Source organism: Aegilops tauschii, chromosome 7, assembly GCF_002575655.3.
Source record: "Aegilops tauschii subsp. strangulata cultivar AL8/78 chromosome 7, Aet v6.0, whole genome shotgun sequence".
Lineage (NCBI taxonomy): Eukaryota > Viridiplantae > Streptophyta > Magnoliopsida > Poales > Poaceae > Aegilops > Aegilops tauschii.
The window spans coordinates 560,627,151-560,699,239 of record NC_053041.3 but is presented as its reverse complement, the minus strand read 5'-3'; the positions used below and the strand labels follow the sequence as shown (position 1 = coordinate 560,699,239).

General features: G+C 44.2%; 2 protein-coding genes and 1 long non-coding RNA gene across 3 annotated transcripts; 1 reads left to right on the top strand and 2 right to left on the bottom strand.

The window, feature by feature from the left end:
* Positions 1–27,850: 27,850 nt before the first annotated feature.
* LOC120968160 (uncharacterized) lies at positions 27,851–29,221 on the bottom strand. Its single transcript, XR_005762344.2, has 2 exons — positions 28,392–29,221; positions 27,851–28,243 (listed from the first exon to the last, which is right to left on the bottom strand). It is a non-coding gene; the product is annotated as an uncharacterized lncRNA (long non-coding RNA).
* Positions 29,222–36,673: 7,452 nt separating this feature from the next.
* On the bottom strand, positions 36,674–38,032 carry LOC109786272 (uncharacterized). Its single transcript, XM_020344852.1, has one exon. It carries the CDS (start codon positions 38,030–38,032, stop codon positions 36,674–36,676), a length of 1,359 nt encoding a protein of 452 aa, XP_020200441.1.
* A 2,168-nt stretch (positions 38,033–40,200) lies between these two features.
* Positions 40,201–40,644, top strand: LOC141027391 (uncharacterized). Its single transcript, XM_073504398.1, has one exon. The coding sequence runs from the start codon at positions 40,201–40,203 to the stop codon at positions 40,642–40,644; it is 444 nt and encodes a 147-aa protein (XP_073360499.1).
* The last annotated feature ends 31,445 nt before the right edge of the window (positions 40,645–72,089 follow it).

Below are 72,089 nucleotides of genomic sequence, written 5' to 3'. Positions count from 1 at the left end.
ATCAACGTTTAATGGTTGGTTCTTGGTTGTATCTTTTTCAGGCATTTTGCATACTTTTCCCGCTAGGGTCTGTTTGAGGTAGGCTGCCTGCTGGAAACCCCTATTTGGCAGGTGAGATGACCACAGTCGCGTGAGAGCACACCCTCAAAACCCTTGCGTGCCCCTGTTGGGCCGGCCCATGCCCGAGCGGGGCGCTCCCTGTTTCTTTCTTCGTTTTCGTTTTTACTTTTCTTTTAATTTTTCAATTTCTGTTTTATTCTATGTTAAAATAATTCAAGATAATAAAAAGTTCTAATTTTTTCTAAAAATTTGTGCATTCAAAAAATTCACAATTTAAAAATGAGTGAACATTTTTTATGAACAATTTTTATTAGAATTTTTTAAAATCTGAAAAAGGTAATAAACTGGTCGTGCCGTGCCGGCCCGCGTGCCCAGCCTCCAGGCCCATGCACGGCCCCAGGCGTGTCGCCTGCCGGGCACAACCCGTTGAGCCCGTGTCATGCCTGGCCCATGGCAGGCCATGCCGGCGTGCTCGCGGGCTGGCCTGGCTGGCCCAGCCCGTTTGTCCAGCTTTGTCTCTAGATACTTCCCCTGAGACGATTTTGCGGAAACTCGGAAGTCCGTCTTGCAGAAACTTGGAAGCCCGGCAGAACAAAACCGCTATAGTTTGTACTATCAATTTAAAAACGATTTCACGCTACAAAGTTCATCAACATAATCGAATTTCATACATAGCTAAACATAGATCAACAAACTACAAATTAAACCTAGGGGAGACCGGCTCAATCGTCGAGGCCGAGGTAGAACTTCCCCATCGACTTGCAGCAAGTGTGGGTGTATGTGTGATCCTTCTTTACGGCGGCGAGCCTGTTGATGGCTCCTTCTTCTCCGGCTGCCACCGCGCGCTCCGCGGCGAGGAGCTCCGCATCCGCCTCCCGACATCTCAAGGTTTGCAGAAAAATGACCTCGTGGAGGTTGTTGAAGCCGGCCCACGCACTCCGCCCGCCGCTGCGGAAGAGGTGACCATGTTCGCACGCCTGCTTGGACCGCCATGGCTCGACAACGGGCCGGCTAGAGTTGTTGTCCTCCACATCGTGTTGGGTGAGCTTGCATGGCGGAGACTCGCCACGACCACCACGCCCGCAAGCACCACCGTCCATGGATACCTAAACTGAAGATGATGTCCAACCATAGCAAGAATTACTGGCAAGCCAACCTTCCTCATTGCTTTTCTTTCAACTAACTAGAAAAAGAAGGGGGCTGAGGAAACCTCCACTACTGGCTGAACTTAAACACATCATCCCATCCATTCCATCATGTAAGAGCATCTTCAGCCGCGCCCCCAACAGGCCCCCAGGCGATTTTTCAGCGCCGGCGCCCAAAAATCGGCCCAGTCGCGCCCCCAGGAAGCCGTTTTCGCCGGTTTGGGCCGAAACTGGCGCCGGCGGACCCAGGCCGAACCCGGCGCACTGGGGGGCGCCGGGGCGAGTGATTTTGGCGCGAAAGAGCTGCGGGCCCGCCGAGTCAGCGACACTCGCCTCGTCGTCCTTAGAATGCCTCGGTTTCCCGCGCGGAATCAATGGCAAGGCTACCGCAGGTCAGCCTTCCATTGATTCCTCATGGGCGGCGCTTCACGGGTGGCGCGGCGACGCCCCCACTCCCGCCACGCGTACACACGGCGCCCGGCTATAAAAAGCAACGCCTCCCCCTCGCCTCTGGCCACACCCTGCCCACAGCCGCCGCCGATTTCTGCCTCTCTTCCCGTGCGTAGCCGCCGTTGACGTTCCTACCCTCTCTCCCCAAGCCCATCCGCGACGATGGCCGAGCGGTTCCCCGGCGATGGGGCGGCGGCCAACGGCTTCGGCCGCCGCTTGCTGCACGAGTGGGGGGCGTACCTGTTCTTCGAGGCGAACATCCCGGTGCCACCGGACATGCGCGCCGGGCCGACGGGGTGAAGGCTCAGCGCCGGTGGCGTCCCCATTCCCCTGGTGCCCGACGTCGACGTGCGCCCCGACCTCTTCGCCGCCGAGGTCGACCGCGTGCGGGCGTCGCTAACGGAGGAGCAACGCGCCCTCCCGCAGTACGCCGCCGACAACCATGGGTCGTGGACGGCGTACTTCCAGCACTAGCAGGCGCAGCTGCTGGCATCCACCAAGGGGGCTCCGGTGGTGGGGGCGTCAAGAACAGCGAGGGGCGCCACCTATGGTGGGGCGCCCCTGGTTGCACGCTCCACGAGGTTCTCCAGTACCTCGAGGGCGGCAACGACCCGCCGCTGGCATACCCTGCCGCGGGCCCCGTGCCGGTCCCCTACCGGAGCGTCGGGCAATTGATTTCCAGGAGGTTCGGCTCCTCCTCCTACTCCTCCTCCCGATCCTCTTCCCACTCCTCCGGCTCGCCAGCGGTGTTCGGCGTCAAGGCCGAGCCCGCAGCGGAGACGCCGCTCGGCCGGCGCACCCGCAGCGCAGGCATCATCATCAACGAGGGCGGCGGGCGCGCCTCCTCCTCGGCTCCTCCCCGCTACGTCAAACCGAAGATGGAGCCGGGGCTCGCCCCCGTGAAGACGGAGCCAGGGCTCACCGTTTCTACCTCTTGAGCATGCGTTGGTTTTCCCTTAAAGAGGAAAGGATAATGCAGCAAAGTAGCCTAAGTATTTCCCTCAGTTTTTGAGAACTAAGCTATCAATCCAGCAAGAGACTACACGCGAGTCACCTAGTATCTGCACAAACAATCAAGAACCTTGCAACCAACGCGATAAAGGGGTTGTCAATCCCTTCACGGCCACTTGCAAAAGTGAGATATGATAAAGATAATAAGATAAATATTTTTGGTATTTTTGTTGTATAGATTGGAAAATAAAGATTGCAAAATAAATAGTAAACTAGAATTATAGATCAGAAACTTATATGATGTAAAGTAGACCCGGGGGCCATAGGTTTCACTAGTGGCTTCTCTCATGATAGCATGTATTACGGTGGGTGAACAAATTACTGCCGAGCAATTGATAGAAAAACGCATAGTTATGATGATATCTAAGACAATGATCATGAATATAGGCATCACGTTTGTGTCAAGTAGACCGAAACGATTCTGCATCTACTACTATTACTCCACACATCGACCGCTATTTAGCATGCATCTAGAGTATTAAGTTCATAAGGACGGAGTAACGCTTTAACCAAGATGACATGATGTAGAGGGATAAACTCAAGCAATATGATATAAACCCCATCTTTTTATCCTCTATGGCAACAATACAATACGTGTCGGTTCCCCTTCTGTCACTGGGATCGAGCACCACAAGATTGAACCCAAAGCTAAGCACTTCTCCCATTGCAAGAAAGATCAATCTAGTAGGCCAAACTAAACCGATAATTCGAAGAGACTTGCAAAGATATCAAATCATGCATATAAGAATTCAGAGAAGAACCAAATAATATTCATAGATAATCAAGTTCATAAACCCACAATTCATCGGATCTTTGCAAACACACCGCAAAAGAGTATTACATCGAATAGATATCCAAGAACATCGAGGAGAACTTTGTATTGAGAACCAAAGAGAGAGAAGAAGCGTCTAGCTAATAACTATGGACCCGAAGGTCTGTGGTAAACTACTCACACATCATCGGAGAGGCTATGGTGTTGATGTATAAGCCCTCCGTGATCGAATCCCCCTCCGGCAGATTGCCGGAAAAGGCCCCAAGATGGGATCTCACGGGTACAGAAGGTTGTGGCGGTGGAAAAGTGGTTTCATGGCTTTCCTGGATGTTTTCAGGGTATAGGAGTATATATATAGGCGAAAGAAGTAGGTCGGTGGAGCTACGAGGGGCCCACGAGGGTGGGGGTGCGCCTACCCCCCTGGGCGCGCCCTCCTGCCTCGTGGCTGCCTCGTTGCGTCTCTGACTTCCACTCCAAGTCTCCTAGATTGCGTTTGTTCCAAGAAAGATCCTCGTGAAGGTTTCGTTCCGTTTGATATTCCTTTTGTGCGAAACACTGAAATAGGCAAAAAAACAACAATTTGCACTGGGCCTTCGGTTGCTAGGTTAGTCCCCAAAAATAATATAAAATAGCATATTAAAGCCCATTAAACATCCAAAACAGATAAAATAATAGCATGGAACAATCAAAAATTATAGATACGTTGGAGACGTGTCAAGCATCCCCAAGCTTAATTCCTGCTCGTCCTCGAGTAGGTAAATGATAAAAACAGAATTTTTGATGTGGAATGCTACCTAGCATAATTTTCATTGTAATTCTCTTTATTGTGGCATGAATGTTTAGATCCAAAAGATTCAAGAAAAAAGTTTAATATTTACATAAAAATAATAATACTTCAAGCATGCTAACCAAGCAATTATTTCTTATCAAAATAACATAGCCAAAGAAAGCTTATCCCTACAAAATCATATAGTTTGGCCATGCTTCATTTTCGTCACACAAAATGCTCCCATCACGCACAACCCCGATGACAAGCCAAGCAATTGTTTCATACTTAGCCTTTTCAAACTTTTTCAACTTTCACGCAATATATGAGCGCGAGCCATGGGCATAGCACTATGGGTGGAATAGAATATGATGATGGAGGTTGTGTGAGAAGACAAAAAAGGAGAAAGTCTCACATTGACGCGGCTAATCAACGGGCTATGGAGATGCCCATCAATTGATGTCAATGCAAGGAGTAGGGATTGCCATGCAACGGATGCACTAGAGCTATAAATATATGAAAGCTCAACAAAAGAAACTAAGTGGGTGTGCATCCAACTTGCTTGCTCACGAAGACCTAGGGCATTTTGAGGAAGCCCATCATTGGAATATACAAGCCAAGTTCTATAATGAAAAATTCCCACTAGTATATGAAACTGACAAAATAAGAAACTCTCTATCATGAAGATCATGGTGCTACTTTGAAGCACAAGTGTGGTAAAAGGATAGTAGCATTGTCCCTTCTCTCTTTTTCTCTCATTTTTTATATTTTTTTATTTGGGCCTTTCTTCTCTCTTCTTTTATGGCCTCTTTTTTTTCGTCCGGAGTCTCATCCCGACTTGTGGGGGAATCATAGTCTCCATCATCCTTTTCCACACATGGGACGATGCTCTAGTAATGAAGATCATCACATTTTTATTTACTTACAACTCAAGAATTACAACTCGATACTTAGAACAAAATATGACTCTATGTGAATGCCTCCAGCGGTGTACCGGGATGCAATGAATCAAGAGTGACATGTATGAAAGAATTATGAAGGTGGCTTTGCCACAAATACGATGTCAACTACATGATCATGCAAAGCAATATGACAATGATGGAGCATGTCATAATAAACGGAACGGTAGAAAGTTGCATGGCAATATATCTCGGAATGGCTATGAAAATGCCATAATAGGTAGGTATGGTGGCTGTTTTGAGGAAGATATAAGGAGGCTTATGTGTGATAGAGCGTATCATATCACGGGGTTTGGATGCACCGGCAAAGTTTGCACCAACTCTCGAGGTGAGAAAGGGCAATGCACGGTACCGAAGAGGCTAGCAATGATGGAAGGGTGAGAGTGCGTATAATCCATGGACTCAACATTAGTCATAAAGAACTCACATACTTATTGCAAAAATCTATAAGTCATTAAAACCAAGCACTACGCGCATGCTCCTAGGGGGATAGATTGGTAGGAAAAGACCATCGCTCGTCCCCGACCGCCACTCATAAGGAAAGAAATCAAAGAACACCTCATGCTTCAAATTTATCACACAACGTTTACCATACGTGCATGCTACGGGACTTGCAAACCTCAACACAAGTATTTTTCAATTCCACAATTACCCAACTAGCACGACTCTAATATTACCATCTTTATATCTCAAAACAATTATCAAGTATCAAACTTTCCATCGTATTTAATGCACTATATATGAAAGTTTTTATTATACCCATCTTGAATGCCTATCATATTAGGACAAATTTTATAGCCAAAGAAAATTACCATGCTGTTCTAAAAGACTCTCAAAATAATATAAGTGAAGCATGAGAGATCAATAATTTCTATAAAATAAAACCACCACCGTGCTCTAAAAAGGTATAAGTGAAGCACTTGAGCAAAATTATCTAGCTCAAAAGATATAAGTGAAGCACATAGAGTATTCTAATGAATTCTGATTCATGTGTGTCTCTCCCAAAAGGTGTGTACAACAAGGATGATTGTGGTAAACTAAAAAGCAAAGACTCAAATCATACACGACGCTCCAAGCAAAACACATATCATGTGGTGAATAAAAATATAGCCTACCGATAGACGAAGACGAAAGAGGGGATGCCTTCCGGGGCATCCCCCAGCTTAGGCTTTTGGTTGTCCTTGAATTTTACCTTGGGGTGCCTTGGGCATCCCCAAGCTTAGGCTCTTGCCACTCCTTATTCCAAAATCCATCAAATCTTTACCCAAAAACTTGAAAACTTCACAACACAAAACTCAAACAGAAAATCTCATGAGCTCCGTTAGTATAAGAAAACAAATCACCACCTTAAGGTATTGTAATGCACTCATTATTTATTTATATTGGTGTTAAACCTACTGTATTCCAACTTCTCTATGGTTCATACCCCCCGATAGTAGCCATAGATTCATCAAAATAAGCAAACAATACAGGAAAAATAGAATGTGTCAAAAACAGAATAGTCTGTAGCAATCTCTATCAAACGTATACTTCTGTAACTCCAAAAATTCTGAAATAAATTGGTGGACGTGAGGAATTTGTCTATTAATCATCTTCAAAAAGAATCAACATAAAATCACTCTCCAGTAAAAAAAAGGCATCTAATCTCGTGAGCGCAAAAGTTTCTTTTTTTACAGCAAGATCGCAAAGACTTCACCCAAGTCTTCCCAAAAGTTCTACTTGGCACAAACACTAATTAAAACATAAAACCACATCTAAACAGAATATAGATGAATTATTTATTACTAAATAGGAACAAAAAGCAAGGAACAAAAATAAAATTGGGTTGCCTCCCAACAAGCGCTATCGTTTAACGCCCCTAGCTAGGCATAAAAACAATAATAGATCTAGGTATTGTCATCCTTGGTATGCAATCCATAAGTGGATCTCATAATGGATTCATAAGGCAATTTAATTTTATTCCTATGAAAGTGTTCCATGCCTTTTATTAATGGAAATTGGACTCTAATATTTCCTTCTTTCATATCAATAATTGCACCAATCATTCTAAGGAAAGGTCTACCAAGAATAATAGGGCATGCAGGATTGCAATCTATATCAAGAACGATGAAATCTACGTGCACATAATTCCTATTTGCAACAATAAGAACATCATTAATCCTTCCCATAGGTTTCTTAATGGTGGAATCCGCAAGATGCAAATTTAAAGAACAATCATCAAATTCACGGAAACCTAACACACCACACAAAGTTTTTGGAATCGTGGAAACACTAGCACCCAAATCACATAAAGCATATCATTCATAATCTTTAATCTTAATTTTAGTAGTAGGTTCCCACTCATCATAAAGTTTTCTAGGGATAGAGACTTCTAGTTCAAGCTTTTCTTTATGGGATTGCATTAAAGCATCAACGATGTGTTTGGTAAAAGCTTTATTTTGATCATAAGCATGAGGAGAATTTAACACAGATTGCAACAAGGAAATACAATCTATCAAAGAACAATTATCATAATTAAATTCCTTGAAATCCAAAATAGTGGGTTCATTGCTATGTAAAGTTTTGACCTCTTCAATCCCACTATGAGGAAAATACTTAGAGATAAAAACATCTTTGCACTTATTCCATGAATCAATACTATTTTTAGGCAAATAAGAGAACCAAGTTTTAGCACGATCTCTAAGCGAAAACGGAAACAACTTCAATTTAACAATATCATTATCCACATCTTTCTTCTTTTGCATATCACACAAATCAACGAAGTTGTTTAGATGTGTAGCGGCATCTTCACTAGGAAGGCCAGAAAATTGATCTTTCATAACAAGATTCAACAAAGCGGTATTGATTTCACAAGATTCAGCATTGGTAGTAGAAGCAATCGGAGTGCTAATAAAATCACTATTGTTGGTATTGGAAAAGTCACACAATTTAGTATTATCTTAAGCCATCGTGACAAACAATCAATCCAATGTTGGGGAACGTAGTAATTTCAAAAAAATTCCTACGCACACGCAAGATCATGGTGATGCATAGCAACGAGAGGGGAGAGTGTTGTCTACGTACCCTCATAGACCGTAAGCGGAAGCGCTATATCAACGCGGTTGATGTAGTCGTATGTCTTCACGATCCGACCGATCCAAGTACCGAAAGCACGACACCTCCGAGTTCTGCACACGTTCAGCTTGATGACGTCCCCGCCTTCTCGATCCAGCAAGAGAGGCGAAGTAGTAGATGAGTTCCGGCAGCACGACGGCGTGGTGACGGTGTTGGTGAAGAACAATCTCCGCAGGGCTTCGCCTAAGCACTGTGAAAACTATGACGGAGGATAAACTAGAGGGGACGGGGTTGCCGGCACACGGCTTGGTGTTTCTTGATGTGTCTTGGGTGCTAGCCCTACCCCTCTATTTATATGTTGAGCCTTGGGGTCGAAACTTGGAGTAAAAGCCTCCACAAAGCCGGTTTCACCCGAAAGGCAAGAGTCCTTCTCGGACTCCAGGGCCAGACGCCAGGGTTCCCGGCGTCTGGCCCCTGGACTCCGCAAAACTTCCTTTTGCGCTTTCAAAAAACCTCGTGGGCTTTCCCCTTTGGCCCAGATAAAGTGTTCTCGTGCCCAAACATTTCGGGAAACATCCGGAACCCCTTCCGATGGATTCCGGAACCTTTCCGGAGATCAAACACTACTATCCACATATCAATCTTTACTTCCGGACCATTCCGGAGTTCCTCGTCATATCTGTGATCTTATCCAAAACTCCGAACAACATTCGGTCACCAACATACATAACTCATAGTACTATATCGTCAACGAACGTTAAGCGTGCGGACCCTATGGGTTCGAGAACTATGTAGACATGACCGAGACACCTCTCTAGTCAATAACCAATAGCGGGACCTGGATGCCCATATTGGCTCCTACATATTCTACGAAGATCTTTATCGGCGAGACCGCATAACAACATATGTTGTTCCCTTTGTCATCGGTATATTACTTGCCCGAGATTCGATTGTCGGTATCTCAATACCTAGTTCAATCTCGTTACCGGCAAGTCTCTTTACTCATTCTGTAATACATCATCCCGCAACTAACTCATTAGTTGCAATGCTTGCAAGGCTTATAGTGATGTGCATTACCGAGTGGGCCCAGATATACCTCTCTGACAATCGGAGTGACAAATCCTAATCTCGAAATATGCCAACCCAACAAGTACCTTGGGAGACACCTGTAGAGCACCTTTATAATCACCCAGTTACGTTGTGACGTTTGGTAGCACACAAAGTGTTCCTCCGGTAAACGGGAGTTGCATAATCTCATAGTCATAGGAACATGTATAAGTCATGAAGAAAGCAATAGCAGAATACTAAACGATCGAGTGCTAAGCTAATGGAATGGGTCAAGTCAATCACATCATTCTCCTAATGATGTGATCCCGTTAATCAAATGACAACTCATGTCAATGGCTAGGAAACATAACCATCTTTGATCAACGAGCTAGTCAAGTAGAGGCATACTAGTGACACTCTGTTTGTCTATGTATTCACACAAGTATTATGTTTCCGGTTAATACAATTCTAGCATGAATAATAAACATTTATCATGATATAAGGAAATAAATGTAACTTTATTATTGCCTCTAGGGCATATTTCCTTCAGTCTCCCACTTGCACTAGAGTCAATAATCTAGATTACACAGTAATGATTCTAACACCCATGGAGCCTTGGTGCTGATCATGTTTTGCTCGTGGAAGAGGCTTAGTCAACGGGTCTGCAACATTCAGATCCGTATGTATCTTCCAAATTTCTATGTCTCCCACCTGGACTAGATCCCGGATGGAGTTGAAGCGTCTCTTGATGTGCTTGGTTCTCTTGTGAAATCTGGATTCCTTCGCCAAGGCAATTGCACCAGTATTGTCACAAAAGATTTTCATTGGACCCGATGCACTAGGTATGACACCTAGATCAGATATGAACTCCTTCATCCAGACTCCTTCATTTGCTGCTTCCGAAGCAGCTATGTACTCCGCTTCACACGTAGATCCCGCCACGATGCTTTGTTTAGAACTGCACCAACTGACAGCTCCACCGTTCAATGTAAACACGTATCCGGTTTGTGATTTAGAATCGTCCGGATCAGTGTCAAAGCTTGCATCAACGTAACCATTTACGACTAGCTCTTTGTCACCTCTATAAACGAGAAACGTATCCTTAGTCCTTTTCAGGTATTTCAGGATGTTCTTGACCGCTGTCCAGTGATCCACTCCTGGATTACTTTGGTACCTCCCTGCTAAACTTATAGCAAGGCACACATCAGGTCTGGTACACAGCATTGCATACATGATAGAGCCTATGGCTGAAGCATAGGGAACATCTTTCATCTTCTCTCTATCTTCTGCAGTGGTCGGGCATTGAGTCTTACTCAACTTCACACCTTGTAACACGGGCAAGAACCCTTTCTTTGCTTGATCCATTTTGAACTTCTTCAAAACTTTGTCAAGGTATGTGCTTTGTGAAAGTCCAATTAAGCGTCTTGATCTATCTCTATAGATCTTGATGCCCAATATATAAGCAGCTTCACCGAGGTCCTTCATTGAAAAACTCTTATTCAAGTATCCCTTTATGCTATCCAGAAGTTCTATATCATTTCCAATCAGCAATATGTCATCCACATATAATATCAGAAATGCTACAGAGCTCCCACTCACTTTCCCTTACATACAGGCTTCTCCAAAAGTCTGTACAAAACCAAATGCTTTGATCACACTATCAAAGCGTTTATTTCAACTCCGAGAGGCTTGCACCAGTCCATAAATGGATCGCTGGAGCTTGCACACTTTGTTAGCTCCCTTTGAATCGACAAAACCTTCCGGTTGCATCATATACAACTCTTCTTCCAGAAATCCATTCAGGAATGCAGTTTTTACATCCATTTGCCAAATTTCATAATCATAAAATGCGGAAATTGCTAACATGATTCGGACAGACTTAAGCATCGCCACGGGTGAGAAGGTCTCATCGTAGTCAATCCCTTGAACTTGTCGAAAACCTTTTGCAACAAGTCGAGCTTTATAGACAGTAACATTACCGTCAACGTCAATCTTCTTCTTCAAGATCCATTTATTCTCAATGGCTTGCCGATCATCGGGCAAGTCAACCAAATTCCACACTTTGTTCTCATACATGGATCCCATCTCAGATTTATTGGCCTCAAGCCATTTTGCGGAATCTGGACTCACCATCGCTTCTTCATAGTTCGTAGGTTCGTCATGGTCTAGTAACATAACCTCTAGAACAGGATTACCGTACCACTCTGGTGCGGATCTTACTCTGGTTGACCTACGAGGTTCAGTAACAACTTGATCTGAAGTTTCATGATCATCATCATTAACTTCCTCACTAATTGGTATAGACGTCACAGGAACCGGTTTCTGTGATGAACTACTTTCCAATAAGGGAGCAGGTACAGTTACCTCATCAAGTTCTACTTTCCTCCCACTCACTTCTTTCGAGAGAAACTTCTTTTCCAGAAAGGATCCATTCTTAGCAACGAATGTTTTGCCTTCGGATCTGTGATAGAAGGTGTACCCAACAGTCTCCTTTGGGTATCCTATGAAGACACATTTCTCCAATTTGGTTTCGAGCTTATCAGGTTGAAGCTTTTTCACGTAAGCATCGCAGCCCCAAACTTTAAGAAACGACAACTTTGGTTTCTTGCCAAACCACAGTTCATAAGGCGTCGTCTCAATGGATTTCAATGATGCCCTATTTAACGTGAATGCAGCCGTCTCTAAAGCATAACCCCAATATGATAGCGGTAAATCAGTAAGAGACATCATAGATCGCACCATATCTAGTAAAGTACGATTACGACGTTCGGACACACAATTACGCTGTGGTGTTCCGGGTGGCGTGAGTTGCGAAACTATTCCGCATTGTTTCAAATGTAGACCAAACTCGTAACTCAAATATTCTCCTCCACGATCTGATCGTAGAAACTTTATTTTCTTGTTACGATGATTTTCAACTTCACTCTGAAATTCTTTGAACTTTTCAAATGTTTCAGACTTATGTTTCATTAAGTAGATATACCCATATCTTCTTAAATCATCTGTGAAGGTGAGAAAATAACGATATCCGCCGCGAGCCTCAACATTCATCGGACCACATACATCTGTATGTATGATTTTCAACAAATCTGTTGCTCGCTCCATAGTTCCGGAGAACGGCGTTTTAGTCTAAGGCATGGTTCGCAAGTACCAAGTGATTCATAATCAAGTGATTCCAAAAGTCCATCAGTATGGAGTTTCTTCATGCGCTTTACATATGACCCAAAAGGCAGTGCCACAAATAAGTTGCACTATCATTATCAACTCTGCATCTTTTGGTTTCAACATTATGAATATGTGTATCACTACTATCGAGATTCATCAAAAATAGACCACTCTTCAAGGGTGCATGACCATAAAAGATATTACTCATATAAATAGAACAACCAGTATTCTCTGATTTATATGAATAACCGTCTCGCATCAAACAAGATCCAGATATAATGTTCATGCTCAACGCTGGCACCAAATAACAATTATTTAGGTCTAATACTAATCCCGAAGGTAGATGTAGAGGTAGCGTGCCGACGGCGATCACATCGACTTTGGAACCGTTTCCCACGCGCATCGTCACCTCGTCCTTGGCCAGTGTTCGCTTAATCCGTAGTCCCTGTTTTGAGTTGCTAATATTAGCAACAGAACCAGTATCAAATACCCAGGTGCTACTGCGAGCTCTGGTAAGGTACACATCAATAACATGTATATCACATATACCTTTGTTCACCTTGCCATCCTTCTTACCCACCAAATACTTGGGGCAGTTCCGCTTCCAGTGACCAGTCTGCTTGCAGTAGAAGCACTCAGTCTCAGGCTTAGGTCCAGACTTGGGTTTCTTCTCTTGAGCAGCAACTTGCTTGTTGTTCTTCTTGAAGTTCCCCTTCTTCTTCCCTTTGCCCTTTTTCTTGAAACTGGTGGTCTTATTAACCATCAACACTTGATGCTCCTTCTTGATTTCTACCTCCGCAGCTTTTAGCATTGTGAAGAGCTCGGGAATCGTCTTATCCATCCCTTGCATGTTATAGTTCATCACGAAGCTCTTGTAGCTTGGTGGCAGTGATTGAAGAATTCTGTCAATGATGCTATCATCCGGAAGATTAACTCCCAGTTGAATCAAGTGATTATTATACCCAGACATTTTGAGTATATGCTCACTGACAGAACTATTCTCCTCCATCTTACAGCTGTAGAACTTATTGGAGACTTCATATCTCTCAATCCGGGCATTTGCTTGAAATATTAACTTCAACTCCTGGAACATCTCATATGCTCCATGACGTTCAAAACGTCGTTGAAGACCCGGTTCTAAGCCGTAAAGCATGGCACACTGAACTATCGAGTAGTCATCAGCTTTGCTCTGCCAAATGTTCATAACATCTGGTGTTGCTCCTGCAGCAGGTTTGGCACCTAGCGGTGCTTCCAGGACGTAATTCTTCTGTGCAGCAATGAGGATAATCCTCAAGTTACGGACCCAGTCCGTGTAATTGCTACCATCATCTTTCAAATTTGCTTTCTCAAGGAACGCATTAAAATTCAACGGAACAACAACACGGGCCATCTATCTACAATCAACATAGACAAGCAAGATACTATCAGGTACTAAGTTCATGATAAATTTAAGTTCAATTAATCATATTACTTAAGAACTCCCACTTAGATAGACATCCCTCTAATCCTCTAAGTGATCACGTGATCCAAATCAACTAAACCATAACCGATCATCACGTGAAATGGAGTAGCTTTCAATGGTGAACATCACTATGTTGATCATATCTACTATATGATTCACGCTCGACCTTTCGGTCTCAGTGTTCCGAGGCCATATCTGCATATGCTAGGCTCGTCAAGTTTAACCTGAGTATTCTGCGTGTGCAAAACTGGCTTGCACCCGTTGTAGATGGACGTAGAGCTTATCACACCCGATCATCACGTGGTGTCTGGGCACGACGAACTTTGGCAACGGTGCATACTCAGGGAGAACACCTTTATCTTGAAATTTAGTGAGAGATCATCTTATAATGCTACCGTCAATCAAAGCAACATAAGATGCATAAAAGATAAACATCACATGCAATCAATATAAGTGATATGATATGGCCATCATCATCTTGTGCTTGTGATCTCCATCTCCGAAGCACCGTCCTGATTACCATCGTCACCGGCGCGACACCTTGATCTCCATCGTAGCACCGTTGTTGTCTCGCCAATCTTATGCTTCTACGACTATCGCTACCGCTTAGTGATAAAGTAAAGCATTACAGGGCGATTGCATTGCATACAATAAAGCGACAACCATATGGCTCATGCCAGTTGCCGATAACTCGGTTACAAAACATGATCATCTCATACAATAAAATATAGCATCATGCCTTGACCATATCACATCACAACATGCCCTGCAAAAACAAGTTAGACGTCCTCTACTTTTTTGTTGCAAATTTTACGTGGCTGCTACGGGCTTAGCAAGAACCGTTCTTACCTACGCATCAAAACCACAACGATAGTTTGTCAAGTTGGTGCTGTTTTAACCTTCGCAAGGACCGGGCGTAGCCACACTCGGTTCAACTAAAGTTGGAGAAACTGACACCCGCCAGCCACCTGTGTGCAAAGCACGTTGGTAGAACCAGTCTCGCGTAAGCGTACGCGTAATGTCGGTCCAGGCCGCTTCATCCAACAATACCGCCGAACCAAAGTATGACATGCTGGTAAGCAGTATGACTTATATCGCCCACAACTCACTTGTGTTCTACTCGTGCATATGACATCTACGCATAAAAGCTGGCTCGGATGCCACTGTTGGAGAACATAGTAATTTCAAAAAAATTCCTACGCACACGCAAGATCATGGTGATGCATAGCAACGAGAGGGAAGAGTGTTGTCTAAGTACCCTCGTAGACCGTAAGCGGAAGCGTTATATCAACGCGGTTGATGTAGTCGTACGTCTTCATGATCCGACCGATCCAAGTACCGAAAGCACGGCACCTCCGAGTTCTGCACACGTTCAGCTCGATGACGTCCCCGCCTTCTCGATCCAGCAAGAGGGGCGAAGTAGTAGATGAGTTCCGGCAGCACGACGGCGTGGTGACGGTGTTGGTGAAGAACAATCTCCGCAGGGCTTCGCCTAAGCACTGTGAAAACTATGACGGAGGATAAACTAGAGGGGACGGGGTTGCCGGCACACGGCTTGGTGTTTCTTGATGTGTCTTGGGTGCTAGCCCTACCCCTCTATTTATATGTTGATCCTTGGGGTCGAAACAAGGAGTAAAAGCCTCCACAAAGCCGGTTTCACCCGAAAGGCAAGAGTCCTTCTCTGACTCCAGGGCCAGACGCCAGGGTTCCCGGCGTCTGGACCCCCTGGCGTCTGGCCCCTGGACTCCGCAAAACTTCCTTTTGCGCTTTCCAAAAACCTCGTGGGCTTTCCCCTTTGGCCCAGATAAAGTGTTCTCGTGCCCAAACATTTCGGGAAACATCCGGAACCCCTTCCGATGGATTCCGGAACCTTTCCGGAGATCAAACACTACTATCCACATATCAATCTTTACTTCTGGACCATTCAGGAGTTCCTCGTCATATCCGTGATCTCATCCAAAACTCCGAACAACATTCGGTCACCAACATACATAACTCATAGTACTATATCGTCAACGAACGTTAAGCGTGCGGACCCTACGGGTTCGAGAACTATGTAGACATGACCGAGACACCTCTCTAGTCAATAACCAATAGCGGGACCTGGATGCCCATATTGGCTCCTACATATTCTACGAAGATCTTTATCGGTGAGACCGCATAACAACATACATTGTTCCCTTTGTCATCGGTATGTTACTTGCCCGAGATTCGATCGTCGGTATCTCAATACCTAGTTCAATCTCGTTACCGGCAAGTCTCTTTACTCGTCCTGTAATACATCATCCCGCAACTAACTCATTAGTTGCAATGATTGCAAGGCTTATAGTGATGTGCATTACCGAGTGGGCCCAGATATACCTCTCTGACAATCGGAGTGACAAATCCTAATCTCTAAATACGCCAACCCAACAAGTACCCTTGGAGACACCTGTAGAGCACCTTTATAATCACCCAGTTACGTTGTGACGTTTGGTAGCACACAAAGTGTTCCTCCGGTAAACGGGAGTTGCATAATCTCATAGTCATAGGAACATGTATAAGTCATGAAGAAAGCAATAGCAGAATACTAAACGATCGAGTGCTAAGCTAACGGAATGGGTCAAGTCAATCACATCATTCTCCTAGTGATGTGATCCCGTTAATCAAATGACAACTCATGTCAATGGCTAGGAAACATAACCATCTTTGATCAACGAGCTAGTCAAGTAGAGGCATACTAGTGACACTCTGTTTGTCTATGTATTCACACAAGTATTATGTTTCCGGTTAATACAATTCTAGCATGAATAATAAACATTTATCATGATATAAGGAAATAAATAATAACTTTATTATTGCCTCTAGGGCATATTTCCTTCAGTCTCCCACTTGCACTAGAGTCAATAATCTAGATTACACAGTAATGATTCTAACACCCATGGAGCCTTGGTGCTGATCATGTTTTGCTCGTGGAAGAGGCTTAGTCAACGGGTCTGCAACATTTCAGATCCGTATGTATCTTGCAAATTTCTATGTCTCCCACCTGGACTAGATCCCGGATGGAGTTGAAGCGTCTCTTGATGTGCTTGGTTCTCTTGTGAAATCTGGATTCCTTCGCCAAGGCAATTGCACCAGTATTGTCACAAAAGATTTTCATTGGACCCGATGCACTAGGTATGACACCTAGATCGGATATGAACTCCTTCATCCAGACTCCTTCATTTGCTGCTTCCGAAGCAGCTATGTACTCCGCTTCACACGTAGATCCCGCCACGATGCTTTGTTTAGAACTGCACCAACTAACAGCTCCATCGTTCAATGTAAACACGTATCCGGTTTGCGATTTAGAATCGTCCGGATCAGTGTCGAAGCTTGCATCAACGTAACCATTTACGACTAGCTCTTTGTCACCTCCATAAACAAGAAACATATCCTTAGTCCTTTTCAGGTATTTCAGGATGTTCTTGACCGCTGTCCAGTGATCCACTCCTGGATTACTTTGGTACCTCCCTGCTAAACTTATAGCAAGGCACACATCAGGTCTGGTACACAGCATTGCATACATGATAGAGCCTATGGCTGAAGCATAGGGAACATCTTTCATCTTCTCTCTATCTTCTGCAGTGGCCGGGCATTGAGTCTTACTCAACTTCACACCTTGTAACACAGGCAAAAACCCTTTCTTTGCTTGATCCATTTTGAACTTCTTCAAAACTTTGTCAAGGTATGTGCTTTGTGAAAGTCCAATTAAGCGTCTTGATCTATCTCTATAGATCTTGATGCCCAATATATAAGCAGCTTCACCGAGGTCCTTCATTGAAAAACTCTTATTCAAGTATCCCTTTATGCTATCCAGAAGTTCTATATCATTTCCAATCAGCAATATGTCATCCACATATAATATCAGAAATGCTACAGAGCTCCCACTCACTTTCCCTTACATACAGGCTTCTCCAAAAGTCTGTACAAAACCAAATGCTTTGATCACACTATCAAAGCGTTTATTTCAACTCCGAGAGGCTTGCACCAGTCCATAAATGGATCGCTGGAGCTTGCACACTTTGTTAGCTCCCTTTGGATCGACAAAACCTTCCGGTTGCATCATATACAACTCTTCTTCCAGAAATCCATTCAGGAATGCAGTTTTTACATCCATTTGCCAAATTTCATAATCATAAAATGCGGAAATTGCTAACATGATTCGGACAGACTTAAGCATCGCCACAGGTGAGAAGGTCTCATCGTAGTCAATCCCTTGAACTTGTCGAAAACCTTTTGCAACAAGTCGAGCTTTATAGACAGTAACATTACCGTCAACGTCAATCTTCTTCTTCAAGATCCATTTATTCTCAATGGCTTGCCGATCATCGGGCAAGTCAACCAAATTCCACACTTTGTTCTCATACATGGATCCCATCTCAGATTTATTGGCCTCAAGCCATTTTGCGGAATCTGGGCTCACCATCGCTTCTTCATAGTTCGTAGGTTCGTCATGGTCTAGTAACATAACCTCCAGAACAGGATTACCGTACCACTCTGGTGCGGATCTTACTCTGGTTGACCTACGAGGTTCAGTAACAACTTGGTCTGAAGTTTCATGATCATCATCATTAACTTCCTCACTAATTGGTATAGACGTCACAGGAACCGGTTTCTGTGATGAACTACTTTCCAATAAGGGAGCAGGTACAGTTACCTCATCAAGTTCTACTTTCCTCCCACTCACTTCTTTCGAGAGAAACTCCTTTTCCAGAAAGGATCCATTCTTAGCAACGAATGTTTTGCCTTCGGATCTGTGATAGAAGGTGTACCCAACAGTCTCCTTTGGGTATCCTATGAAGACACATTTCTCCGATTTGGGTTCGAGCTTATCAGGTTGAAGCTTTTTCACATAAGCATCGCAGCCCCAAACTTTTAAGAAACGACAACTTTGGTTTCTTGCCAAACCACAGTTTATAAGGCGTCGTCTCAACGGATTTCAATGGTGCCCTATTTAACGTGAATGCAGCCGTCTCTAAAGCATAACCCCAAAATGATAGCGGTAAATCAGTAAGAGACATCATAGATCGCACCATATCTAGTAAAGTACGATTATGACGTTCGGACACACCATTACGATGTGGTGTTCCGGGTGGCGTGAGTTGCGAAACTATTCCGCATTGTTTCAAATGTAGACCAAACTCATAACTCAAATATTCTCCTCCACGATCTGATCGTAGAAACTTTATTTTCTTGTTACGATGATTTTCAACTTCACTCTGAAATTCTTTGAACTTTTCAAATGTTTCAGACTTATGTTTCATTAAGTAGATATACCCATATCTGCTTAAATCATCTGTGAAGGTGAGAAAATAAAGATATCCGCCGCGAGCCTCAACATTCATCGGACCACATACATCTGTATGTATGATTTCCAAAAAATCTGTTGCTCGCTCCATAGTTCCGGAGAACGGCGTTTTAGTCATCTTGCCCATGAGGCATGGTTCGCAAGTACCAAGTGATTCCAAAAGTCCATCAGTATGGAGTTTCTTCATGCGCTTTACACCAATATGACCTAAACGGCAGTGCCACAAATAAGTTGCACTATCATTATCAACTCTGCATCTTTTGGTTTCAACATTATGAATATGTGTATCACTACTATCGAGATTCATCAAAAATAAACCACTCTTCAAGGGTGCATGACCATAAAAGATATTACTCATATAAATAGAACAACCGTTATTCTCTGATTTAAATGAATAACCATCTCGCATCAAAAAAAGATCCAGATATAATGTTCATGCTCAACGCTGGCACCAAATAACAATTATTTAGGTCTAATACTAACCCCGAAGGTAGATGTAGAGGTAGCGTGCCGACGGCGATCACATCGACTTTGGAACCGTTTCCCACGAGCATCGTCACCTCGTCCTTGGCCAGTGTTCGCTTAATCCGCAGTCCCTGTTTTGAGTTGCAAATATTAGCAACAGAACAAGTATCAAATACCCAGGTGCTACTGCGAGCTCTGGTAAGGTACACATCAATAACATGTAAATCACATATACCTTTGTTCACCTTGCCATCCTTCTTATCCGCCAAATACTTGGGGCAGTTCCGCTTCCAGCGACCAGTCTGCTTGCAGTAGAAGCACTCAGTCTCAGGCTTAGGTCCAGACTTGGGTTTCTTCTCTTGAGCAGCAACTTGCTTGCTGTTCTTCTTGAAGTTCCCCTTCTTCTTCCCTTTGCCCTTTTTCTTAAAACTGGTGGTCTTATTAACCATCAACAGTTGATGCTCCTTCTTGATTTCTACCTCCGCAGCTTTTAGCATTGCAAAGAGCTCGGGAATCGTCTTATCCATCCCTTGCATGTTATAGTTCATCATGAAGCTCTTGTAGCTTGGTGGCAGTGATTGAAGAATTCTGTCGATGACGCTATCATCCGGAAGATTAACTCCCAGTTGAATCAAGTGATTATTATACCCAGACATTTTGAGTATATGCTCACTGACAGAACTATTCTCCTCCATCTTACAGCTATAGAACTTATTGGAGACTTCATATCTCTCAATCCGAGCATTTGCTTGAAATATTAACATCAACTCCTGGAGATCTGATAAAGATAATAAGATAAATATTTTTTGGTATTTTTGTTGTATAGATTGGAAAATAAAGATTGCAAAATAAATAGCATGTATTATGGTGGGTGAACAAATTACTGCCGAGCAATTGATAGAAAAGCGCATAGTTATGATGATATCTAAGGCAATGATCATGAATATAGGCATCACGTCCGTGTCAAGTAGATCAAAACGATTCTGCATCTACTACTATTACTCTACACACCGACCGCTATCCACCATGCATCTAGAGTATTAAGTTCATAAGAACGAAGTAACGCTTTAAGCAAGATGACATGATGTAGAGGGATAAACTCAAGCAATATGATATAAACCTCATCTTTCTATCCTCAATGGCAACAATACAATACGTGTCGGTTCCCCTTTTGTCACTGGGATCGAGCACCGCAAGATTGAACCCAAAGCTAAGCACTTCTCCCATTGCAAGAAAGATCAATCTAGTAGGCCAAACTAAACCGATAATTCGAAGAGACTTGCAAAGATATCAAATCATGCATATAAGAATTCAGAGAAGAACCAAATAATATTCATAGATAATCAAGTTCATAAACCCACAATTCATCGGATCTCGGAAAACACACCGCAAAAGAGTATTACATCGAATAGATCTCCAAGAACATCGAGGAGAACTTTGTATTGAGAACCAAAGAGAGAGAAGAAGCCATCTAGCTAATAACTATGGACCCGAAGGTCTGTGGTAAACTACTCACACTTCATCAGAGAGGCTATGATGTTGATGTAGAAGCCCTCCATGATCGAATTCGCCTCAGGCAGATTGCCGGAAAAGGCCCCAAGATGGGATCTCACGGGTACAGAAGGTTGCGGCGGTGGAAAAGTGGTTTCGTGGCTCTCCTGAATGTTTTCAGGGTATAAGAGTATATATAGGCAAAAGAAGTAGGTCGGTGGAGCTACGAGGGGCACACGAGGGTGGGGGGCGCGCCTACCCCCTTGGGCGCGCCCTCCTGCCTCGTGGCCGCCTCGTTGCGTCTCTGACTTCAACTCCAAGTCTCCTGGATTGCGTTTGTTCGAAGAAATATCCTCGCGAAAGTTTCGTTCCGTTTGGATTCCATTTGATATTCCTTTTCTGCGAAACACTGAAATAGGCAAAAAACAGCATTTTGCACTGGGCATTCGGTTAATAGGTTAGTCCCAAAAAATAATATAAAATAGCATATCAAAGCACATTAAACATCCAAAACAGATAATATAATAGCATGGAACAATAAAAAATTATAGATACGTGTTGGAAATATGCCCTAGAGGCAATAATAAAATGGTTATTATTGTATTTCCTTGTTCATGATAATTGTCTATTGTTCATGCTATAATTGTATTAACTGGAAACCGTAATACATGTGTGAATACATAGACCACAACATGTCCCTAGTAAGCCTCTAGTTAACTAGCTCGTTGATCAATAGATGGTTATGGTTTCCTAACCATGGACATTGGATGTCATTGATAACGGGATCACATCATTAGGAGAATGATGTGATGGACAAGACCCAATCCTAAGCATAGCACAAGATCGTGTAGTTCGTTTGCTAGAGCTTTTCTAATGTCAAGTATCATTTCCTTAGACCATGAGATTGTGCAACTCCTGGATACCGTAGGAGTGCTTTGGGTGTATCAAACGTCACAACGTAACTGGGTGACTATAAAGGTGCACTACAGGTATCTCCGAAAGTGTCTGTTGGGTTGGCACGAATCGAGAGTGGGATTTGTCACTCCGTATGACGGAGAGGTATCTCTGGGCCCACTCGGTAATGCATCATCATAATGAGCTCAATGTGACTAAGGAGTTAGTTACGGGATCATGCGTTACGGAATGAGTAAAGAGACTTGCCGGTAACGAGATTGAACAAGGTATAGGGATACCGACGATCGAATCTCGGGCAAGTAACATACCGATAGACAAAGGGAATTGTATACCGGATTGATTGAATCCCCGACATCGTGGTTCATCCGATGAGATCATCATGGAACATGTGGGAGCCAATATGGGTATCCAGATCCCGCTATTGGTTATTGGCCGGAGAGGTGTCTCGGTCATGTCTGCATGGTTCCTGAACCCGTAGGGTCTACACACTTAAGGTTTGGTGACGCTAGAGTTGTTATGGGAAATAGTATGTGGTTACCGAAGGTTGTTCGGAGTCCCGGATAGGATCCTGGACGTCACGAGGAGTTCCGGAATGGTCCGGAGGTAAAGATTTATATATGGGAAGTCATCATACGGTCACCGGAAGTATTCGGGGGTATGCCGGTATTGTACCAGGGCCACCGAAGGGGTTCCGGGGGTCCACCGGGAGGGTCCACCTGCCCCGAAGGGCCTTATGGGCTGTAGGTGGAAGGGAACCAGCCTCTAAGTGGGCTGGGCACCAACCTTCCCCTAGGGCCCATGCGCCTAGGGTTGGGGGAAACCCTGGAGGGGGCGCCCCCTTGACTTGGGGGGCAAGCCACCCTCCCTAGCCGCCGCCCCTCCCACCAGATGGGATCTAAGGGGCCGGCCCCCCTCTCCCTTGCCCCTATATATAATGGAGGGGTGGGAGGGCAGCCGCACCCCTGGCCTGGCGCAGCCCTCTCCTCCTCCAACTCCTCCTCCTCCGTAGTGCTTAGCGAAGCTCTGCCGGAGAACCACGAGCTCCATTGCCACCACGCCGTCGTGCTGCTGGAGTTCTCCCTCAACTTCTCCTCTCCCCTTGCTCGATCAAGAAGGAGGAGACGTCCCCGGGCTGTACGTTTGTTGAACGCGGAGGCGCCGTCCGTTCGGCGCTAGATCGGATCTTCCGTGATTTGAATCGCCGCGAGTACGACTCCATCAACCGCTTCTTGTAACGCTTCCGCTTAGCGATCCTCAAGGGTATGACGATGCACTCCCTCTCTCTCGTTGCTAGCATCTCCTAGATTGATCTTGGTGACACGTAGGAAAATTTTGAATTATTGCTACGTTACCCAACAGTGGCATCATGAGCTAGGTCTATGTGTAGATTCGATGCACGAGTAGAACACAAAGTAGTTGTGGGCGATGATTTGTTCAATTTGCTTACCGTTACTAGTCTTATCTTGATTCGGCGGCATTGTGGGATGAAGCGGCCCGGACCGACCTTACACGTACACTTACGTGAGACAGGTTCCACTGACTGACATGCATTTGATGCATAAGGTGGCTAGCGGGTGTCTGTCTCTCCCACTTTAGTCGGATCGGATTCGATGAAGATGGTCCTTATGAAGGGCCATTCCATGCTTATGAAAGATTAATTCGACGAGGTACCAGCCTATCCAGCTCACCTCTTCCGTAGGCGTTTATCAAATGCGTATATATCTTTTTGTTCGCATTGTGGAAGCTTGCGAGCAAAACTATCAATTTTCACTCGCCAGAGAAATGTCGTCGGTTTGCATGGGTTTAATTCATACCAAAAAGATATCGGCGACAATGAGAGTGGTATCATATGGCATTCAAATGCGTGCGGCTGTTTGCCAAGGTTTTGATCCAGGTTTTTTGTCCCTAGTATCTTCGACCTCCCAATGAGGACACAAAAAGTTGATGGCCATGAATGAAGCAAGAGGATGGTTGGAGATGCTTGGGTGTGTGGATTGCATGCATTGGAGGTGTAAGAACTGCCCTGTGGCTTGGGCGGGCAGTACACCAGCCATATACGCAATCCTACGATTGTGTTGTAATCCTACGATAGTGCTCGAAGCAGTGGCTTCGCATGACTTGTGGTTTTGACATTGCTTCTTTGGATTGTCGGGTTCTCTTAGTGATATCAATGTATTACAAAGATCACATCTTTTGCTCGGCTTGGTATTGAAGAAACTCTAGGTTGCAACTATATTGTCAATGGACATGACTATACCATGGGGCATTATCTTGCCGACGGTATTTATCCTTCATCATCAACATTTGTGAAGACCATCGGTGAGACAGAAAGCAATAAGCACATTTTTTCCCAAGCACAAGAAGTATGCTGAAAAGATGTTGAGAGGGAATTTGGTGTGTTGCAAGCCCAGTTTGCCATTGTTTGAGGTCTTGATCGCTTCTAGGATAAGAAATACCTCTCAAATATCATGACTGCATGTGTAATTCTACACAACATGATTATCGAGGATGAGAGAGATTTAAAGTTATAGTTTTTCTATGAGAATATTGGTAGCCATGTCAAGCCTGTCAGGAATACAGATCGGATCAATGCATTTCTTGAGACATACCGGCAGATTGAGGACAATGTCACGCACACCCAGCTCTGTGATGATCTCACTAAGCCCCAGTGGCAACTGTATGGGAGGTAGACTCCCATTTTATCCATTTGATCTTATTTGTATACATGCGCGATTTGAACAATTTCGGACCATTCGTTATTGTTTTAATTATTCGGATTTGAACATTTGTTGTAATTAAGATGATTATTGTATACCTAGGTATTACCATTTTGTTATACCTGGCAATGACGACTTTCTATGTGTCGTAACTTTGATGAAGGCATTGCTCGGAGTTTTCTCGGACTTGATCTTCAAGGTGAAAACCCACGATCTGATCTTCGATGGTCGGATCAGGCGACGCGGCGCTTGCACGTCGTTCTCTTCGTGAAGACATCGCTTTTGAAGAACCTTCTTCGTAGTCCTTGTGCTGTCAAGAGATGATTGGAGCCGATGGCCACTGTTGTATGTCACTAGTACAAAACAGGGCTTTGGTAACAGGGCAGTATTCACATTAGTCCCGATTCAGTCACGAACCGGGACTAATGTGAGCATTCGTCCCGGTTCGTGCGGCTAAGGCATTAGTCCCGGTTCACCTGGGCCCTTTAGTCCCGGTTGGTGCCACGAACCGGGACTAAAGGGTGCGATGCCCATTAGTCCTGGTTGGTGGCACCAACCGGGACTAAAGGTTAGACCTTTAGTCCCGGTTGGTGCCACCTACCGGTACTAATGGGCTTTGAGGCATTAGTACCGGTTCATGGCACGAACGGGTACTAAAGGTCCCATTTTCAAACTCTACCCCCCCCCCCGTGGACCGCCTTTTCAGTTTTAGAAAAAACAAAAGAAAATGATGAAAATGTCAAAAAAATAAAATAAAATAAGTTTCCCATGTGATATGTGGTCTAGTTGTTGGGAAAATTAACAAATATGAATTTTGACTTTATTTGCAAAATCTCTCTGGAATTTCTTAAAATGGGCATAACTTTTGCATACGAACTCGGATGAAAAAGTATTTATATGAAAAATCATCTACTCGAAAAGTTACATCCGAATTTAACGGGGCAAACCCCGTTAAACATTTTCAAAATCCTCAAAAACCTAACAGAAAAAAGTTACGGGGCTTTTAAGATCTGGAGAGGCAAAAAAATTCAAAAAATTTCAAATTGTGGTCAAACTGTGGTCAAACAATGGTCAAACTAATTATTCTAGAATATTAGTGTTACTAAATAATTATTTCAGTTTTTTTGAATTTTGGTCAAATCTGGTCAAACTGTGGTCAAATTGTGGCCAAACAGTGGTCAAACAATGGTCAAACTAATTATTCCAGAAATATTAGTGTTACTAAATAATTATTGTTTTTTAAAACAATAGTTTCAAACTCAAACAGTGAAATGTGTCACTTCATGCTCAAGCTAAATTCCTGAGGGTTAATAGAATTGACATCTTACTATTGTCAGGAAAACAACAAGTGCAGACTTGGAAACGAGGGAGAATAGAACCCGGAAGTTAAGCGTGCTCAGGCTGGAGTAGTGAGAGGATGGGTGACCGTCCGGAAAGTTAGATGATTTGGAATGATGAGGGGTGATTAGAGATTAGAGGATAAATTGAGCAGTGATGAGGGGTGGTGATTAGAGATTAGAGGTTAAAATAATTCAGAAATTTGAAAATAAAAAAAAAAAATCGCAAAAAAAAAATTTCAAAAAAAAATCATAAAATGATTAAAGGTGGAGCTCCAGGCTGCGTCCACGTGGACGGCCTTTAGTCCCGGTTCGTGTAAGAACCGGGACTAAAGGGGGAGGCATTAGTAACGACCCTTTAGTCTCGGTTCAAAAACCGGGACTAAAGGCCCTTACCAACCGGGACAAAAGCCCCCTTTTCTACTAGTGTGTCATCAATCGTTGTTTTCTTCACTTTCGGTTTTTTTCTTTTTCCCCTTCGCCTAGGCATAGCTTCGGTCTTGAATGACTTTGCTATTTGCCGACGTGATACTTTGCGTGTGTGCGTTAGTGTTGGTTTTGTGCATCCTAATTATGCAGAGGCCGGGTGTGTACTCACTACAATTGTATCGCTTGATGCTAATTTTGAGTCAATAAAAAACACCCTTTGTCGAAAAAGATGATTATTGTATTTTATGATGCTAAAACAGTAATAAGTTTGATTTATATTGATGTTGTATTAAGATTACATTGTTCAAAATCATGAATTTGCTTTAAATCATTTTAAGGTTCCCCCGAAAATAATTTTGCGGTACCACGACGGCTCCGATGCGAAGCCGACCCCGTAAACTCGTACAGCAAAAGCCCTCGTGGTATCGCAATACCGTTTTCGGGGGAACCTTAAAATGAATTTGCGGGAGGCCGTTTTGTGGGATCTGCTAGAGATGCTCTTAAGGAGGGTAGGCGGCATCGTGAGAGTTCGGTTCACGAGGGGAGGGGCGAGACTTTTTCAGGGTGTACGAACAGCAGGCCATGAAAATGTTTTTTTAGAGAAACAGGCAGGACCGTTTTGCAAAATGTGGTAATAGGCCCAAACCTGGCCAAGTGGGCCAGCACGGCTCAACACAACCCGACCCCTTGTTAAACGCCTCTGGCATGCCCAACCCACGTCGGCCGGATTATAAACAGGTCATGCCATACCGGCATGCGCGTTGCAACACCAAGCAAGAGACATATTAAATAGGTTGGCACGCGACACGTTTAGGAGCGTTCAAGGCTGCAGCGTGCCAAAGGAGGGGAAGGAGTTGTGCTCCGTGATCATGTAGGAGCGTTCAAGGCTGCAGCTTGCCACCACTACAGCAGGTCGGCAGACCCGGAGATGGTGGAGTTACAAGCTTGCAAGAGAGCCATCCAGCTTGCAGCGGAGGTAAATGTGCGGAGGCTACATCTGGAGAGTGATAACTCAACTGTGGTGGCTATGATTAACAACTCGGAGAAGAATCTCTCAGCTGTAGGGCCGCATGTGGAGGAGATTGTTAGAATTAGTTTATAACCGTAATAGACGGTTTGTATGCCCAAAGTCCCGTACGGACGCATGTGTCCATACGGACGCCTTCTCATTGTACAGACGCCTGTGATCACCGAACAAGCGCCTTCTCCTTGTAACCGACTTTGCCAAGAGACGCAAAGCCTTGTATAAATACCATCCGATATAAATACCATCCGATGATCAATGAAAGATAGAAGTTCGATTCATTCTCATTTACATTCAACACGTTATCAGCACTTGCTCTGCCGAGAGCTCTGCCCAGAATCACAGGAAAAGAAGAACGGAAGAAAGGGAGAGGTCGGTGCCTGGAGGACGAGGTGACGGCGCGCGGACCATGGCCCATCGGCGATGGTACCCAGCGCGTGCGGCCGCCTTCGGACTAGATGCAGGTACCCCCGGCGGAGGCCGTGGCCATCATCCCCGTCGCCGCCGGCCACCACTCCATCTTCGCCGCGCACGGGCGCTCGCCGCCGTCTCCTGCCATTGGCGTCCCGCCGCCAAGATGCTACTCCGGCCGCACCGGCAAATGGAGCCCGGCAGCGCTCACGCTCGCCACCGAGTGAATTGAGTCTACACAAAAGAAGAGAGGAAGAAGGGGGATAGGAAGATCAGAAACATCGGTAAGTAAATTTCCTGAGGCTTCCCCATCGCGACCTCCTTCGGAGGACCGGCGGCGGTGGCCAACAGCACCCATCGCGGTGATCGGCCCTGCGCGAACCTCCGCAACGCTCGCATCCGCGCTTGCCTCGGCTGTAGCCATGCCCGCGGTATAGCACGGCTTGCATCCTTGCGGTCCGCCGTGTACGCGGCCGCGGCCTCCTGGCACGGTGGTGCTCCTGGCGCGCTTGGTCTTCACGACCAGCGGTTGGGCGACGCGCGCCGTCCGGAACGACCCGGCGGCAGCCGACGGAGACCTCCCGTCACCAGCGCGGCCACCGACGCCGCCACCCGAAGCTCGCCGCATCCTGCGCCGCGGCGGCAATGGCCTCCCACTAGCACGGTTTCCGCGCAGGCACATGGGAGCCCGCCTCCCTTGGCCTCCCCAATGGCGCTGTGCTTAGCACCCGCCTCCCCGGCGGCTCCTCCGACGAGGAAGAGCACGGCGGGAGCACCTCTCCGCGTTGATGCGGCCGAGCGGCCATGGGAGCCTCCGCGTGTGTTGGTCAAAGGATTGGGGATTCGGACGTGGCTTGAGTCGCTCTCTCTCTCCTAGTTATTCTCTCCTTATCCGATCGACCAGCCAGGCTGGTCTTTTCCAGGCTGCCAATTAGTCCATCTAGATACGTTATGGCCAGGCTCCAGCAAAGTACTTGTTTAATAGCTCGTATAGAGCACTTTGGCAGATTGGTCAAATTACAGCTAGTACTAGCTAGTACAGGTTTCAAAGTACTACTGTACATGTTTTGGAGCCTGTGTAAATACATAATATACTCAATTATTGTGTATATTAATGTTCTTGACCATATTGTGTCTATAAATGACTATATGTTCAATGTGTTTGCATTTTGCAATCCCTATAACATATATAAATGGTACAATACTATTATTTTTGCAATTGAGATTTATTTTCTTGCAAAATTAAATATCAACTCACCATCAATCAAGTCCAAAAATGCTGAAAAGGCACATAATGACTTAATTCGAATTGAATTGATTTGCAAACAAATTGTGAAGTGACTACCTTCGAAACGAGATGGACCACAAATGTTGATATCTCGAAATGAGATGGACCTCATTTGTTGATATCCCGAAACGAGACGGGCTCCATTTGGTGATATCTCGAAACGGGACGGACTCTATAAAAATGGTGATATCTCGAAAGTGTAGTCATAGATGTTTTGAGTTCTACATCAAACAAACTTCAAGTATTCACTTGAACTCACAATTTTGCAAATTTTGTTAGCACATAACCATGACGATTACAATTTACGTACAAGTAGATTGAACAAATGTATGGTTCCAACCTCATGTATGCCAAGATGACAAAAATTCGATGATTTCTCTCTCGACGGTCACAACTATCATACATGGGCTATGAATGTTGAGGTCAACCATGCGTCTCGTGGAATCATAGCGGCATTTAAAAATCCCAATGGGATAGATGTGCGGCTAGCCGATCAAATTCATATGGATCCATCCAGATCATAATTATGAATATTTGATGGCGAAAACTATAAGCACCATGTGGGAAAGTTCTAAATTAGTTATGAATAGCAAAAGGTAGTCATACTGCCTAGCAGCAAGTCATGATTTAAATCATTCCCGACTCAAAGATTTCATATCTGTCGGAGACAATAAGCATGAGGTTCATAACTTTTGCTTCAGCTTGCGATTTGCGAAAAAGAACCTACAAAATGGAGAAGATAGAAGACATTATCTACTATGTTTTCCGCTGACAGGATCTTATAGCAATAATACCATGCTAAAGTACCTAATTTATTCCGATCACATAAATGCACTACTCTAGGGGGGGGGGGAACTTGATGAATTCCTTCGTGTCTCTCCTCCACCCGTAGTAGGTGCAAATTTTCAGAATTACAACAAGTTCGATGGCTCTACTAGAAACCAATCAACGAACTCGAAGGGTACATGCAAACGCAACAAGAAGCACAAGCCACATATAGTCAATTTGTATCAAAAATCCACGTGACACAATTGGCCTTCTCAAGGGTAAAGATATGAAGAAAACTTCAATCTTCAATCTGACAATACCAAGGTAGTCATATGTTCACATTATGGAACAACAAGACTCCCCAACCGTCAGAAAATCCCATAAACACGGAGAACATGGTCATCGAATATGCTTCAAATGACATGTTTGGAGACTTTACTAGTCTCTCGACTCCTTGTCAACATCTATTTATTTAATAAATATGTAGGTGTTATCAAATAGTATAAATCACAGTATATTGTATCAGCACTCATGATACAAATAAATTTGTATGTGTTCTATATATCTGATAAAGATTTTCACATTGAAAATTCTTCAATTCTATATATAGAATTCTACGGAAGTCAATCCGATGGAAGAGAAAATATTCTTTGTGGACAATGCAACCAAAAACTCTACACATAAGGGAAATATATATTCAAAAATCTCACCAAGAGACAAGGATATATTTTAATAATCGTTTGACACGATACGAGAATTGTTGGCTTTGGTCGTGCCACACTACACTCCCTATGGGTATAAAAGTATTAACCAAGAACACTTTATAGCATATTAGTTCAATTTGTACCCTATAAGTGCAGAGATATATGACAGAATGGTTTCCATGTCATAACTTATGATGACAACAAAGAGGAGTAGTATCTCCCTTTTACCAATAACAACGGATATGAAAGGCATTTTTTTAATGCAGAATCACCTATCGTCGGTATTGCACGAACCCGTTACATATGTTGTGAATAAGGTAATTTTCCAGAATGCTAATGCATTCCAAACTTGGCATGAACGCCTTGGTCATCCCAACATATGGATGATGCGGAAAATTATCAGCAATTCCATTAGTCGTGGTTTATATTATGCTAAATTCTCACAATATTCGTAGTTTGTGAGGATATCCAACCATTGTGTGGACTTTTAAAGAATTTCATGGCTCTAATAGACACATATCCACGATGGTCCCATGTGTGCCTACTAGCCACACAACCATGTATTTTCCATAATAATGAGATAAGGTATTAAATTACAAGCTCATTATTTACAAAATTGAATCAAGTCAATTCGAATGGACAACACAGTTGAACTCTCCTCACTAGCCTTCAATGATGTTGCATGGCATAGGGATTGATGTTCAGCACTCGGTCCCATATATCCACACTCAAAATGGCTGGGTTGTGAAAGAAAATTAAGCTCATAGCACGTCTGACTAATGAATTGCAAACTACCAACCTTGAGTTGGAGTCATGCAGTTTTACACCCTGCTGACATGATTCAACTGCCGCATACTACATCTCGTAGTACCTTCCCTCTAAAACTAGTACGTGCAAATCAAAAGAATTTCCCATCTGCGATTATTTGGTTGCATACCAATATCACCACCGCGGCATACATCAATGGCCCCTCACAGAAAATTGGGATCTATGTGAGGAATAACTGTATTTCCGTCAAATACCTGAAGCCCCTATCAGGGGGAGTTATTCAAGGCTAGTATACTTAGTGAGGAAAATTTCAAGGCATTAGGGGGAGACTTTAAGTACCAAAAATGAATGCCGGGAAATTAATTGGAATGTTTGACACATTTCTGCCTCAAATTCACGTACTTAAGACATTGAACTTCACGTTCAGAAAACTTTGTAATAGGTTGCAAATAACCTGCCAAATCCATTACTGGCTACAAATATGTAACAAAATCCTATAATCTTGCAACAATTGTGCCAGAAAGAGTGGAGGTACCAACAAAACCACTCAACTCTTTGTTCAAATCAAGAGGGGGAGAAGTACGGTCACAGAGCAGGATTCAGCTTCTTGCAAGCAACAAAGGAAAGTGAGGAAGAAACCCTCGAAACAGTAAATGCAAGTCAACTTAACGTTGATAGACACAAAATGGGTAGTATACACACAGTGGATGAAAAACCACCACAACCCAGCTCAATAATGCACACAATGACTGGGATATCGGAATACCTAGACTCGACCGTATGGGGAAACCACGAAGAGTCACCAAGGGTAAACAAGATTTTCACCAACTATATACATTCTAGAGAATCATATAACTAAAAGCCTACAACTGTCGACATACATTCTCCACCATATTGCAAACAACCTTTACAATGATCCAGATCCAAAGACCATGGCCATGGCAGAGTTTGAAAAGCACTCGCTTGGACTGGACTCAATCAAAGGAAGCAACCCAAGGAGAAATAGTCTTGCTCAATAAATGGAAGGTATACACAAAAGAAATACCTACACCAGTTTTTGTCCAAAAGTGGAATGAGAACAACAAGGTGGTGAGTCAATAGCAAGGCATGTAGCATAAAGGTTCACGCAGATACCCAAGATACATTCTCTAGACACAAGTGGAATCACTTTCCGATACTTGTCTCAATGGCAGTACAAATCATCTATTTATGCAGTTGATAGATGTAGTGACCATATACTCATGTGTCACTTGATTCATACATATAAGTTCCCCATAGGAATCCCAATTATGAATCCAAACAGAAATCACAACATACATAGTGTAAACTATAAGTCACTACATGACTTACAATAGTCGGAAGGTACGACCGACTTAGTGAGTTCCTTTTACAAAAGGAATACTCTAACAATGATGATTTTTCAACGTGTTCATCAAGAAATTTTCAATATGATATTCATAATCAGTGTATGTTATGATTATAACATCATTAGCAACACAGAAGATTTTCATGAAACACGTCATCATCTAAAGATGGATTTCGAGAAGAAGGATATAAGTAAATACCAACTTTTTACTTTAGCTACAATTCGAGCACCTCCACTCAAGAAATATGGTACACCGTTTTACCTATATCCAGAAATTATTGGAGAAATTCAAATATGGACAAGTCATATCCATCTAAACTATATGGGTGTTCAATCTCTAGACGTAGAGAAACATACATTCAAAACCATAAAAGATGGAGAAGAGATGTTGGGACATGATGTTCCATATCTCAATGCCATTGGACCTAACACTAGTGGACGGGAACAAGAGTATCTTTCGATATCTCCAATGCACCAAATACCTTAACCTATTTGTAAAATTTCAGAGAAATCTGAACTCCAATATCATCGGATGCGCTGATACTGACTACTTATCCAATCCCCGTGATGTCAGATCACTAATAGGCTTCTTGTACCTATATGGTGGGCTTGCCATTCCATTGTTGTCTTCAAAAGGACTCTAGTGGCTACAACCACCTATCATTCTGAAATACAAGGCTTCACATAAATATGTGTGGATTCACGGAATGATAAAACACATACAACATTGGTTCTATTGAATCACCAATTATTATCTACAAAGATAATAATACTTGTGTTGCTCCGATGCAAACCGGTTATACAAAAGCAATATCACTACGCATATTGCACCTAAATTGCAAGGATCAGGGGGAGTCTCTTCCTGAATTATAACCTATTCAAACATTATATTACACTCTTTTCCCTTAATGAGTTTACTTTCAAGGTTCTCATCAAGGTTTTTAATGAGGTAATATCAACACAAGAATATATGTCATACTTCCTATTTCCCCATCGGGGTTTTAACAGATGTATACAAGGCATATAAATTGTCCTCTAAACTTACCAATGAGTTTTATCCTCTCGAGGTTTTTCTCATATAAGTTATCAAAGAGACAATTACCATTATATGTTGTACCATTTTCTTCTTATTTTTCCCACTGGGTTTTTAAGGAGTTTTAACAACATATCAAATATTATTCTCCTCACATTTTCCCACAGGGTTTTGGGGGAGTAATTATCAACTTCAAAGATCATCAAGACTACATGGAGTATTTTCAAGATTATACAAGGACACAAGACATACAAGACGTAGCTTTGTGCAAGGGGGAGTGTTAGAATTAGTTTATAACCATAATAGACGGTTTGTATGCCCAAAGCGCCATACGGACGCATGTGTCCATACGGACGCTTTCTCATTGTACAGACGCCTGTGATCACCAAACAAGCGCCTTCTCCTTGTAACCGACTTTGCCAAGAGACGGAAAGCCTTGTATAAATACCATCCGATGATCAATGAAAGATATAAGTTCGATTCATTCTCATTTACATTCAACAGAGATTAAGGGAATGCTCAAGAGCTTTCAGCAGGTTAAAGTGACGTGGGTTAGTCGTAGTGCAAATGGTGCCGCTGATAGATTAGCTAAGGTTGGAATGGGAGAAGAACTTTGTAAAGTCTGGCTCTCTGTTCCTCCAGACTGCATTCTGGACTTTATTTCGGACGAGATTTCTGTTTACGTTTAAGTAATAAAGCGGCAACATTTATCCAAAAAAATAGGTCGGCACGCGACACGTTTAGCTCTAATGGGCCTATTTATTTGGGGTATTTTTTACTATAAATATTATAGCAAGAAATAATTAAAAAGGGGTCATGCCGTGTCGGCCTCGCAGTCCGAACATGGCCCAAGGCGCGTCGTGTGCCGGGCATGACCCGTTTAGTCACGTGTCGAGCCAGGCCCCTGACGGGCCGACACGCGATAGATGGTTCTTCTACGTCCTCTAGGGTTTCGATCTAGAGTCTGCCTGTCCTCTGGCGGCCCGTTGCAATGAGTTTTCCTTCCGACTGATCACTGTCTTTACCCCCCCCCCTCACCCGTCCTTGCCTCCCCCTCCTCGGGTTGATCCAGGGGTGTCTTCCTGACTTTGGTTGGTATTGGGAAAAGTTAGGATCTTGGGGTTCATTGTCCAATCATAGTTCTTGTGTGATGGCAAGTCCGGCAAAATGGAGTGAATCCCATGATCCGGAGAAATGTTTGGTTGGGTCATTAGCGGAAGAGTCCACCCGACACTAGATCATGTTTGGCTAGATCTAGATTGCGGGGGCTGCTGGCGTGGCTGGATCCCCTCCCAAGGGGTTTGGTAGGGTGGGGGTGTGCGGACCTCTCGGCAAAAACTTTGTCTTGATGGGGTTGGTGTCAGTGACATTGACACCCGCGAGTGCCATTTACTTCTTGGAGGCAGTGTTGAAGAGCTTCTTCACCTCTACCCCAGGTCCTTGTGGCCCTCGGTCGTTGGTTTTGCGTTTGGTGGCGGAGTCTAGTTTTGGGTTTGCGGTTGCTCGTGCCAGTCGCCGGGATTTTTACATGGTTATCCCCTAATCAATCATCCGATTGTGTGGTTTACATCATAGTCTTCCTTATAAACTGGGCCACTCTCTTTTTCTTAATAAAATTGTAGGAGCACTCTGCTCTCCTGACAAGGTTTCGTCAGAAAATAATCATTCAAAAGCCACCAGAGAAATCAACCATGCTCGACAAAGAATCGGTCGAGCCCAACCTAAAATTTGTGTCAATTCCGTTTCGACGCAAGTAATGAAATCTTACTCTAGGATTTGGAGGTCATATACATGAAGATAATGTTGGTAGTGGAGTAAATCATTCATCTTGACAACAATGGTCACTCGGAAAAAAGCAGACAACTTGAAGGAAGCAACTTTGATGAATAACCATTTCACTAATAAAAAAAAGAGTAGGCACACAATTGGGGAGCTGAACAAACACATTTTCCTTTCATTAAAGCCATTACATGGAGGCACGGCGCCTGCCAGCGGGAGGGCTACTTTAGGTGTTTTCTTGAGTTTCGTTAGGGTTTATGTCTATTCAGGAAGGCGAGGCAGCGGTTGCTTCCTGAAGATGGAATAAGATTCTCCCCACGTAGCCCCCGCCCCGGCGATGCATCTAGCGTCATCGGAGGGCATGTGGAGGTGTGTCTCCGACAGATCTCACAGGATTTGGTCGGCGTTTTTCTTTAGTGGATCCACTTGGATCCGATCTTCGTTCATCTACGTTTGTGTCTCTACGGTTTGGATCCTTTCGATCTATGCTTGCCTTCATCGGCGGCGGTTGCTATCCTGGTGCGTTGGTCCTGTGAGACCTTAGCACGACGACTTCCCGGTTGTCTACTGCAACAAGGTTTCGCCGGCTTTGACAAGGGAGGGGCGATGATGGCGGTGCGTCTTCGGCTCGCTCCAGTGCTTATAATCATCGCTAGGTGATCGACGAACCTGGATGTAATTTTTACTTCTAGTGTTCTTTCTGCTACCTTGACAATTGATGAATAGATCCGAAGTTTTTCCGCGAAACAACAACAATTACAATGATACGTTCATACAAAATACATCTGAAGCAATTCATCGATGGATGAACTTACATCATCAATCAGTCGAATGAATGCTATCCTCGAGAAAAACATAAGCAAATCTGAAGAAATTAGCTAACTATAGCTACAAGGGAATGATACACTGCACAAACTTCTTAGTACAACCATGCGACGCCCTTGCTTGGGTCTATCGATCACTCTAGCTTGGGCTCCATGTACAACTTGTGCCTGCACATCGGGCACCGGACGCTCTCCACGAGGGCGCGCTCCAAGCACGCGCCATGGAATACGTGCGGCTTGCTGCACCCGGGCCACGCGGCGAGGTCGTCGCCCTCCACCTCCAGCAGCTGCAAGCAGACGGGGCAATCCTCCCCAGCGACGTCTACCCTCCTCCGCTTTGCCGGCCGCTCGTCCGCGTTTCTGCCGCTATCGTCATCGTCGGCTGATTCGCCTTCCGCGCCGCACCGTACCGGCTCCGGCAAGTGCAACTCCATGCCGATGAAGCGCTCGGGCCCCGGGCCCGCCACCATGCTCTCCAGCGCGGCGTACATGTGCCTCATGCTCGCGGGCGTGTAGTCCGCCCGCTGGAGGTTGCCGACGTCCACCAACACCTCGATGCGTCTCGCTCCCGGCGGGACGCTCACCAGCGACGTCAAGCTAGACCATAGCTCCTGGAGCTTCCTGCTCTCCTCAAGATGCTTGCTCTTCTCAAGCTTCTCGCTGAAGAAACCGGGGTATATCAGCACGGCCAGAGACGATCCGGCCCACGCCAGCGACCTCGCCGCGTGGTCGCCGGTGGCGATGAACCGGAGCTGGTGCTCCTTCGGCCACCCTCGCCGTTCCACGCCGTCCGGTGTTGCCCTGAAGCGGGTGTAGCGGTAGAGCACCAAGATCTGCTTGCTGTCGTCTCCGCCTCGGCTCTCCACGGCGGCGACCCGCATGACGCCGACCGTGCTCCCGGCGCAGGCGAACCGCGGCGCAGAACCTCCAACGAATTGCCCCTCGGGGGCGTACTTCCTACGGTGCAGTGTCTGTAGCGTGCTTAGCATCACGCTATCGTCGGCGCTGGTCGCTTGTCCGTCGTCCTCGCCGTCGCTCCCCTCCTCCTCCTCCTCCTCCTCCTCGCTGTTGCTGTCATCGTCGTCGTCTTCCGAATCCACCGAGTATTCATCCTCGTCATCATCATCTTCGTCGTCGAACTGCTCCCACAGCGTCGGATGATCGTTGAAGTGACCATCTATCCGAACGGCGACAGCCTCACCGCCAGCGGGGTCGCCTCCCCGCCGCATCACGCGAGAGCAGAAGAAATCGGAGTCCATCACCATAACCGGGCATGGCAGCTCCGCGCGGGGCCTCTCGGTGGACAGCCACGCGAGCGTGAACGCGTGGTCCCCGCTGGCGTTCTTGACGTAGGCTTCCACGACGACGCTCCCGTCGCTCGGCGGGCCGACGAGGGAGACGCCGGTGACGGCGCCGCGGCGGCCTTCCAGCAAGCGCCTGGACCACACGGTCTCGCCGCTCTTGACGTCCACGGACCAGAGGGTCATCGCCATGTCGAATTGCCGCGGTGTAATCGAGATTACCCGGCGTAATCTCGCGTTAAGCGAAGCGTTTAGCTCCTCTGATTATATGGGTCGATTAATTCCAGTTACTTACCAATCCGAAGTCGGATTGATTAAGCCGCTAATCAATCTCCAAATCATTGAAATCTCACTAGTGACTACAGTTCGGACTCGGACGCCATTTCTGCAGATTGCTTTTTTGGGCGTCTGTCAGGCGGTCTGGGAAAAAACATGGCTGCCTCCCCGGCCGTCCGATCCCATCTAAATCAAGTTTTAGTTCGTCCGATCGTGGTAGCAGAAAAATCGGAAGTGCTCAACTATTCAGTCATCCTCGTACAATTTCTTCTCGCATACGTATATGGCAAAGGAAAACCCTTGCACCCCACAGCGTCCGCCACCTTAGTCGTGCCAAAGGCGATTGTCTTTTCCGGAAACCGCGGTCCTCCCAAAGGCGATTGGGGCAACTAGGGTTTAGCGGATCTTGGCGGCGCCCGTGGGCTCGATCGACGGGGCGCGTTTGAGATCGCCGGCCAGAGATGGATGCATCAGGCAGCGGCGGCGGCAAGGGAGGGGGGAACTCTCACCCAAGTCAGCCAGGGCTCGTCTCGAGGAACAGTTGAGGAAACTCGACATCTCGGAGGAAGAGGCAACACCGCTGGTCCTCGATGACAGAGTTGAGGGCATGCCGGAGAAGTGGATGATCGCGGGGAAGGTACTGCATCGGAATATACTGCACACCCAAACAATCTCCAATGCTCTACGTCCCGCATGGGGAAACCCTAAAGGACTATCCTTCCGCGTAGTCGGAGAGAATATATTTGTGGCGGAGTTCGCCACAAAGAGGGATCATGATCGCGTGTGGGACGGGAGTCCATGGCACATCAGCAAGCACGCAGTGATCTTGGCGGAGTTCGATGATTGCATGAGGCCGTCGGAACTCAGGTTTGAGAAATTGCAAGTCTGGGCTAGGGTTGTGAATCTTCCGTTCAATCTGAGGGACGAGCGGTGGAACAAGGCGATTGCCAAACAGATAGACAAGAAAGCAACCCTAATTCACTTCGACCATGATGGAGGCTTCTTGCTTGCTCGAGTAACCCTAGATGTGGCCAAACCATTGAGGAGGTGGATTTTGATAGAATCAGCAAGGAGGGGGCAAACTGATCCTTATGACATACAGTATGAAAATATCCCCCACTTCTGTTTTTCATGTGGCCGGCTGGGCCACTCGGATTTGTTCTGTCCAACACCGGGTACGAGGGATGAGAACGGTGATCTGCCGTTTGGTAAAGGACTCCGGCCGCCGGAAGAGAAAAAGAGGGCTGCATCGTCGGATAGTTCGTCGTCAAAGAACCAGCAAGCAAAAAATAGTAAGCAAGAATCGATGAACTCTAGCATGGCAGCTGATGGGGGTATTGAGGTGAACTCACCGAAGAAGAGGAACAAGGCGCCTAAACGCAAGGGAGGGCCGCCGACTCAGGTATACAAGAAAGTGGAGATGCCCTTGCTGATGAATCACACAACAAATGAGGGGGAGGGCAAAACCACCGGCCAAGAGCTGGTTGTCGATGGGGATGGAGCTGAGGATGATGGCACAGTCAGAGAACCAAAGAAAAAGAAACCAACCCCAACGAACTCTGAAAATTCGGCAGCGGCTGCGACAGCCCTGCCAGGATCAATGATTTGCTTAAGCTGGAACTGCCGAGGGCTTGGGAACCCGAGGCAGTTCGTGAGCTTCGCAATGTGGTGATGAAAGAAGGTCCCGCACTCCCGCCCTTCTCTTTGTGATGGAAACAAAGATTAGGGCAGAGAGAGTAGAGAATCTGAAACTCACTTTAGGTTTCTCTGGATGTTTTGCGGTCAACAGTCAGGGGCTAAGCGGAGGCATAGGCCTGTTCTGGTCCAAAGATGTGTCTGTTGAGCTGAAGAACTATAGTACCGGCCACATTGATGTTGTGGTGCGGAGAGTTGATCATGACTCGGATGTCTGGAGGTTTACGGGTTTTTATGGTGCGCCGAGAGCGGAGGACCGGCACCACAGCTGGCGCTTCCTAAGGACCTTGTACTCCATATCGCATGAGGCATGGATTTGCATGGGAGATTTCAATGAAACGCTATACGCTGATGAGCACTTCAGTTGTTCAGCTCGGCCCGAACGGTAGATGCGAATATTTCGAGAAGCTGTCGAAGATTGTGCTCTCCAAGATCTTGGATGGACGGGTGTTCCTTTCACATGGGATAACCAGCATGATGGAGTAGCGAACGTAAAAGCCCGGATTGATCGTGCATTTGCTAACGAGCAGTTCCGGCAAATGTTTGGTTTCACGAATGTCCGCCACATATGTGCTGCTGAATCTGATCATTGCTTCATCAAAGTGGAGTTCAGGAAGCAGCAGGGCGACCAAGGAGGACGGGGTACTAAACCGTTCAGATACGAAAATGTGTGGCGGACGCATGTGGAGTACGAACGAGTTGTGGCCGAGTGTTGGCGCAATCAACAGCGCGCACCAGGTCTACATGGAGTGATTGAGTCGCTTGGTGCTCTGCAACAGCGACTTGGACCATGGGGGAAAAAGGAATTCGGCTGCCTATCTAGGACAGTTTAGAAACTGCAACAAAAACTCGACAAACTACAGCGCCAGTCCTTAGGACGGGTACCGAGTGATGAGGAAAAGAGTACAATTACAAAACTACGAGAAGCTCTCCGTTTAGAGGAGATATGGGTGCGGCAACGGTCACGAATTCTTAGGCTCCGCGACGGGGATCGCAACATATAATACTTCCAAGCGCAGGCCAAGCAAAGACAGTGCATCAACAAGATTGCGGGGCTGCGAAGATTGGATGGTTCAGAATGTGCTGATAGTGAGGAGGTAAAATCTGAGATTCAGGCCTTCTATCAGCAGCTCTACACTTCGCGCGGACCCTCAGACGCTAGTGTAGTGTTATCGCATGTGCCGACCCGCATTACCCCGGTCATGAACTCAACCCTAGAAAAACTGTTTGAACCGGAGGATGTACGCAAGGCCTTTTTCCAAATGGCGCCATCAAAGGCACCTGGTGTCGATGGATTCACAGCGGGTTTTTTCCAGAAGCATTGGTAGTTACTCGGTGATGATATAACGAATGCAGTTCTGGATTTTCTTAATGGTGGAGACCTACCAAACGGCTTAAACGACACATCTATCACGCTTATTCCCAAGGTACGGAACCCACAACATATCACTCAATATCGCCCAATATCCTTGTGTCCAGTGCTGTACAAAATCGGGGCAAAGGCTGTTACAAACAGGAAACAAGATCAGGGATTTCATGGACGATATCATCAGCGAGGAGCAAAGCGCATTCATCCCCGGTAGGCTCATCACTGATAACTTACTCGTCGCGTTTGAAAGTGTATATGCCATGAAAAGAAGAAGGAAAGGGAAGAATTATGCTTGCGCCGTCAAGCTTGACATGATGAAATCCTAGGATCGAGTGGAATGGAGCTATCTCGAGGCCATCCTCCTCAAAATTGACTTTGGCATCAACTTGGTGAGACTGATCATGAAGTGTGTTACTCCGGTCCGTTTCACTGTTAGGGTCAATGGTGAACTACTACCTTATTTCACTCCCTCCTGTGGTTTAAGGCAAGGGTGTCCCATGTCACCTTTTATGTTCCTTTTATGTGCAGAAGGCTTCTCGTCCTTGCTCAAATCTTATGGGCAGATTGATAGAGGCATTCGGGTCATCTACAGAGCTCCTTGGGTAAATCATTTGCTTTTTGCGGATGATAGTCTTATTTTTATGAAAGCTGACACTCGATCTGCAGAGAGGTTAGACAGCATTATGGAAGTTTATGGTCCTGCTTCCGGTCAGTGTGTCAACCGAGACAAAAGTGCTATATATTTTAGCCCAAACACACCGGACACAACCAGGCAAGCAATCAAGGCTACGCTTGACATTCTTGTCGAGGAGTTCAACGAGCGCTACCTCGGTCTACCCACTGCAGTGGGGAAGATTACCAGCGGAACGTTTGATCACATTGGTGAGCGATCGAGGAGCAAGATGCAAGGATGGTCGGAGAGGATGTTTGCATGTGCGGGAAGAGAGACACTAATTAAATCAATCGCACAGGCAATCCCCACTTTCAGCATGAGCTGTTTTCTCCTGACCAAGAAAGTGTGCAAGAATCTGAAGTCGGCTATGGCGAAGTACTGGTGGAGCAGCTCAATCGACAAGCGTTCGCTCCACTGGATCTCATGGCAGAAGCTTTCTACGCCAAAATGCAAGGGTGGGATGGGGTTTCGCGACCTACACACCTTCAACTTGGCTCTGCTAGGTAAACAGGAATGGCGCCTACTGACGAGCCCCAACTCTCTATGTGCGTGTATCCTCAAGGGCAGGTATTTTCCGGATACAGATTTCATGCAAGCTTCTGCCCCAAAACATTCTTCCTCTACTTGGAGGGCAATCATAGCGGGAAGAGAAGCTTTGCTTACTGGTTTGATCAAGAGGGTTGGCGATGGATCTTCCATAGCGGTCTGGGAGGACCGGTGGATCCCGTCGACCACAACAATGTCTCCACTCCTTCGACCACCGAACACCAACATCACCAGGGTCAGCGAATTGATAGACTCTGACAACTGGACATGGCAGAGGCAACTGGTTCAGGACACTTTCATTCCACCTGATGCAGAAGCCATACTCAATATTCCTCTTCGATCAGGTGGAGGTGAGGATTTTCTTGCGTGGGCACACGAGACTTCAAGCAACTACACCGTCAAATTGGCATACCGAGCTCTAATGACTCACAAAGAGCGTCAAGCTCTAGAGGAAGGGCAGGCTACCTGTCCCTCAATTGATAATCAGCGGATGTGGAACGCCTTGTGGAAGCTAAATGTAATGCCAAAGGTGCGGGTGTTTTTCTGGCATGTCTTGCGAGGTATGCTGCCAGACGAGAGCACCCTCAAGCATAGGCATTTACGAGAAACAAACTTGTGCAAAATCTGTTTGGCAATGGAGGAGAATCTGGTGTTGGGGAACGCAGTATTTCAAAAAATTTCCTACGATCACGCAAGATCTATCTATGAGATGCATAGCAACGAGCGGGGAGAGTGTGTCCATGTACCCTCGTAGACCGAAAGCGGAAGCGTTAAGTAAAGCGGTTGATGTAGTGGAACGTGGCTACTACGGGCTTAGCAAGAACCGTTCTTACCTACGCATCAAAACCACAATGATTTTTCGTCAAGTGTGCTGTTTTAACCTTCAACAAGGACCTGGCGTAGTCACACTCGATTCAACTAAAGTTGGAGAAACAGACACCCACTAGCCACCTGTGTGCGAAGCACGGCGGTAGAACCAGTCTCATGAACGCGGTCATGTAATGTCGGTCTGGGCCGCTTCATCCAACAATACCACCGAATCAAAGTATGACATGCTGGTAAGCAGTATGACTATTATCGCCCACAACTCTTTGTGTTCCACTCGTGCATATAACATCTACGCATAGACCTGGCTCGGATGCCACTGTTGGGGAACGCAGTATTTCAAAAAAATTCCTATGATCACGCAAGATCAATCTATGATATGCATAGCAATGAGCGGGGAGAGTGTGTCCACGTAGCCTCGTAGACCAAAAGCGGAAGCGTTAAGTAACGCGGTTGATGTAGTCGAACGTCTTCGCGATCCAACCGATCAAGTACCGAACGCAAAACACCTCCGCGATCTGCACACGTTCAGCTCGGTGACGTCCCACGAACTCTAGATCCAGCTGAGGCCGAGGGAGAGTTTCGTCAGCACGATGGCGTGGTGACGGTGATGATGAAGTTACCGACGCAGGGCTTCGCCTAAGCACTATGACAATATGACCGAGGTGGAAATCTGTGGAGGGGGGCACCGCATACGGCTAAGATCAACTTGTGTGTCTATGGGGTGCCCCCTCCCCCGTATATAAAGGAGGGGAGGCGGGGGCCGGCCGGCCTCATGGTGCGCCCCCAAGGGGGGATTCCTACTCCTACTAGGAGTAGGTTTCCCCCCTTTCCTAGTCCAACTAGGAGGGGGGAGGAAGGGGAAGAGGGGAAGAAGGAAAGGGGGGCCGGCCCCCTCCCCAATTCGGATTGGGCTTTAGGGGGGCGCGCCCCACCTCTTGGCCGTCTCCTCTCTCTTCCACTAAAGCCCATGTAGGCCCATTAAGCCCCTGGGGGGTTCCGGTAACCCCTCGGTACTTCGGTAAATGCCTGAACTCATCCGAAACCTTTCCGGTGTCCAAACATAACCTTCCAATATATCAATCTTCATGTCTCGACCATTTCGAGACTCCTCGTCATGTCCGTAATCACATCCGTGACTCTGAATAACCTTCGGTACATCAAATCACATAACTCATAATACAAATCGTCATCGAACGTTAAGCGTGCGGACCCTACGGGTTCGAGAACTAGACATGACCGAGACACATCTCCGGTCAATAACCAATAGCAGAATCTGGATGCTCATATTGGCTCCTACATATTCTACAAAGATCTTTATCGGTCAAACGACATAACAACATACATTGTTCCTTTGTCATCGGTATGTTACTTGCCCGAGATTCGATCGTCGGTATCACCATACCTAGTTCAATCTCGTTACCGGCAAGTCTCTTTACTCGTTCCGTAATGCATAATCCCGCAACTAACTCATTAGTCACATTGCTTGCAAGGCTTATAGTGATGTGCATTACCGAGAGGGCCCAGAGATACCTCTCCGACAATCGGAGTGACAAATCCTAATCTCGATCTATGCAAACCCAACAAACACCTTCGGAGACACCTGTAGAGCATCTTTATAATCACCCGGTTACGTTGTGACGTTTGATAGCACACAAGGTGTTCCTCCGGTATTCGGGAGTTGCATAATCTCATAGTCAAAGGAACATGTATAAGTCATGAAGAAAGCAATAGCAATAAAACTCAACGATCATAATGCTAAGCTAATGGATGGGTCTTGTCCATCACATCATTCTCTAATGATGTGATCCCGTTCATCAAAAGACAACACATGTCTATGGTCAGGAAACATAACCATCTTTGATTAACGAGCTAGTCAAGTAGACGCATACTAGGGACACACATGTACTAAGTTTCCGGTTAATACAATTCTAGCATGAATAATAAACATTTATCATGATATAAGGAAATATAAATAACAACTTTATTATTGCCTCTAGGGCATATTTCCTTCAAGCTCCCACTTGCACTAGAGTCAATAATCTAGTTCACATTGCCATGTGATTTAACACCAATAGTTCACATCGTCATGTGATTTAACACTCTATAGTTCACATCCCCATGTGACCAATACCCAAAGGGTTTACTAGAGTCAATAAATCTAGTTCACATCACCATGTGATTAAAACCCAAAGAGTACTAAGGTGTGATCATGTTTTGCTTGTGAGAGAGGTTTAGTCAATGGGCCTGCCACATTCAGATCCGTATGTATTTTGCAAATTTCTATGTGTACAATGCTCTGCATGGAGCTACTCTAGCTAAATGCTCCCACTTTCAATATGTATCCAGATCGAGACTCAGAGTCATCCAAATCGGTGTCAAAGCATGCATTGACGTAACTTTCTATGACGAACTCTTTATCACCTCCATAACCGAGAAATATTTCCTTATTCCACTAAGGATAATTTTGACCGCTGTCCAGTGATCCACTCCTGGATCACTATTGTACCCTCTTGCCAAACTCATGGTGAGGTTCACAATAGGTCTGGAACACAGCATAGCATACTTCATAGAACCTATGACTGAGGCATAGGGAATGAATTTTTCATTCTCTTTCTATTTTCAGCTGTGGTCGGGTTTTGAGTCTTTACTCAACTTCACACCTTGCAACATAGGCAAGAACTCCTTCTTTGACTGTTCCATTTTGAACTACTTCAAAATCTTGTCAAGGTACGTACTCATTGAAAAAACTTATCAAGCGTCTTGTTCTATCTCTATAGATCTTGATGCTCAATACGTAAGCAGCTTCATCGAGGTTTTTCTTTGAAAAACTCCTTTCAAACACTCCTTTATGCTTTCTAGCAAAAATTCTTCATTATTTCTGATCAACAATATGTCATTCACATATACTTATCAGAAATGATGTAGTGCTCCCACTCACTTTCTTGTAAATACAGGCTTCACCGCAAGTCTGTATAAAACCATATGCTTTGATCACCTTATCAAAGCGTATATTCCAACTCCGAGATGCTTGCACCAGTCCATAGATGGATCGCTGGAGCTTGCACACTTTGTTAGCACCTTTAGGATTGACAAAACCTTCTTATTGCATCATATACAACTCTTCTTTAAAAATCCATTAAGGAATGTAGTTTTTTGACATCCATTTGCCAGATTTCATGAAATGTGGCAATTGCTAACATGATTCGGATAGACTTTAAGCATCGATACGAGTAAGAAAATCTCATCGTAGTCAACATCTTGAACTTGTCAAAACCCTTTTCGACAAGTCGAGCTTTGTAGATAGTAACTACTATTAGCGTCCGTCTTCCTATTGAAGATCCATTTTATTCTCTATGGCTTGCCGATCATCAGGCAAGTCAACCAAAGTCCATACTTTGTTCTCATACATGGATCCTATCTCAGATTTCATGGCCTCAAGCCATTTTGCGGAGGCTCATCATCGCTTCCTCATAGTTCGTAGGTTCGTCATGGTCTAGTAACATGACTTCCAGAATAGGATTCCCGTACCACTCTGGTGTGGAACGTATTCTGTTTGACCTATGAGGTTTGGTAGTAACTTGATCTGAAGTTTCATGATCATCATCATTAACTTCCTCACTAATTGGTGTAGGTATCACTGGAACTGATTTCCGTGATGAACTACATTCGAAATCGGGAGAAGGTACAATTACCTTATCAAGTTCTACTTTCCTCCCACTCACTTCTTTCGAGAGAAACTCCTTCTCTAGAAAGGATCCATTCTTAGCAACGAATATCTTGCCTTCGGATCTATGATAGAAGGTGTACCCAACAGTCTCCTTTGGGTATCCTATGAAGACGCATTTCTCCGATTTGGGTTCGAGCTTATCAGGTTCAACCTTTTTCACATAAGCATCATATCCCCAAACTTTAAGAAATGACAGCTTAGGTTTCTTGCTAAACCACAGTTCATGTGGTGTCGTCTCAACGAATTTAGATGGTGCCCTATTTAACGTGAATGTAGCTCTCTCTAATGCATAACCCCAAAACGATAGTGGTAAATCGGTAAGAGACATCATAAATTGCACCATATCTAATAAAGTACGGTGACGTTCGGACACACCATTACGCTATGGTGTTCAAGGTGGCGTGAGTTGTGAAACTATTCCACAATTTTAAATGAAGGACAAACTTGTAACTCAAATATTTGCCTCCGCGATCAGATTGTAGAAACTTTATTTTCTTGTTACGATGATTTTCCACTTCACTTCGATATTATTTGAACTTTTCAAATGTTTCAGACTTGTGTTTCATCAAGTAGATATACCCATATCTGCTCAAATCATCTGTGAAGGTCAGCAAATAATGATACCCGCCGCGAGCCTCAACACTCATCGGACCGCATACATCGGTATGTATTATTTCCAATAAGTCAGTGTCTCGCTCCATTGTTCTTGAGAACGGAGTCTTAGTCATCTTGCCCATGAGGCATGGTTCGCAAGCATCAAATGATTCATAATCAAGTAATTCCAAAAGTCCATCCGCATGGAGTTTCTTCATGCGCTTTACACCAATATGACCTAAACGGCAGTGCCACAAATAAGTTGCACTAACGTTATTAAACTTATATCTTTTGGCATCAATATTATGTGTATCACTGTGGTCGAGATTCAGTAAACCATTTACATTGGATGTAAGACCATAGAAGGTTTTATTCATGTAAACAGAACAACAATTATTCTCTGACTTAAATGAATAACTGTATCGCTATAAACATGATCCAATCATATTTATGCTCAACGCAAACACCAAATAACATTTTTTTAGTTCCAATAGTAATCCCGAAGGAAAAAGGGAGTGTGCAATGGTGATCTTATCAACCTTGGAATCACTTCCAACACACATCGTCACCTTGCCCTCAACTAGTCTCTGTTCATTTTGTAACTCCTGTTTCAAGTTACTAATCATAGCAACTGAACCAGTATCAAATACCCAGGGGCTACTATGAATACTAGTAAAGTACACATCAATAACATGTATATCATATATACTTTTGTTCAATTTTGCATCCTTCTTATCCGCCAAGTATTTGGGGTAGTTCCGCTTCCAGTGACCATTTCCTTTACAGTAGAAGCACTCAGTTTCAGGCTTGGGTCTAGCTTTGGGCTTCTTCATGGGAGTGGCAACTTGCTTGTCATTCTTCTTGAAGTTCCCTTTCTTTCCCTTGCCCTTTTACTTGAAACTAGTGGTCTTGTCAACCATCAACACTTGATGCTTTTCTTGATTTCTACCTTCACCGATTTCAGCATCGCGAAGAGCTCGGGGAATCGCTTTCGTCATCCCTTGCATATTATAGTTCATCACGAAGTTCCAGTAACCTGGTGATAGTGACTAGAGAACTCTGTCAATCACCATCTTATCTGGAAGATTAACTCCCACTTGATTCAAGCGATTGTAGTACTCAGACATTCTGAGCACATGCTCACTAGTTGAGCTATTCTCCTCCATCTTGTAGGCAGAGTACTTTGTGAGAGGTCTCATACCTCTCGACTCGGGCATGAGTCTGAAAATACCAATTTCAGCTCTTAGAACATCTTATATGCTCCGTGGAGTTCAAAACGTTTTTGAAGTCCCGGTTCTAAGCCGTAAAGCATGGCACACTAAACTATCAAGTAGTTATCATACCGAGCTTGCCAAACGTTCATAACGTCTGCATATGCTCCTGCAATAGGTTCGTCAACTAGCGGTGCATCAAGGACATAATTCTTCTGTGCAGCAATGAGGATAATCCTCAGATCACGGACCTAGTCCGCATCATTGCTACTATCATCTTTCAACATAGTTTTTCTCTAGGAACATATCAAAAATAAACGGGGAGCTACATCGCGAGCTATTGATCTACAACATAGTTATGCAAATACTACCAGGACTAAGTTCATGATAAATTAAAGTTCAATTAGTCATATTACTTAAAAACTCCCACTTAGATAGACATCCCTCTAATCATCTAAGTGATCACGTGATCCAAATCAACTAAACCATGTCTGATCATCACGTGAGATGGAGTAGTTTTCAATGGTGAACATCACTATATGTTGATCATATCTACTATATGATGCACGCTCGACCTTTCGGTCTCAGTGTTCCGAGGCCATATCTGCATATGCTAGGCTTGTCAAGTTCAACCCGAGTATTCTGCGTGTGCAAAACTGGCTTGCACCCATTGTATGTGAACGTAGAGCTTATCACACCCGATCATCACGTGGTGTCTCGGCACGACTGTCAGGACCGGTTTTTCGGGATATTAATTTTCCAGAAAATGGCCCTTGTGCTCACCAGCCCCAGGATTACTGTTAGCTGATGAGGCACCAACTTGATACAGAAATTCCAAGCAAAGTACAAAATATGTAGTACAAGACCATTGTGGCCTATGAGTACAACACTTGGTTTCTAGTGATTGATGGCGGAAGCGGTTTGTGGTTCAACTGCGTCTATGGGACTCCATTTCCCACAAGAACAGCTGACCAAGATAACTCCTATCTTCGCGAGGCTGCTATCATCATTGCGTAGGTTCCGGGGCTGTCATCGCAATGCTCTCTCCATGCGAGAAATCTGGCCAAGACAATAGCCAGGGACAAGCCAGTGAGTACTTTGGAATGTACTCGCAAACATTATGAACACGGGTATAATAATATAATACTGGATAATCATGCTCCGAAAGATTCTACGATCATAACGTCTGTCACGGAAATCCATGATACACGCATGCGGGTAAAGTATGCATATGCACTGCGGGAGTAGGAATAGAATGCACCGATCGAGTGTCTGAAGCGACGCCTCGAAAGGATAATAAGATAAATCATGCCTCAGTCGGGCGTCTGAGCGACACCACATAAAGGGCTTATAAAGAATAAATAAATAACAAGCATGCCGCAGTCGGGCGTCTGCGCGACACCACATAAAGGGCTTATAAAGAATAAATAAATAACAAGCATGCCGTAGTCGGGCATCTGAGCGACACCACATAAAGGGCTTATAATGAATAAATAAATAACAAGCATGCCGCAGTCGGGCGTCTGAGCGACACCACATAAAGGGCCTATAAAGAATAAATAAATAACAGGCATGCCGCAGTCGGGCGTCTGAGCGACACCACAAAAAGGGCTTATAAATAATAGTAATAACAAGCATGCCACAGTCGGGCGTCTGAGCGACACCACATAAAGGGCTTGTAAGAGAATAGTCACAGTGAGTATCCGGGAGGTAGCACCGTCCCAAGGATACTAAAAAATTGAAATAATGTAAATGGTTAGTCCATAATAATAATAATTACAATCCTCATATGTCACGGGTCATAATCAATGATCTAGTTTAGCCGTTTCTCCATCCGAAGACCGTCACTAAAATAATCATAATCCTCATATGTCACAGGTCATAATCAATGATCTAGTTTAGCCGTTTCTCCATCCGAAGACCGTCACTAAACCCATCTCAGACTGTAGTCCTCTCCCATGGACATGGCTATCCGAATAGATTTAACCTCTGCAGAGAGTGTACTCTTACTCATGAGTAACGGATTTATTTAGTCCATCAGGACTAATTCCGCCTACGGTCTTTTAATTGAAAACACACCTGACCCGCACACACCAGCTTAACTTACCGGTGTCTGGAATCACCCACGACACCTGTCAAGCAAAACTCTAAGTGGGGAGGCTACAACCTCGACGTAGCATGGGATCAAATTTATATCGCGCGCTCTAAGGGGTGCCCCCCTCTCGGTCCCAACCAGAAACACCCATGCCCCCGGACCAGGTGGCATGCCTACCGGATGCATCCGGTATCTTCCACCATGGCCTCTCTGTACGGTGTGTGCTAGAAAGGGGTTGACAACTTACTGAACCGGACCCTACCTGCGGCAGGGACAAGTGGTAGTACGAAACATGTACTGGAACAAGACTCGATCTACGGTCGACTCAGGGGGTTCATGTATTCCCTGTATGATTAGCATAACCAAAATACTTCAACCAACAGACAGAAAAACCACTCATCGTACCTCATCATGCCATACCGGACACACTCGTCTCGACGAGGAACTAGGGACAAGCTCGTGTCTACCCAAGACCACGACTTTCCCGGCTTCCTTCCGGCATGCATGAGAAGCTCACGAGGATGTTCACTATCACCAGCATATCCATTGCTAACAGCAAAGAATCTCCACTGTACACTCATGCGTATGATTTTATCGTCACACAAAATAACGTATGCTCCAAGCCAAGGTGGTGTTGTAACCGTATCAACAACACCCAAAAATATTATGCTAGAGTTCAGAATGCTTGCCTTCAGGTTGTGGAGAGGAAGTGTGCATTCCAAAACTTTTTGAAAGTTTTCTTCTCTCTCCATTTTCCTATTTTGAAAAATATTCAAGTAACATATATTTCAAAAACAGTACAAAAAGTTGTCCCAGATATTTTTGAAATAAATCTTAAAATAAACTAGATGAAATTTGAGAGAGGTAGGAAAAAGAATCAACTCATTTGGAGTTTTATTTTAAAAGATATAGCCAGTCAAAGTTTGGTCAAAGTTCTATTTTTAATAAAACTAGAAAAAGAAAACGTTTCGGGGGAGAATACGCTTTCGAAGCAGAGGAGACGTACTTCGGGGGTTTACGCGACCACTTAAACACGCGGTGGCGGGGCTGGGTCACTGACAGTGGGTCCAGGGGGCCCACTGGTCAGGTTTGACCAGTCGCTTCTCCCTCCTCTTCCTCTGCCCGAACGGAGGCGGGACTCCGGCGATCGACGCCGGCGGACGGCGGCTCCTCGAGGGCACCTGATGGCAGGGATGGACCCGCCAGACCAGGGCGGTCCTCCCGGTGGTCGTTGGGTCGATGGTGGTGGAAGGAGTCGCCGGCGGCGAGCTCCGCGGCGGAGGGGGCTTCGGGTGGTTTGGGGGGTTTCGAGCTACGGTGGTCCTTGGTCGAGTTTGAGAGGCTGGGCGGCTCCGTGAGGTCGAGGGGAGTGGTATGGTGGTACTAGATGGCCAAGGAAGGTTATGACTGCGACGGATTGAACCGGAGCGTGGCGGCGGCCGAACTGGCCGGAGACGGGGAGGAAAGCTTCCCGACGTCGATTGTTGGGTGTTGGGGGCACTAGGGGGATAGAACGAGGTTGCCCGAGTGCTAGGTTGAGCTCGGGGTCCCCTTATATAGGCGCTCGAGGTCGGTCCCGCGGCGGCCGTGGATAAGAACGCCGACGACCGTCGTTCTGTAGCTGCGGGGCGACGTGGCGGCGACGAGCGCGTGCCGACGAGCTTGTGGATGAGCTCGGGCTGTTCCAGGGGGCAGCTGGCGCGCGCGGGTGGCTTGGGCGGTGCCGTCCATGGCAGGAGCCCACTGCTGACGCCGGCGTGCTGCCAAGGGAGCCTTGACGGCGGCGCTGTAGGGCGCCAGGGGTGGCTTGGAGGGTTCTGGCGAGTGGGCGAGGGCAGGGCGTGGCTCTGTAGGCGAGCAAGGGCCAGGGGCGGGACGCGGCGAGGGCGGCAGTGCGACGCGGCGGCTCGGTGCGCGCGCGTGCAAAACGTGCGCTCTGGGCGCGCCCAGAGCGTGCACGCCAACTGTTCGGCCAAATGCCAAAGCGTGCCATAGGGCTTGGGTGAGGCTGGCAATTAGCAGACCTAGGTTAGGAGTAGCTAGGATCTTAGTGGACAAGGTTGCTGGGTCAATGGATCAAGTACACAGTGCAAACTAAAACTCATGTCAAAACTGACTGTGCACACCAAGTGTTCGACAGAATGCTAAGTGCATTTAGGCAACTCTTGGAGTGGCCAAAATCTCCAGATCAGGGTCTCTCTAGATGTAGGTGATGATGGCAAGATCATTAGGGCAAAACCAGAAACTTGTTAGTGCAAAAATTTGAGAAAACCAATTTTGGGCAGAAACTAAAGGCTATTATCTCATGAACCAAAAATACTCCAATGGGTCCACTCTCTTGAACTTAAGGGTTTTGAAGGGAGGACTACAAGCAGGAAAAAGCTCATGGGCACTAGAGCAAAATAAATTAGGGTTGCAGTACAAATCACCAAACTGGAGCAGAATGAAGGTGAGGATGATTCACTCAAATATTTCAAAGAACACCAATGGGTTTTTGCATAAAGTTGAATCATGTGCATCTACTGACATCTCCCAACAGTTGGAAGAATTTTTAAAAGAATATTGAAATGGGTTGTAGTGCAAAAATACCTACTGGACCAGACTTGAAAAGTTGATGTAGAGCTCAAAATCTCCAATAACTAAAAGATATTTTTGCCTAAAAGTGATGTGGAAACATCACATGACATCCCCAAATTTTGGTGAAAATTTTAAATGCATTTATCAAATGATTGCAGTGCAAAAGAGGCTCCAATTTCATGAAAACTCATTTTAAAAGAATAAAGCTCAGGAAAAGCAGTTATGCAATTAAATCCACTGATAAAGAATTGTTTTATAGAGAGAGTATACAAGTCCAATAATACTTTTGGAAAGTTTCCACTTGAGGTAAAAACCCACAATATAAAAAGAGAAGAGGGGTTCTGAAATCAAAAGATAAATCCAGACAAATGGAAAAGTTTAATTTCCTGGCAAAATTTTAATTAATAAAACCAGGTCAAAAATTTTGGGGTGTCACAACGACGAACTGTCGCAACGGTGCATACTCAGCGAGAACACTTATATCTTGAAATTTAGTGAGAGATCATCTTATAATGCTACCGCCGTACTAAGCAAAATAAGATGCATAAAAGATAAACATCACATGCAATCAAAATAAGTGATATGGTATGGCCATCATCATCTTGTGCCTTTGATCTCCATCTCCAAAGCACCGTCATGATCACCATCGTCACCGACTTGACACCTTGATCTCTATCGAAGCATCATTGCCGTCTCGCCAACTATTGCTTCTACGACTATCGCTACCGCTTAGTGATAAAGTAAAGCAATTGCATGGCGGTTGCATTTCATACAATAAAGCGACAACCATAAGGCTCCTGCCAGTTGCCGATAACTTTTACAAAACATGATCATCTCATACAACAATTTATATATCATCACGTCTTGACCATATCACATCACAGCAAGCCCTGCAAAAACAAGTTAGACGTCCTCTACTTTGTTGTTGCAAGTTTTACGTGGCTGCTATGGGCTTAGCAAGAACCGTTCTTACCTACGCATCAGAACCACAATGATTTTTCGTCAAGTGTGCTGTTTTAACCTTCAACAAGGACCTGGCGTACTCACACTCGATTCAACTAAAGTTGGAGAAACAGACACCCACTAGCCACCTGTGTGCGAAGCACGGCGGTAGAACTAGTCTCATGAATGCGGTCATGTAATGTCGGTCTGGGCCGCTTCATCCAACAATACCGCCGAATCAAAGTATGACATGCTGGTAAGCAGTATGACTATTATCGCCCACAACTCTTTGTGTTCCACTCGTGCATATAACATCTACGCATAGACCTGGCTCGGATGCCACTGTTGGGGAATGCAGTATTTCAAAAAATTCCTACGATCACGCAAGATCTATCTATGATATGCATAGCAACGAGCGGGGAGAGTGTGTCCACGTACCCTCATAGACCAAATGCGGAAGCGTTAAGTAACGCGGTTGATGTAGTCGAATGTCTTCGCGATCCAACCGATCAAGTACCGAACGCAAAACACCTCCGCGATCTGCACACGTTCAGCTCGGTGACGTCCCACGAACTCTAGATCCAGCTGAGGCCGAGGGAGAGTTTCGTCAGTACGATGGCATGGTGACGGTGATGATGAAGTTACCGACGCAAGGCTTCGCCTAAGCACTACGACAATATGACCGAGGTGGAAATCTGTGGAGGGGGGCACCGCATACGGCTAAGATCAACTTGTGTGTCTATGGGGTGCCCCTCCCCCGTATATAAAGGAGGGGAGGAGGGGGCCGGCCGGCCTCATGGTGCGCCCCCAAGGGGGGATTCCTACTCCTACTAGGAGTAGGTTTCCCCCCTTTCCTAGTCCAACTAGGAGGGGGAAGGAAGGGGAAGAGGGGAAGAAGGAAAGGGGGGCCGGCCCCCCTCCCCAATTCGGATTGGGCTTTAGGTTGCGCGCCCCACCTCTTGGCCGCCTCCTCTCTCTTCCACTAAAGCCCATGTAGGCCCATTAAGCCCACGGGGGGTTCCGGTAACCCCTCGGTACTTCGGTAAACGCCCGAACTCATCCGAAAACTTTCCGGTGTCCAACATAACCTTCCAATATATCAATATTCATGTCTCGACCATTTCGAGACTCCTCGTCATGTCCGTGATCACATCCGTGACTCCGAACAACCTTCAGTACATCAAATCACATAACTCATAATACAAATCGTCATCGAATGTTAAGCGTGCGGACCCTACGGGTTCGAGAACTATGTAGACATGACCGAGACACATCTCCGGTCAATAACCAATAGCGGAACCTGGATGCTCATATTGGCTCCTACATATTCTACAAAGATCTTTATCGGTCAAACGGCATAACAACATACGTTGGTCCCTTTGTCATCGGTATGTTACTTGCCCGAGATTCGATCGTCAGTATCACCGTACCTAGTTCAATCTCGTTACCGGCAAGTCTCTTTATTCGTTCCGTAATGCATAATCCCGCAACTAACTCATTAATCACATTGCTTGCAAGGCTTATAGTGATGTGCATTACCGAGAGGGCCCAGAGATACCTCTCCGACAATCGGAGTTTCAAATCCTAATCTCGATCTATGCCAACCCAAAAAACACCTTCGGAGACACCTGTAGAGCATCTTTATAATCACCCGGATACGTTGTGACGTTTGATAGCACACAAGGTGTTCCTCCGGTATCCGGGAGTTGTATAATCTCATAGTCAGGGGAACATGTATAAGTCAGGAAGAAAGCAATAGCTATAAAACTTAACGATCATAATGCTAAGCTAACGGATGGGTCTTGTCCATCACATCATTCTCTAATGATGTGATCCCGTTCATAAATGACAACACATGTCTATGGTCAGGAAACATAACCATCTTTGATTAACGAGCTAGTCAAGTACAGGCATACTAGGGACACTCTGTTTGTCTATGTATTCACACATGTACTAAGTTTCCGGTTAATACAATTCTAGCATGAATAATAAACATTTATCATGATATAAGGAAATATAAATAACAACTTTATTATTGCCTCTAGGGCATATTTCCTTAATCTGGAGAATGCATTGCTGAAATGGTCACATGCAGAACTCTTTTGGGAGGAGGCACAACAACTCTTCAATTTCCATTTGCCATGACTAAACCCAGACACATGGGCCAAAGATATCATATGCGAGGATCGATTCACTAACAGGGAGCGAACTATCATAGTCTCAGTTATGTGGTCTGTCTGGCACTCAAGGAATAAGCTCACACATGTGGAGGACAGACTTGATCCGGCGCAATCAGTTCGAAGAACCAGGGAGTCACTGGCACTCCTGGATGCACCTCGACGGCACGCTCTAGTCTTACCAGGACATGGGTGGCGTCCACCTGACTCTCCTTGGGTAAAGATCAACACCGACACCGCTGTTCGGCAAGAAGAAGGCAAAGGGGCGGTGGAGGGGTTGCAAGATCACCGAGCTCCTTCCAGGGGGCTTGGAGCAAGCCATATCCCGGTGTGACATATCCCCTCATTGCGGAGGCAATGGCAGCAAGAGATGGTGTCATCTTCGCCAAGCTAAGGGGTTTTTCGAAAGTCGTCCTCAAGACGGATTGTTTGGAGGTTGCAAACCTCTGGACCAATCGCCACGATTCACGCTCAGTCGTGGCACCGATCATAGTAGAGATTGGAGAGCTTGCTAGTAGTTTTACTTCTTTTGTAATCCAGCATGTATCAAGGTCAGCTAATGGTCCGGCTCACATCTGTGCGAAGCATGCTTGCACGATTAACGTGACCGAGAGCTGGCTAGACAATACTCCTAGCTTCTTGATCAGCAGCCTCTTGGCTGACTGTGCAGAGAATGCTTTTATTTAATAAAGCTCTCAAGTTTCCACCGCAAAAAAAAGCGTCCACCACCTTCCCTGCACGCCACGTGCTTCATGGCCACCACCACAAGTTTTGCAACTAGCCCATTATTGCAATTTTACCACCACCACAAGTTTTGCAACTAGCCCATTGTTACAATTTTACCACCACCACAAGTGGTCTGTAGACTCAGGAAGACGAAGGTGAGGCGGTAGCGTCCTCATCCCCGCAGCACCAAAACAGAGATGTGTGTCACCCGAAGCTTAGGCCCCGGCAACCGCCCACCTCACCGGAGAGGAGGATGGCAGCAAGGTTGCAGCCGGGGTCGGGCGCGATGGCCGCCTTTGCCATTTGGTTCCACCATGACCATCGACCGCACGTAGTGGGCCCACCTCGCTGGAGAGGAGGCGGGGCGACCTGGTCGGAGTTGCGGCGCTCGCCGCCGGCGGTGCCCTGGCGGGGACGGGCAGCGTCGCTGCTCCCTCATCACCATTTGACGGGAGATCGCGATGAATGACCAATAGTGATTTTTTTATTGCAGCATCCTCCCTGTTCCTAGAAAGATTACTACAACATCATTGATCTTGCAAAACTCTCTTGCATAACGCCTATGTAAATATGAAGACAAAAAAACTGCAACATTAGCTCTATTGCAAAAAAAAAATTGCAACGAGACCTCTGTTGTGCAAAGAAATCTATAATGATACCGCTGTTGCAAAAGTTCTGTAACATCAACTCTCTTGCAAATGTCTGAGCGCAACATCATCCATGTTGCAAAGCTGTCAGCTAAATCTGACGGTCATCTCAAACAAAATTCAATGGCTCGTGAGGCGACGGGTCTTTTAGAAAGATCCGCCGGCCGACGCATAGCGTTTCCCTATGGAAATACCTATTTTTTGGTCCATGTATGGCAAAACCTTGTAGGAAAAATTGCAGCAAAATCTAGATCTAGGGCGATATGACCAATATACCAGTTTTGGGGGTAAACCCATATAATTATAACATATTATTTTCAAGTGTATCTTTCGATATGGACCAAAATACTGGTCGCTACGGCTTATATCTGATCTGATATGTCCATTGATATAGACTGATACCTAGATGACAACAATGCTTTCTTAGAAACATTGAAAATTAGTTTCTGTATTTACAACTTCAATCCATTAGCAAATTCATGTATAATGTTATGTAGAGACAAATAGATATAATTTAAGTTTTTTATCTTCAATCAAGTATTTTGTGGGTTTTTTCTTAAATAGTTTCTTAACTAATGAGTAATAAAATGATAATCCAAATTTGTCGTTTCAAAGCACTGTATAGGTCTTTTTGCTAAAAGACATGCATTCAACAAGAATAATGAAAGGAAGTTGGATTTGTTTTCTTTGATATAACTACACATTGCCGATAATTCAGCCAATATCTGATATCCGATATGTTGGTAGCAAACTGCTAAGAACCTATATATGATATTTTGAACCTTGATTTGTATATGCAACAAAACCCCACTAGCTGAAAAATATTTCTAAGAAAACTCGTCAGAACACGGAGAAAAAGTACACAATGAAGACAAAAACATTTGAAGTGGACGTCCACAATGGTTGTAGCATATCATTTGTGTGTTTGCAATAAAGAATTACCCGAGCTTGACGCATTTAAAAATGGTGTATGCGTAGTAGAAACTTGTAAAGTCTTTTTTTTGAACAGTCACCGGGGGGAGGGTCATGATACGTCTCCAACGTATCTATAATTTTTTATTGTTCCATGCTATTATATTATCATTCTTGGATGTTTTACAATTATTTTATAGCAACTTTATATCATTTTTTGGGACTAACCTATTGACATTGTGCCAGTGCCAGTTGCTGTTTTTGCTTGTTTTTTACTTCGCTGGAAATCAATACCAAACGGAGTCCAAATGCAGCAAAACATTTTGGTGATTTTTTCTGGACTAGAAGACACACGATGGGCCAAGAAAGTACCTGAGGGGGGTTCCGAGGGGAGCACAACACACCAGGACGTGCCTGGGGGCCCAGGCATGCCCAGGTGGGTTGTGCCCACGTCGGCCGCCTCCCGACCCGCCTCGTTGCTCTATAAATACCCCAATATTCTAGAAATCCCGGGGGAGTCGACGAAAATCAATTCCAGCCGCCGCAAGTTCCAGAACCACCAGATCTAATCTAGACACCATCACGGAGGGGTTCATCATCCTCATTGGTGCCTCTCCGATCATGCGTGAGTAGTTCATTGTAGACCTACGAATCCGTAGTTAGTAGCTAGATGGCTTCCTCTCTCTCTTTTGATTCTCAATACAATGGTCTCTTGGAGATCTATTTGATGTAACTCTTTTTTGCGGTGTGTTTGTTGGGATCCGATGAACTTTGAGTTTATGATTAATCTATGTTTTTTATAAATGAAAGTTATTTGACTCTTTTGATTTCTTATATGCATGATTACTTATAGCCTCGTATTTCTTCCTCGAATCTTTGGTTTAGTTAGGCCGACTAGATCGATTTTTCTTGCCATGGGAAGAGGTGCTTTGTGATGGGTTCGATCTTACGGTGCTTGATCCCAATGACAGAAGGGGAAACGACACGTATATATCGTTCCATTAAGGATAACAAGATGGGGTCTAATTCCTACATGAATAGATCTTTTCTACATAATTTCATCGTTCTTATTGCATTACTCCGTTTTTCCATGAACTTAATACACTAGATGCATGCTGGATAGCGGTCGATGTGTGGAGTAATAGTAGTAGATGCAGGCAGGAGTCGGTCTACTAATCTTGGACGTGATGCCTATATAATGATCATTGCCTGGATATCGTCATAATTATTTGAAGTTCTATCAATTGCCCAACAGTAATTTGTTTAGCCACCGTATTTTATTTTTCTTGAGAGAAGCTACTAGTGAAATCTACGGCCCCTCGGTCTCTTCTTTATCATATTTGCCTTCAAGATCTATTTTTATTCGCTTTTATTTTCATATCTATATTTCCAAAAACCCAAAAATACTTTGCTGCACTTTATTTTATTTGCAGTCTATTTTTCCAATCTACTACAATTAATCTCCCGTTAACTCGCCAATTCCTGGCACCGTTACCCGAAAGGGATTAACAACCCCTTTAACACGTCGGGTTGCAATTATTTGTTCTTTGTGTGCAGGTACCGTTTACGTAGTGTTGCTTGGTTCTCCTACTGGTTCGATAACCTTGGTCTCATCACTGAGGGAAATACCTACCGTTGTTGTGCTACATCATCCATTCCTCTTTGGGGAAATACCAACGTAGTTCAAGCCAACATCAAAAGGAATTTCTGGCGCCGTTGCCAAGGAGATATCATCAACATATACCAGGTTTCTAATCACAAATCTCATCTCCTTGCAATTTACATTATTTGCCATTTGCCTCTCGTTTTCCTCTCCCCCACTTCACAAAAATTTGTCGTTTTATTCGCCCTCGTTTTCATTCGCCGCTTTCTCGTCAGATCTGTTTTTTAGTGCAATCTTGTTGCGTAGTCACAATGACTCAAGAGAACATCAACTTGTATGATTTCTCCAATACCAACAACAATGATTTTATTAGCACTCTGATTGCTCCTCCCGCCACTAGTGCGGAGTCGTGTGATATTAATGCTGCTTTGTTCAATCTTGTCATGAAAGATCAATTTTCCGGTACTCCTAGTGAGGATGCCGCGTCCCATCTTAACACATTCATGGAATTACGTGATATGCAAAAGAAAAAATGTGGACAATGATATTGTGAAGTTGAAATTATTCCCGTTTTCTTTGTGAGATTGTCAAAATTTTGGTTTTCTTCTTTGCCTCACAATAGTATTGATTCTTGGGATAAGTGCAAAGATGCTTTTATTACTAAGTATTTTCCGCCCACGATAATTATTTCCCTTAGGACGAAAATCATGAATTTTAAGCAACTTGAGCATGAACATGTTGCGCAATCTTGGGAAAGGATGAAATTGATGCTAAGAAAATGTCCTACTCATGGTTTAAATCTTTGGATGATCATACAAATTTTTTATGCGGGATTGAATTTTGTTTCTAGAAATCTTTTAGATTCCTCCACGGGTGGTACCTTTATGGAAATTACTTTGGGTGAAGCTACTAAATTGCTAGACAATATTAGGACGAATTATTCTCAATGGCACACTGAGAGAGCACCCACTAGTAAAAAAGTTAATTTGGTTGAAGAAATCTCTACTTTGAGTGAAAAGGTTGATGCTCTTATGAAATTGGTTGCTAATAAAAGTGCTCCTACTGATATTAATGATGTGCCTTTGTCTGCTTTGATTGAGCAAAATAGGGATGCCATAGATGTGAATTTTATCTTGCGAAAGAATTTCAATAACAATGCTTATAGAGGTAATTTTAATCCTAGGCCTTTTCCTATAATTCCTCTAATAATTATGGTAATTCCTGTGGTAATCCTTCTTATAGTAATAATAGGAACACCTATGATCTTGAGAATAATATTAAAGAATTTATCAGTACTCAAAAAGCTTTCAATGGTACAATAGAAGAAAAGTTGAATAAGATTGATGATATGTCTAGAAGCATTGATAGAATTTCTCATGATGTACAAAATCTCAAGAGAAATTTTTTGTGCCCAAGGTTGAGGAATCAATTAAAGCTTTATATGTTTCTATGGATGAAAGTAAGAAAAGAACCGCTATGCTTAGAGCTAAAAGAGAATGTTTAGAAAAAGAATTTTCTAGGAATTGCTTTCATAAAAATGATGAAGATCTTAAAATGATTGGTGTTTCTTCTATTGATTCTTTGGTTAGCAAAATTAATATTAATGATAAAGGGACTGGAGAAGATTCAACTTTAGCTAGAAGGCGTCCCGATAATTTGGAGGGTGAAAATCTTGTTGAGAAAATTGATAAAAGTGGGTTTGGAGAGGTCAAAACATTAACTAGTGATGTGCCCACTCTTTTGGATTACAAAGACTTTAATTATGATAATTGTTATTTGATTTGTTGTATTTCTTTGTTGCAATCCATGATTAATTCACCCCATGCTTATGAACAAAATAAAGCTTTTACTAAACATATTGTTGATGCTACGATGAAAGCTTTGGAAGAAAAATTGGAATTAGAGATTTCAATTCCTAGAAAATTACATGATGAATGGGAACCTACTATCAAAGTCAAGATTAAAAATTATGAGTGTTTTTCTTTATGTGACTTGGGTCCTAGTGTTTCTACAATTCCGAAATCTTTATGTGATGTGCTTGGTCTTACCGATATTGAAGAATGTTCTTTAAATTTGCACTTGGAGGATTCTACTATTAAAAAGCCTATGAGAAGAATTAATAATGTTCTTATTCTTGCAAATAGGAATTATGTGCCCATTGATTTTATTGTTCTTGATATTGATTGCAATCCGTCTTGTCCAGTTATTCTTGGTAGACCGTTTTTACGTACTATCAGTGCCGTGATTGATATGAAAGAAGGAAATATTAAATCTCAATTTCCACTAAGGAAGGGTATGGAACACTTACCTAGAACAAGAATTAAGCCCCCATATGAATCAATAATTAGGGCATCTAATGGATCTAGAAACAAAGATGACAACACTTAGATCCTTGCTTTATGCCTAGCTAGGGGCGTAAAACGGTAGCGCTTGTTGGGAGGCAACCCAATGAATAAAATTTATTTTTGTCTTTTTCTTTCTGTTCCTGAGTGTTTGCACAATCATGCCTCTGTTACTATTGTGCTTTTTGTGTTTTAATTAGTTTTTGTGCCAAGCAAAGCCTTTGGGATCATGTTGGGTGATAGTTGCTTTGATCTTGTTGAAAAACAGAAACTTTTGCGCTCAGTAAAATAATTTTCATAAATCACAGAAACGTGATTTTGCTCTGAATTGTTTACACAAGATTTATATACAAATTTCCCACGCTTTCTTAATTTTGCAGAATTTTTGGAGTTACAGAAGTATACAAAGTATTCAGATTACTACAGACTGTTCTATTTTTGACAGATTCTGTTTTCTTTGCGTTGTGTGCTTATTTTGATGAATGTATGGTTTGTATTGGGGGGTATAAGCTATAGTAAAGTTGGAATACAGTAGATATAATGCAAAAATAAAATATGAATGGGTTTGCAACACTTATTATAGTAGTGATTTGCTTTGTTATACTAACGGATCTCACGAAGGTTTTGTTGAGTTTTATGTGATTGAAGTTTTCAAGTTTTGGGTGAGTTCACGATGGATGAAGGAATAAGGAGTAAGAAGAGCCTAAGATTGGGGATGCCCCATGGAATCCCAAGCTATTATCTAAAATAGAAGCAAGAAACTAAGCTTGGGGATGCCCGAATGGCATCCCCTCTTTCTTCTAACGACCATCGGTATTTTACTTGGAACTATATTTTTATTCGCCACATATCATGAGTTTTGCTTGGAGCGTCTTTTATTATATGAGTATTTGCTTGTTTTTCTTTTTATTTTGTGCCATCTATCCTTGCTGGACACACCTATTTGAGGGAGCCAAAATTATGCTATGACTTGTTAGAATTGCTCTCTATGCTTCACTTAAATCTTTACGAGCTATGGAATTGCTCTAGTGCATCACTTATATCTTTTTGAGCACGGTGTGCTTTAGTATTTTTGAATAAATGCTCTCATGCTTCACTTATATTTATTTGAGAGTTAATAATTTTTTTAAGAAATTCTCTCATGCTTCACTTAAATTATTTTGAGAGAAGAAAAAAAATTATGCTCATGTTCTTCACTTAGATTTGTTTGAGCTATCAAAAGCAACATATGAAATTAGTTCCAAAGTGATAGATATTCAAGAGGGATATAATAAAAACTTTCATGAAGATCATTGGACAAAATAAACTTGATTCATTGTAATAGTTTTGCGATATGTTGATATAATATGTGAGTCATGTTGATGAGTAATTATGCTTTAGTAAGAATATTGGTGTTAAGGTTTGTGATTCCCTATGCAAGCATGAAATTCAATAGTTATGCAATGAAATTACATCCTACTTGTGGTGCATCATTCGGTGTTAGTTATGATTAATGCTCTCTTATGAGATTTTTCGTTTCTTGGTTGGATGCTTCCCGATCTTTTGCTACTAAGTATGATCACTACTTGTGCATCCAAAATCCTTAAACCCAGTTTTGCCATTTGAGTCCACTATACCTACATATATGCAGTATTTCCGTGCCGTTCTAAGAAAATTTGTATGTGCCACCTCTAATTTTGAAAATAAATTTCTCTTTTGTGTGCTCGTACCACTCATGAAAGGGTAGGGGCTGGCTGATATTTTTCAATGCTAGATGTGTTATTCTCACGATGAGCGTTTATTCACTTGTCATTGCACGAGAGTACGACAAAGGTATTATGGATGCCCAATCCCGAAATGAAAAATGAATTTCCTTTATGTTGTCAAATGATAAATTCCTTGGAAAGTGTTGGTATGGACGGCACCCGTGGATTCAGTTAGCCGTGGAATGTGAAAGTATGGTGGAAAAAGGAATAAACTTTATTTTCTGTTTGGGAACCGCCTATGATATATCTAGCATGGAAAGTATCGGGAACTACTCGATCGTTTTCATTGACAGGAAAGGCATGCCACCCAAAATAGTTGGTATATGTCAAGCAATACCCGGGGTTCGAGGATCCCAAGTTCCCCACTCATATATACAAGCTCGACGAGGCACTCTGTGGCCTTAAACAAGCCCCACGTGTGTGGTATGAGCACCTTACTGAGTTGTTGCAAGATTGCGTGATTGAAATTGGGAAATTGATCCCACTCTTTTTACAAAGAGGGTCAAAGGGGACTTGTTCATATGCCAACTCTATGTTGATGATATTATTTTTTGCTCTCCAAACAAAGCTTTCAATGATGAGTTTGCCACACTCATGACCGAGAAGTTTGAGATGTCTATGATGGGAGAGTTGAAGTTCTTTCTCGGGTTTGAAGTCAAGGAAAGAAGAGAAGGGACATTCATCATTCAAGCAAAATATACCCAAGACATGCTCAAGAGATTCAAGCAAGATGATGTCAAGCCGGCTAAGACTCCAATGCCAACCAAATGCAAGCTTTACATTGATCCCAACGGTAAAACGGTGGGTCAAAAGGTATATCGCTCCATGATTGGATCCTTGCTTTATCTTTGTGCATCTAGATCGGATACTATATTGAGTGTGGGAATGTGTGCAAGATTCCAAGCCGCACCTAAGGAAAGCCACTATGTGGCAGTCAAGCAAATCTTTCGATATTTAGCTCATACCCCAAACTTTGGCCTATGGTACCCCAAAGGAGCAAGTTTTTATCTCATGGGATATTCAGACTCGGATTGGACGAGAGACGTTGTGGAGAGGAAGTCAACTTCCAGAGGGTGCCAACTACTTGGTCGCTCTTTGGTGAGTTGGTCCTCAGAGAAGCAAAATTGTGTGTCTCTCTCCACCACCAAGGCCGAGTATGTAGCCGCTGCAAGTTGTTGTGCACAATTGTTATGGATGAGGCAAACTTTAAAGGATTATGGTGTCACTTGTGACAAAGTGCCTCTTCTATGTGACAATGAAAGTGCCATAAGGATATCCTACAATCCGGTGCAACATAGCAAGATGAAGCATATTGAGATTCGTCATCATTTCATCTGGGATCACATCAAGTGTGGAGAGATTGAGATCATCTACATCAACACTCAAGAGCAACTAGCGGATATTTTCACGAAGCCTTTGGATGAAGCAAGATTTGGAGAGTTAAGGCATGAGCAAAATATCATTGATTTGAGCAATGTGGCTTGAATCTAGGCACACCCCACCGCATTCGTCATATTATCTTGTTCTAGATGGAGGCATGGACATAGGGGCAGTGTTGTTCTCTCAATGAACTCTCCCTCCCCCCATTATGCATAGATTGATCGGGTCTTTCACATTAACCATTTTTTATGGTACTTGTGCTTCAAGATGAGTTTTGGTCAGTTAATATCTTCGAGGTGCCATACCAATTGACTCAAACATATGTGACCTCGGTCACCGCCCTCTCTCTGAGAGGCTTGGCTCCTTTTAGGTTGAGTTGTGCGTTCGTGTTTTAGGCTTTCGGGTGTTGGACTACTCCAAGTGTTCTTTCTTTTTAGTTGCTTTTGACCTTGGAGTACTCACGTCATTTTGTTGTGTTCTTGTCTTCAACTCAAGCCTTCCTATCCTCAACCTCTCAAAGTTTGCATAAGACCTTATTCCTTTCTTGATCTAGTGCAGTTTTCTGGTAGCAAGCGGTACTACCACTAGCAGGAACGGTACTACTGCTCAGGCAGTACTCCGCGCCGGCCAACAGTACTACTTCTTAGTGTAGTGTGTTGACACCATGTCGATGCACTGAGGCGGTACTATCGTTGTGGGGCACGGTACTACCGCTGACCCCAGCGTACTGCCGCTTCCAGGACCCGCGAGGGGGTAAAGTGCTGGGCACGGGGAATTCTAACTCCCCCATACCCATTCACTTATCCCCCCCCGCGTGTTCTCTCTCTCAGGCGACCCAAAACTGCTCCGGAGGCCGGCTCCGGCCCTCCGATTCCTTGCCGTCTTCTCCGTTTTTGACCGGTGGGATCAATCCGCACCTTCTCCTCTTGCCATGGATACCGGTATTGCCCTTTTTTTCCCTCTCCTACGGTTGTATTTCTTGAATCTTTGTTCTAGGACAATGTATGTGGTATTCGTAGATTTTTGGCTAAATCTAGGCATGAGTAGGATGCGGGATGACTGCTAGATAGGAGTATAGTAGTATTTGCCAAGATTTTGCACTTCTACATCACCGGTACTACAGGATCCACACCGCGGAAGTTTTCCCGTCGGGTGGGCGATACTACCGCTTGGACGCGGCCAGTACTACCGCTCGTGTCCAGCGGTACTACCGCTTACTCTTCAGCGGAACTACCACTTTTGGGCACGATACTACCACAGTGATCTGGATTTTCGAAATCTTTGCATTTACCTCTATTCTCATTTATGCCTTTGGCTTATGCAATGGCGTTACACCTATTTTTCCCTCGCTATGTGTTTGTGGGTTCCAGGTGATGGTAGCTCCGCTCATCAAGCTCGTCGCAAGAACCCCGAGCGTCCCGGTTCAAAGCGCTACCGTACCGCTTATGGTACTCCTGCCAGTTCCATTGGTCCTCCCAAGCAGCATGTGAAAAAGACAACCAGTATGTAGAAGGAGAAGGAGAAGTACACCTCTCTTGATGAGATGACTGCTAAGGAGTTTTTGAGGTGTTCCGCATTCGCAATCCATATAATTGTCCTCAGGATGAGGCTCTTGTTGGTCGTCCCTTCTGGACCAAGGAGCAATCGTTGATTTTCTTCGACATTCTAAAGGCCAAGAAGAACTTGTTTGTGTCTGTCAAGTCTATTGATGTCTCTCGGATGGAGAAGGACCTGGCATACTTTGGAGAGGCTCTTGATCTTTGTAGTCAATGGGGACTTATTTCGTTCATCACATACAACAAGGACTATGATCCAGAGATTCTGGCTCAATTCTATGCCACGGTTCACTTTCACGCAATTGAGGAGATATCTATGACATGGATGACTAGTGGGAGGAGATTCAAGGTTGATTGGTGATAACCCACAAGTATAGGGGATCGCAACAGTTTTCGAGGGTAGAGTATTCAAACCAAATTTATTGATTCGACACAAGGGGAGCCAAAGAATATTCTCAAGTATTAGCAGTTGAGTTGTCAATTCAACCACACCTGGATAACTTAGTATCTGCAGCAAAGTAGTATGATAGTAGTGGTAACGGTAACAAAGATAACAGTAGCAAAAGTAATATTTTTGGTGTTTTGTAGTGATTGTAACAGTAGCAACGGAAAAGTAAATAAGCGGAGAACAATATGTGAAAAGCTCATAGGCACTGGATCGGTGATGGAGAATTATGCCAGATGCGGTTCATCATGTAACAATCATAACATAGGGTGACACAGAACTAGCTCCAATTCATCAATGTAATGTAGGCATGTATTCCGAATATAGTCATACATGCTTATGGAAAAGAACTTGCATGACATCTTTTGTCCTACCCTCCCGTGGCAGCGGGGTCCTAATGGAAACTAAGGAATATTAAGGCCTCCTTTTAATAGAGTACCGGAACAAAGCATTAGCACATAGTGAATACATGAACTCCTCAAACTATGGTCATCACCGGGAGTGGTCCCGATTATTGTCACTTCGGGGTTGCCGGATCATAACACATAGTAGGTGACTATAGACTTGCAAGATAGGATCAAGAACTCACATATATTCATGAAAACATAATAGGTTCAGATCTGAAATCATGGCACTCGGGCCCTAGTGACAAGCATTAAGCATAGCAAAGTCATAGCAACATCAATCTCAGAACATAGTGGATACTAGGGATCAAACCCTAACAAAACTAACTCGATTACATGATAGATCTCATCCAACCCATCACCGTCCAGCAAGCCTACTATGGAATTACTAACGCACGGCAGTGAGCATCATGAAATTGGTGATGGAGGACGGTTGATGATGACGACGGCAACGAATCCCCCTCTCCGGAGCCCCGAACGGACTCGAGATCAGCCCTCCCGAGAGGTTTTAGGGCTTGGCGGCGGCTCCATATCGTAAAACGCGATGAATTCTTCTCTCTGATTTTTCTCCCCTGGAGTTGAGGTCGGAGGAGCTCCAGGGGGCCCACGAGGTAGGGGGCGCCCCCTAGGGGGGAGGGCGCGCCCCCACCCTCGTGGACAGGGTGTGGGCCCCCTTGTCTTCATCTTTTGCAAGGATTTTTTATTATTTCCAAATAGACGTTCCATGGAGTTTCAGGTCATTCCGAGAACTTTTGTTTCTGCACATAAATGACACGATGGAAAGTCTGCTGAAAACAGCGTCAGTCCGGGTTAGTTCCATTCAAATCATGCAAGTTAGAGTCCAAAATACGGGCAAAAGTGTTTGGAAAAGTAGATACGACGGAGACGTATCAACTCCCCCAAGCTTAAACCTTTGCTTGTCCTCAAGCAATTCAGTTGATAAACTGAAAGTGATTAAGAAAAACTTTTACAAACTCTGTTTGCTCTTGTTGTTGTAAATATGTAAAGCCAGCATTCAAGTTTTCAGCAAAGATTATGACTAACCACATTCACAATAACTCTCAGGTCTCATGTTTACTCATATCAATGACGTAATCAACTAGCGAGCGATAATAATAAATTTCGGATGACAACACTTTTTCAAAACAATCATAATATGATATAACAGGATGGTATTTCGCTAGCCCTTTCTGAGACCGCAAAACATAAATGCAGAGCACCTTTAAAGATCAAGGACTGACTAGACATTGTAATTCATGGTAAAAGAGATCCAATCATAGTCATACCCAATATAAATTAATAGTAATGAATGCAAATGACAGCTGCGCTCTCCAGCTAGTGCTTTTTAATAAGAGGGTGATGACTCAACATAAAAGTAAATAGATAGGCCCTTCGCAGAGGGAAGCAGGGATTTGTAGAGGTGCCAGAGCTCGGTTTTAAAATAGAGATAAATAATATTTTGAGTGGCATACTTTCATTGTCAACATAACAACCAAGAGATGGCGATATCTTCCATGCTACACACATTATAGGCGATTCCCAAACAGAATGGTAAAGTTTATACTCCCCCTCCGCCAACAAGCATCAATCCATGACTTGCTCGAAACAACGAGTGTCTCCAACTAGCAACAGTCCCAAGGGGAGTTTTGTTTGCAATTATTTTGATTTAGTTTGCATAAAGCATGGGACTGGGCATCCCGGTGACCAACCATTTTCTCGTGAATGAGGAGCGGAGTCCACTCCTCTTGAGAATAACCCGCCTAGCATGGAAGATACGGACAACCTAGTTGATACATGAGCTATTCGAGCATACAAAACAGGATGTTTATTTGAAGGTTTAGAGTTTGCCACATACAAATTTACTTGGAATGGCAGGTAGATACTGCATATAGGAAGGTATAGTGGACTCATATGGAATAACTTTGGGGTTTAAGGGATTGGATGCACAAGTAGTATTCCCGCTTAGTACAAGTGAAGGCTAGCAAAAGACTAGGAAGCGACCAACTAGAGAGCGACAACAGTCATGAACATGCATTAAAATTAATAAACATTGAGTGCAAGCATGAGTAGGATATAATCCACCATGAACATAAATATCGTGAAGGCTATGTTGATTTGTTTCAACTACATGTGTGAACATGTGCCAAGTCGGGTCACTTAAATCATTCAAAGGAGGATACCACCCCACTATACCACATCACAACCATTTTAATAGCATGTTGGCACGCAAGGTAAACCATTATAACTCATAGCTAATCAAGCATGGCATAAGTAACTATGATCTCTAATTGTCATTGCAAACATGTTTGTTCATAATAGGCTAAATCAGGAACGATGAACTCACCATATTTACAAAAACAAGAGAGGTCGAGTTCATACCAGCTTTTCTTATCTCAGTCAGTCCATCATATATCGTCATAATTGCCTTTCACTTGCACGACCGAACGATGTGAATAATAATAAGAGTGCACGTGCATTGGACTAAGCTGGAATCTGCGAGCATTCAATAAACAGGAGAAGACAAGGAAATATGGGCTCTTGGTTAAATCAACAATAATGCATATAAAAGCCACTTCAACAATTTAATCGTGGTCTTCTCCTATCGACCCCCAAAGAAAAGAAATAAAACTATTTACACGGGAAAGCTCCCAACAAGCAAAAGAAGAAAGGGAAATCTTTTTGGGTTTTCTTTTTAATTATTACTACTACAGCAAGAAAAGTAAACTAACTAAAAGTTACACTAATTTTTTTTGTTTTCTTAAAGTTTATTAAACACACAAGAAGAAAGCAGGAAAAGGAAAATAAACTAGCATGCATATTACAGTGAAAGAGTATGAGCACCGACATCTAGCAATGAGTGTGTGTGAACATAAATGTAATGTCGGTGGGAAATACGTACTCCCCCAAGCTTAGGCTTTTGGCCTAAGTTGGTTTACTGCCAAGGATGGACTGGCGGATATCCGTAGTTGTAGCCGTGGTCATACTGAGATGAAGAGGGCTCTGACTGCCATTGGCTGGTAGTCATCTCCGGATCCCAAAAGTAATCAGACTGTCGTGGAGGCTCAAATTGTGGTTCTGGCTCCGGGGCTGGTGTAGGGTTCCGGTAAGCATAAATGGCCGCCCACGGAACGAGATACGAACCTTAAGATAAATTAAACAAGGAAGGAGCAGGCAAGGTAATAGTCTCAGGGTGATGTTTATCAAAGAACAATTTGTATTTAAGCTCCCCTTCCTTGTTCTTAACAATAAAGTCATGCGCTACCATACTCTTATAATCTAAATAAGCAGTGGGCAGCAATTTTTCTTCTTTTTCATAGTGCCTAATAGGTATGTTATAATGTGCAGCAAGGCGTGAAGCATAAATACCTCCAAAGATTCCCTTAGTACGGTTCAAACTTAACCGTTTAGCAATAATACCGCCCATACTAACAGTGTTATCAGAAAATAAACCATGGAACAAAATGATAATATCAGGAACACTAAGGTTTCCGCAGTTTCCGCGACCAATCAGGCAACGACTAGCAAATATGGCAAAGTAGCATAAAACAGGAAAATGTATGCTAGTGATTCTTGCATCGGAAACCTTCCTAGTTTCCCCTACAGTAATAGTATCAATAAACCCCTCCACATCTTTACGATGAGGTTCATCTAAGGTACCCTCGAAGGGTATTTTGCAAACCTTGCAAAATTCATCTAGTGGCATCTTCTTAACAACATCATATAAATGAAACTCTACTGAAGGAGGCGTTTCCTTAGGAAAATAGTAGAAGTTTTGCACA

Bases quoted from the DNA above. Each gene is read 5' to 3' on its own strand.
- LOC109786272 (XM_020344852.1), bottom strand. From the start codon at position 38,032: ATGGCGATGACCCTCTGGTCCGTGGACGTCAAGAGCGGCGAGACCGTG.
- LOC141027391 (XM_073504398.1), top strand. From the start codon at position 40,201: ATGCGAATATTTCGAGAAGCTGTCGAAGATTGTGCTCTCCAAGATCTT.